The following is a 72089-nucleotide window of genomic DNA, read 5'->3' as shown; positions in this document are numbered from 1 at the left end:
TACGAGCTAGTCTACATTCAGCCCTTGGAATTTCATAATGACTCTCAGACCTCCTTCGCCCGCACGCGATAGCTCTACCAGGCGTGGCACTCTGGCAGAAAATAGTCTATTTTCAATTTCTTTTTGAAAAAAAGGAAATCAATTTGCAAATTTCATATATGTAAGATGCGGCAGGTATTTCTTTCCTCGATCCACAGAGACAAAATGGAGGTGTGGCTGATCATCCTCTCGGACCAGCTACTGATAACGCTTGCATCCTCTGTATTACTGCGGCTGCTGGCAGCGCGGAGAGCGTTAAGACCTAGAACTTCATAAAGAAAAGAGTCCGAGTGTTGCCTAGTGATACGCTCATACGACACCCGCTTCTTCCCTTACCAAAGGAGAGGCAGTGCACAGAGATGGAAAGCTGCAAAGAAAATAAAAAAAGTTACCGTTAGCACAATATGTACTGTCGTAGTCCCCGACAATGGTGCAAAAAACATGTGCGTTGTGAATATGATGGAATAGTGGTGTATATTGCGATGGTGATGTATACGTTGTGCATGTAAGTTTTCCTAGCAAAATCCAAGTATAAATCCTACTAGGTTGCCTGGTAAGCCCAGGGTCGAATACAAGGACTATGGAGACAGTGTGTGACGGTGATTTCAGATTTCTTTGCGGTGACAAATAAAATAATGAGTTAGTTGGTATGTTTGTTTAAGGTATAGATTCTATGTGGCGGTATTGAGAAAGAGTTAATAACAACAAAAGTTATAATGAGTATGTGGGGGAACGGGTTGAGAAGGGATTTAGCCAACACTTCCTAAGATTGCGTTCATGTTATGCGATCATGCTACACACATACAACAACAAATCATCTCTCAATGCAAATGCTACAGCTTCTACTTTCAGGATGCATGCGATGTATGTGATGATGTCTATAGGACTTACGTCTAAGCCTCTATTCTTGTCTATACGATGATGAATGACACACACATACACAAGGCGACCACATACTACCATAACCTATTTCTAGGGTGCATGTGATGCATGTTAGCAAACAGAACTTATCTCTAAGTTTCTATCTCTTGCTTATGTGGTTCTAATATAACTTTCTCAAGCCTAGATTCTAACCTAGCTCTCTCAGGCCTAGGTTCTTTCTTTAGACTCTCTCTCGAACAGCTCTAAAGAGGTGATGGACGCATACATAAGACAAGATGATCGCATACAATGAAGATCTTAGGTCATGATAGCTAAGTGCTTCTCAACCCATTCAGAAGTTTAGTTACTCATGTGTAATGTAAAGAGAGTGAGCAGATGTAGAGATGCAGTTTCCATTTTATAAATGAAATCAGAATACAGAACGACAATGGGAAGTAAGGATAGGGAGCCTGGTGGTAATGTCTTGCTTCCCAAGGCTTTTACACTTCGTTTTTCTCTACTCTGTCTAAAAGAATAATCTTGCTTTTGCAAGAGTCGACCTTCTCTTCGTTCTCAACGCTTCCCGAAACTCTCTCGAGATGACCAGGATCGATCCTCCGACGTCTTCTCTCTTCACTTGCCTTCGCCTTCTAAGTGTAAGAAAACTATGAACGACGGCTAAATATCTTCTGTATGGTGAACTCTCTATATGGCTGAGCTTCTTTTCCGATGGTGGCCTTCGGTATTTATAGAGATCAAGGTGAAGAAGCTTTTCTCTCAAATGATGGCACTGATGGGATGTCAATAAATCTCTATCTAATGCAGAGATTAATTGACACCGAAAAGTTGAGTGTACTTGCTACAGTGTGTCATTAATGGCTTGTCAACTAAATTCAGATTCCCATCGTGATTTATAAAGCTTTCACCTCGATGCATCATCTCTATATAGCCACCTTCTTGAGCAGATCTTCGCGAACGCATACGATCGCATAGCCTTGCGATCGCAATCTTTTAATGCGCTTGGACGCTGAATTCCTTAGATCGAAATTCTGCCTTCCACCAATGCATTTTCCTGCACAAAATACGTAAATTAGCTGCTTTAATGCGATGGACACATGCAATCGCAATGTTCTATACTTAATGCTTTTGGACACGATTTTACATATTTTTACCGTCGCAATCCTACATTGTTTTATATCTTTGCGTTGTAATAATGTGCATTTCTGCCCATTATCAAATACTTTAAGAGGGAACCATGTTTAAAAATATATACTGCAGTCTATACTGTATACCCTCAAAATGATTGAGGTAACTGTACATAACTTATCATTGAACGAACCATGTCTAATAGGGTTCTATTTCTCCTTTCTGCTACTCCATTTTGTTGTTGTGTACCAGGTGCAATAAGTTGGAAAATTATTCCATGTTCTATCAAATAGTTTTAGGATTATAAATCCATATACTCACCACCTAAATCTGATCGAAGCGTTTTAATCTTTTTACCTAATAAGTTCTCAACATCTGCCTTGTACTCTTTGAGCTTTTCAAGAGTTCAGACTTATGATGCATCAGGTAAACATAGCCATATCTTGAATAGTCATCAATAAAACTGATGAAATACTCATATCCTCCTCGAGCTTTAACATTCGTCAAACCATAAAGATTTGAATGTACAAGCTCTAAAGTTCTTTAGCTCTAAGACCTTTTCCTCGAAAAGATATTTTAGTCATTTTTCCTTCATGACATGATTGACATGGAGGTAAAGAATTGTCTTAAAACTAATTTAAGGTTCCTTTTTTACTAATCTCTCAATCCTATTGAGATTTATATGTCCAAGTCTTAAGTGCCAAAGATAGGCTTTAGGAAAAATCTTTCGTTTCTTATTTTAAGTTTTAACTGTTTTAAACATCTCTATATTTAAAATAGCTTTTTCCTTATTTGGTTTTAACACATATAAGTTATTTTCAAGTTTAGCAGAACATAATTGAAAACCTCTTGAACTAATGAACACTTCATTTATTGGGATTGGTGTCCTAATTCTCTCAGAGTCTCATAGTTTGTAAATTGTACACATTGTTATGAATAAAATAAGAGTTATTTTATTTGACATTTACTCATATCCAATAAACAAAACTCCATGGTTATTGTATGTAAACTTAAGCATGTATATGAGATATACAAATGGACCATGCCTTCAGTGATAACCTAAAAAGGTCTGTAGTATAAGGATTAAGGAGGGATACCTGATCCTGGTGACACTATGGATACGATCCGGTTTGTAGAGGTTTACAAGTATTGTGAACTACTACAGATGGTAGATCCTGACCATTCATGTGGAGACATGTGAGCGGGGGTGTCCTAAACAAAGAGTTTGTATAAGACCGGACCACGAGATGATTCGTCCCTTTATATAATGTCGTTGATACTTGAGACTTATATCTCACCTAAACGACCATAGGTGACATGACCTCAATCCTAAGTGTTTTGGGAACTCCTGCCTTTGAGGGTTGTCTTTTGATTAGTATGGGTGAGAATGGCCAGATTGTCAACTCAACATGCCTACCTTTTTGGGGATTTGTCTAATTTGGGAGTTGGGAATTCAGTTACACAAGTTGGAATTCACTCCTTCCTCGAAGTAGGGGTAAGTAGATAGATTACTTCTTTAAGGGCTGATTTCGGGTCTTGAATATAGTGGTCACAGCTTCTCTTTGGAAGAGAGGATTCAGTCATAGTAGAACTATGACATATGTTCATTAGAGGGATCAGTGGTACTTAAGAAGCTAGATGTAACTACAAGGGCATAATGGTTATTGGCCCAGCTGTACTTACGAGCGATCTGTGAAGGGTTATCACACTGTTGATTAGTTGATATGGACACAAAATATATCTGTAGTAAGGAGTGTACAACTTTCGGTCTTTAGTGGAGTGCCTGACATTTAACGGATGTTGAATCCCGTGACCAAAGAGTTTAGTCAGTTATTCACGTACCGTTGGAGTTTCAAGCTACAGGTCCATAAGGTCCCCTTGGTAGCTCAATAGATTCAAGGTGAGAATCATTTCTTGCTGTTGATTTGAAATGTTCAAATTGACAAGAGGAAATTCGATTATATATGATATGATCGGTATGATGTATGAGGTACATCAAGTGGAGGATTAATGTAAATGAAATTTACATTAAGTACCATGAAATAGAAAAAGAATTATGGTTTATATGTTTCATGAGGATGAAATATTAAAACTATAGGTTATAAATATAATATGGTAAGTTGGTTATCATATTTATTTATAATAATATTAATTATTGGATAATTATATCTTTTTCTCTAATAACCAATTGAGTGAGATGTTATTGGTGGTTTCATGTTAACCGTGAGATAAAAGGAAAAATATTTTCCTAATTTTAGTGAGATTTGAGATTTGCAAGAGTTGTTATTCTTGAAAAAACTCACGGATTGCTGTCAAGTGAATTGGATTCACTAAACGATAGCTGAAGAGAGACTAAATGATTGTGGAGTGACACTACACGATAGTTTAGTCATTTGGTCGCCTTCAAAACGATCGTGATGTGTTTACTATACGATAGCTTGCCTTCTTCTAAATGATTGGGCATTCATTTACACAATAGACTCTTGTCATCTCCCATTTACTCAATCGTTTACGAGATTGATATTCCTTCGGTCTCTTCCTCTAACTAAGTCCACACACAGCCCACAGTTCTGGATTCTCACACCGAGAATACCAAGGTAGCCATTGTGGTGGTGTGTTACTCAACTCAACTGAGGTGGTTTTTGGAGGTCATTCGTTGGGTTCATGATCTTGGAGATTGTTGAGTTCGAGCGTTCGCATGTTGTCATCTTGGAGACTGAACGAGCGTTCGTGATCGAAGGAGTTTGAAGATGAGTCTTTAAAGGCATGTTTAATATTTTCCTTGATTATCTAGTAAAGCATGTTGTAATTTCGTATTATGTATGACCTGTAAGTTTTTGTTTCTTGGCTGTAATTGTGTATGTTCAATATCGAATAAAATTTGGAACGATCATTCCGCTGCTCATAGAAATCCTCATATCATATTTCCTTCATCATTTATATAAAAAGTCTTTGTATATATGTTCTAATAAATAGGAGATAGAGATTAAGGTCCTTTTCATATCAGGTACATAGTATACATTTTCTAACAAAATGTATCCCCAAAAAATAACTTGAGAACTCCCACTACTCGAGCCGAAATGATTTCACCTGTTCTCACCTTTAAAGTCATCTTGTTCTCTGTGAGCTGCCTCTAGGAACTAGTTTCCTGAATAAAACTGCAAATATGATTAGCAATACCTAAATTCAGTATCTAGGTTAAATGAGAACTTTCTACTAAACATGTTTCAATTACCAGTAAATCAAATTTACCTTGGTTTGCCTTTTAAGCCTTCTTTTCTGCAAGATATTGAGGGCAATTTGATTTCCAATGTCCATCCTTATTGCAATGGAAACACTTTCCTTTAGCAACCTTCGTTTTGCTCTTTTTAGCAAGAGCTTTTTTCTCTCATTTTCCCTTTTTCTTCATTTAGATACTCTTATCATTTGAAATACCAGGCTTTTTTCCAGATGGTTTTGTACCAGATGTTCCCTTTTGAAATTTCTGTTAGGTAAGAACATTTGTTTCCCTTTCTTGATTTTTATTTTTCATAAATGATTGGTAATTCTGGAGTTCATTTAAAAGAGGAGTTAAGTTATAATCAATTTTATTCATCACAGCGTTTGTGCAAAAAGTTAGGAAGCTCTTCGAAAGAGATTCCATGATCATACTGTTTGAAAACAAAAACATGCAGCGAAAGAAAACAATATCTTTAAGCATTCTAATTCCTTAATTTTGATATCAAATAAGTATGTTCACAGAGAATTAAGAAGAGGGTTTCATACTAACATTTGAAGAACCTCTTGAATCTTGATCTTCAGCTCCAATCTCCTTTTTTTTTTTTTTTTGTTGTGAACCACCACAAGGTCTTCCCTACTATTCTATTGGAACCTTAGATTGAATTGTGGGACTCAAAACAAGTTTAAATTAGGGAAAAATGGAGAGGTCACTAATTTACCAAGGTTGAAGACCTTTTTCAACCTCAAGAATTTCTCAGCAAATTCAATCAATTTGCATAGGAGTCTTTTAGCTGAAACTTATGTGATATATCCTGGAATCGAATGCAATCTAATTGCATCAAATTTTGCCAGCTTTAACTCCAATTTTTTGGTAGTAAGAAGTGAATGATAGAAAGTGGAAAAATGTCACTTTTGGTGGGTTTTTCCATTTTCCAATTTTTCATTCTTCTATTAATTTGGAATCCATTTTCAAAATCAAATGTTATTTTCAGTTTTTTAATTTCATAATTAAAACTGAAAATTTTATTAATTTTACAAAAATTAATTCAAAATTAATTTTTCTAATAAAATTAATAATTAATAATTAATTAAATAATTTAATTAATTTAAATTAATTTAATATCAAATATTAAATTAATTAATCACCAATTCCATTACTAAAAATCTCTATTCATGAAATTAATATTTAAATCATATTTAAATATTAATCGATTCTCCAATTCTGTTTAATTCCAAAATAACTATATCACATATAATTACTAATTCTCTTAATTCAAATTTGAACGTTTCAAATCAACTTATCACGTTATTCTAAGGCAAATCAGTTTGTGAGCTAGTAGAGGGACCTAATGGACGTATAGATCATGGGCTCCAATGACCCGAGATTAATTGTATAAACTCTTTATACCAAATTAATCCCCATTCGTTAATTACTAGGTCACTCCACTAAAGCCCAGAGTTGCATTCCCCTCATTGTAGATATATTATGTCAACTCGATATAACCATGATTAGTAAGTTAACCCTTCACAGGTTGTTCGTAATAATGGTTGGGTAAAAAGGTTATTTTACCCCTGAGATTACCTCTTGTTCCTTAAGTCCCACTAATCCTCTAATAAACAATTGGTTTATGATTCGATCATCAAAATGCGTCCCACTCGGGCCAATGAAAGGGTGGGGCCCTTTGTTCAAGACTTGGAGTCAGCACTTAAGGGAACAACCTCTCTACTATCCTTGAAAGCGGGTAAGAGTGAATTTCATCTTGCACCCTATGTCCCCAACTGTCTACCCGGTCTTACCCCTGAAATGGGATGCTTATTGAGCTCACATTGTTGACCAAACCCTCACCTATGCAAATCTAAGGATAATCCTGAATAAACAGGAGTTCATAGTTAGTTCAGGATTAAGGTCAAGTTACCTAGGTCATCGTTTTGTAATATTCAGTCTTAAACAATGAACAATGTGATAAATTAAGAGTGACTTATTTCTTGGTCCGATCTTATGCAAACTCATTGCACATGACGCTCTCACTCCTCATGTCACTACACGAACGAATCAGGATCACTTCGTTTGTAGCACTTTGCAACTCCTTGTAATAACTACATAGTGGGCTGCATACGATAGTGTTACTAGAATAAGCCACCCAACCTTATTCGTATACTATAGATCATTTTTACTACTTACTCGAACTTGATCCACTCTTATGTCTCTACATAAAGTTCAAGTACTTATGTAATAGTCATGGATCTTTTAGTTTATTGGGTTTATTTCTCAAACAAAGTAAGCAATTCATATATTCGTTAACAACTTTATCAATTTACAGAATGAGTTTATTGTTTACAACCTACGAGTTTTAAGGACATAAAACCCAACACATACTAACTTGACTCTTCTCATCTATGACAATGTCATTCGCTTCCGTGACATTGAAGTGGACTATCATGTCCAGGACGTGTCCCTAATAGAGGTCATTTTCTTTATGCGAGAATTGTAAATGTACTTAATAGCATTGTATCGAACGAATGAGGACGGTTGTCCAACCATCCCCTGTAACGACAACATGATCTCCCTAGCAGTTACCATGTTTCATGCTTTCTGGTAAGCACATCAGATATGCTTGCTAAAATGTAGGCTCGAGCCTTCTCATTAGCCCTGGCCCATCTGTCATAGGCATCTCGAACACTTTGGTTTGCATTTGAACAGGGAAGAGGAGGGCATTCCTCCGTTAAAATGAATCTCAGATCATCTGCAACTAGTATTGTATTCATGTTTGATTTCCAATACGAGTAACCCTCACCATTGAATTTATTGGAAGCTAATAGTTGGATAATCGAGTTCGATATGCTGAAACATAAACAAATTCAATCAAAAAGTTGCATCTAAATCCAAATTCATTTTAGCCAAAGTAATAATGTGCTCATATTTAATTATTTATTTGCAATGATACTTTAGTGAGTTAGAATATATGCTGCCGAGGGGTAGTCAAATACTCCTTCACTGAAGCAAGACATTCTTGACTAAATACTAACTCCAGAATAACTCTTCATTCTATTAGTTATTTAGTTACTATTTTCGATAAAAAAAAATTTACTAACACTTAGTAATTCTTATAAGTGTGACCCTCCATTTTCAATTTTCACATAACGGTATCAACAAGCCCCCGAAGTGGAAGACAATTTTGAAGACGAAACTAAGGAAACCTTATTCATTTTTTAAGATTGAGTTGTTCTTAATCTTATGTTACAACCCTCCGAGGGATAGTTGTAGAAAACAACTAGCTAATGTCATCTAAAAAACGATAGTAGGCACAACATAAGAATCTCACGGTTTAAACTAATGGAAGAGAACGTAGGATATGCTGACATATTTCTTGCATCCACTTACTATGAACTACTTCACGTATTCACCTTGTTATTGACCCATGCAAACACTTTCCGGATGGAGTACTCCCAATAAAACCGACACGAAGTCGAGCATGGATCTCACGGTGTGAACTTAAGAGCTAAAAATAATATATAATATATATTATTAATCTTCCACTGAAGTTTTCTAATTGTTTGGTTATATTCTTTTACTTAGGTATATTTCGGGAAAAAAAAATCCTAAGTCTAGGTGGTTTATCCAAGTATAATGATTATATTTGGATTTTAACTTATGATGTCTAAGTGATAAAACAATTTTATTACCTCACACCGTTCACGCATGCTTATAAAATCGGGTTAAGAACACTCAATAATTCGGCTATAATCCCCAGGTAGTAGGTGTTCCATAAACCGTCAACTTAAGTACCTCCAGCCTTAGACAGAATTATAGTCTGATTTGAGTTTGGAAACAAAGTTTCACAACATAACGACCTATTTTAACTATTTAAAACAAATTGTTATTTGTGATGGAACACGAGAAATACGCAGTGAAATAAGGATCTAATTACACTCTAATTGTTTTTAATTAAAAGGAAATTAGCATGCAAAAAGAAGGAAAAACAGTAAATTAATTTGGATAGGATACAACCATTGTAGCTCCCGAAAAACGCTTTTCCTTGCCAAATCTCGACCCGAACTCTTCCGAACCACCACTAGAGCTGATATACTATCCTTGGACTCAGAATGGGTTGTGGGACCCGAGGGATGAAGAACCCGAGAGAGAGAAAGAGATGGAATTAGAAGATAGATTTTGGGTTGGGTTTGGGTTTTTATTTTTCAGCCCAATTTTGAAAACTATTTTGGAAAAAGTGGCAAAAGTTTTTAATCCAAATTGAAAAGCCCATATTTATAGAAAAAGGCCACGCAATTGCATGAACAAATTCATAAAAACCCAACACCTAGAATCCACTATCTAAGTGGGTTTAATGTCTCCACTATAAGCCAACACCTAGCCCATTTATCTTGTTAGTGGAATTATCCAACAAAAATTTGGATTTTCCCACTAACTTTAGTCAAAGGGCAAAATAGTCATTTGTCAAAGTCAAACTTTGACCAAAAAGTCAATATTTTGAATTTTTTATGATTTTTTCCATGTTAACTAATTTTGACCTCCCGAGCATGAATCTGCATTCATTTTCTCGAATTCAAATCACATTTGAATATAAGGTCGGTCAAAGTTTGACTTTTAAAAGTCAAAAGTCAACTCTTTGACTTTTTACATCTTTGACCATTTCCATTATTTTGAGCTTCCGAATATGAACGTATTCATATTCTTGATATTTAAATTATATTTAAATATTAAAGCTGTATCTCTAAACTGAAAAATCGATCATTATATCACATATACTTGTCGGTTTCTCTCTCTTTCACCTAATTCGAACAATTCGAATTATTCTATCATACTGTTCTAAGTTTATTCCATATGAGCTAGTAAGGGAACCTAATGGACCTATTAGATCATGGGATCCAACGATCTGAGATTAGCTGGCTAAACTCTTTAGATGGAGCTAATCAACATTCGTTAACTCACGGGTCATTCCACTATAATCCCGTAGTTGCATTTCTCACTATAGATATATTTATTTCCATATGATATAACCATGATCAGTAAGTTAATCTTCACAAGTGTTCGTAATCTCGGCTGGGTCATAAAAATCGTTTTACCCGAGACTACATCTTATTCCTTAAGTTCCACTGATTCTCTAATGAATAATTGGTTTAAGGTCCAACCTATAAACCGAACCCTCTTGGGCCAATGAGAGGGTGGGGCCCTTGTTCAAGACCTGGATTCAGTATCTAAAGGGAACAACCTATCTACTATCCCTATAACGAGTAGGAGTGAATTCTGTCTTGCATCCTATGTTCCCAGCTATCCACCTGATCTTACCCCCTGAAATGGGAGGCTTATTGGGCTAGCGATAATGAGCTACCCTCACCTATGCAGATTTAAGGATAATTCCAAGTGAACAGAAGTTCATAGTTAGCTCAGGAACGCCGTTTTATGTATAAAACTGACTATTTCGTTAATTGATGACCTAGGTAATTATTTCATAGTTCAGTCTTATGTAAATTCTAGACATGCTATAACATATTATAACATACTTTCAATACATGAAACATGCTTGTGGTGGTTTATAAAACTATAGACATGCTATAACATACATCAAGCATTCCACATTTTAATATAACAATTATATTAAATACATGAAACCCTCAATCATGCATACTATATATTATAACATACTTTCAATACATGAAACATGCTTCTTATAGTGGGATTTTAAATCTATATGGCATACTTTATACACATACAGGATTTAATTTAATTAAACATGCATTCATAATGCATTAATAATTAAATACACATTGAAATAGACTGGTTTTGACATCCCAAGCAAGCAAACAAGCTAATTATCATATTAAAAAATTGAAAACCAGCTTCTAAAAACCTCTAGACCACTCGAATCGACCCGAACTACCTGAATCTGACCTCAAGGGCTTTAAAATGGGCTGAATTGATCCAAACCATGTTGAATCGGACCTTCAAGACCTGCGGTTCAATTGAACCGCTGGACGTTTGGCGCGTTCGCTAACTGCGCTAGGATGAACTGCATCATAACGCTTCATCCCAGCGTTGCAATGTCACGACATATCATCTTCCTTTTTGGGCTGGCTGAAGAACATCGTTGCAACGTTGTGAGGGTAGTGTTACAACATTGTCTGACAGAAGCTTCAATTTTGAAATTCTGCAGTTGAGCATGCTTTGGATTTTCTTTAACTACTACCTAATTGCAACTCTATTGACTCTAATAAATTTACAGACTCTTAATCATACACTAAGAACCATAAACAAAGAGACAATTACAATAGTTACTTGTAAACTGAACAAAAATTTTGATGCCAAAGCCATAATTTATCCATTTCAGCAACCATTTCATCCAACTCATGAAAAACACCCACCATACTAAAATTAACGTAAATTGAGTGCTTAAAACATGCTCTCATACCAATTGATGGAGTTGATATTCAACATATGGAAGCAATTAAGGATCTAAACACTCTAACTACATCAATTTTAGAGGAAAAACATGCATGTTCAAGGAGAAAATAGAAATAGGGTTTCTAGTATACAACCTTTCTATATTCCTCCAAAGTGTATCCTGAAGGAACCTCTGTGAAGGGGATCGCAGCGAAAGCGGATCATCCCAATTCCCTATCATTTTTTTAACAAAATTTTATAGTACATGCATTTAAAAAAAATAAATCATATAGCATGCCCAAAAAAATTTTAAACCAAAAAGATTTAGGAAAACTTACCCTTGAAGACATTTTTCGATCGAATCCCTCGAACACTACCATGAAGGAGTCCTCAGTATTCTCTGGTGAGATTTTAGGAGGCGTGGGCTCTAGAGTGTTTTGAGATTGAGGGGGAAGGAAGAATTTTTTAGAGAAAAACCTTGGGAAGCCCAAAAAAAAAAAATTTACAGAGAGCAACCTTCTTAAAAAAAATTTACAGAGAGCAACCTTCTTCTCTGTTATTTTTTCTTTCTTTCTTTCTTTTGCATGTTTTTGAAGGAGAGACCTCCACCACTTCTTATGTGAGTGGTGGAGAGAAAAAGAATGGGAGGAAGTTGTAACTCCCTCCCCTTAATTACTTTAAAATTAAATAATTAAAAATATTTAATAATAAAATAATTAATAAATAATTTTAATTCACAACTAAAATTATAACAAATATATATAATAACCAATTTATTATATATTATACAATCATATGTTATATCATATATAATATATAACATATAGTTTAAAATTGTATCATATACAATACATAACCTATAGTTTCTTTTCCTTCTCTTATGGTATTTAATATAAATCATATTTACATTAAATTTTAATTATATGCATCTAATTCATATAATTAACATTTGAATCATATTCAAACATTTAGTTCCTCTCAAATTCTTTATATTATAATGTATCAAATATGTTACAGTAATTATATCATATATAATTACATAAACTTAATTATATCATATATAATTAATTCTCTCAATTAATTTGAACAATGCAAATTAATCAAAAGCTTGATTCTCATAAAATCCGATAAGCTACCGAGGGGACCTCATGGACCTATAGCTTGAAGCTCCAATGGTTCGTGAATAATTAATTAAACTCTTAAATTAAATTATTCACCATCCGTTAACTGCCGGGCACTCCACTAAAGACTGACAGCTGCGCTCTTTGCACTACAGATATATTTTCGTGTCCATTGGATGTAACCAATCCATAGTACGACGACCCTTCACAAATGGCTGGTAAGTACAGCTTGGCCAAATTACCGTTTTTCCGCTGTAGTTATATCTAACTCCTTAATTATCGATAATTCCTCTAATAAACAATAAATAATAGTCCTATTATGACTAAACCCTCTCAAGCCAGGAGAGAGTGTGGCGCCACAATGTTTAATCTCTAGAATCAGCCCTTAAGGGAGCAATTTATCTACTTTCTCCAACATTGGACAAAGAATGAATTCCGTCTTGTGTTGTTGTATTCCCAGCTCCCCAATCAGACGAACCCCCAAAATGTTAGGCATGTTGAGTCAGGGATTTGGACACTTTCATCCATACAAATCAAAGTATCGCCCTCCATAGGCAAGAGTTCACAACTCACTTAGGATTTAGGTCGTGTTACTATGGTCATCGGATGAAATAGAAGTCTCTATTAAGAACGGTGTTATATAATGAGACTACTGATTTCGTGGTCTAGTCTTATACAAACTTATTTGTATAGAATATTCCCGCTCACATGTTTCCACATGAATGATTAGGATCATATCATATGTAGCACTTTACAACAATTGTAACATCTACGAAGTGGGCCATACTCGTAGTATCACCAAGATAAGGTATCTAGCCTTATTCATCTACTACAGACCATTTTGGTTATCACTTAAAACATGATCCATCCATATGTCTCTACATACATGTTTAAGTTATGAGATAACTATGGAACCTAGTTTATTGGTTTGTGATTAATGCAACAAAAAAAAGTAATAAAATATCATATATTTTATTAAATAAACAATGAGTTTGTACACAACATTTACAAACTATAGGACGCTACGAGATTTAGAGCATCAAGCCCAACAATCTCGTACTTGACCTTAAGCTATTGGGGGTGTACAATATAGTCAAAATACAAAGTACACAAATAGTAAAGTAGGGCATAAACATGCGCCCAGTACAAAATCTCCACTTGTTCTAGTCTAAATGTGTCCTGTCTCATAGACCCATACTCCATAGGTGACCCTCAAACACCTTAGTCATGAGAGCCTTCTTAATAGAATCAGCAACATTGTGCTTCGAAACTATTTGCGTGACGATATCGTCTCCCCGATGCACAATCTCTCGGATGAGATGATACTTCCACTCTTTATGCTTCCTGTGCTTGTGACTTCTAGGCTCTCGGGAATTAGCCACAACATCACTATTATCACAATAAAATGTGATGGGCTTCGACATGTCTGGAATGACTTTCAGATCAGTCAAGAACTTCCTGAGCCATACCGTTTTCTTAGCAGTTTCAAAAGTCGCTACATACTCAGCCTCCATGGTGGAGTCAGCAATGCACTCTTGCTTGGTGCTTCTCTAGACTACGGCTCATCTGTTAAGAGTGAACACTGATCCTCATGTGTATTTCCTAGAATCCTTATCGATCTTAAAATTAGAGTCTATGTATTCTGTAAGGATCAAATCTTTTTAACCATACACGAGCATGTAGTCCCTCGTTCTCCATAGATACTTGAGGATGTTCTTAATGGCGGTCCAGTGATCTAATCCTAGATTAGATTGATATCTACTAACTATCCCCACTGCATAGTAGATGTCAGGTCTAGTACATAACATTGCATACATCAGACTGCCAACAGCCGATGCATAGGGGATCCATCTCATTTCCTCAACCTCTTGAGGTGTCTTAGGACATTGTTCCTTAGACAATGTAACTCCGTGCCTGAAAGGCAATAAGCCCCTCTTGGAGTTCTGTATCAAATATTTGACAAGCATCTTGCCAATATAGGACGCTTGAGACAGAACTAACATTTTTTTTTCGATCCTTAAGGATCTGAATACCTAGAATAAACTAAGCCTCTCCCAAATATTTAATTTGAAATTGGGTTGCTAGCCAGTTCTTAACGTCAGCCAATAAACTTACACCATTCCCAATGAGTAGGATATCATCTACATATAATACTAGAAAAACTACCGAACTGTTGATGATTTTCTTATAAACACAAGGCTCATTAATGTTTTGATCAAAGCCATAAGATTTTATCACTGTATCAAACCTTATATTCCAAGATCGAGATGCGTGTTTCAGTCCATAAATGGACCAATTAAGCTTGCAAACCTTTTGCTCTTGACCTTGGATTATGAATCCCTCGAGCTGTACCATATAAATGTCTCCTCAAGATTGCCATTCAGAAAGGCAACCTTGATGTCTGTTTGTCAAATCTCATAGTCATAATATAAGGCAATGGACAAGAGTATCCAGATAGATTTGAGCATAGGAACAAGTGAGAAAGTCTCCACATAGTCGACTCTCTCAACCTGGGTATAACCCTTTGCCACTATTCTAGCCTTTGAAGGTTTGTACCTTCCCTTCAACACCCCATTTCCTCTTGTAGATCTATTTACAACCTATAGGTTTAACCCCATCAGGTTGATCTATAAGATCCCATGCTAAATTGAAGTACTAGAGTCCATTTCGAGATCCATCGCTTTGATCCAATCATCTCTGTCAACATCCTCCATTTCCTTCTTGTAAGATAATGGATCATCTTCACCACCAGCTACCATAGCCAGGATTTCTATTAAATCCATATAGTAAACATGAGGTTTTGCAACCCTCCCATTACGTCGAGGTTTCCTCAACACTTGAGGTGGCTTTGACCTATTAAATGATCCTACTTCAACAACTCTTGTCGAGGTAATGGGTTCTTCAACAACTCTTATTGAAGATTTAGTAGTTTCTTGGAAAATTTCATTCAACATGATTTTGCTACATGGCTTGTGTTCCCTTATGTGGTTTCCTTCCAAAAAAGTAGTGTTTGTGGATACAAACACCTTGTTCTCTTTTGGATCAAAGAAAAGAATGCTGGGTTTTATGTCTTAAAACTCGTGGTGTGTAAACATTAGAACTTATTCTAAGAATTCAATAAAGTTGTTGTTGAATATATTGTTTTTTTAGAAATCCAATAAACCTAAGTCCCTTGACTATTATATGAGTACTTGAGCTTTATGTGGAGACATACAAGTGGATCAAGTTCGAGTAAATAGTCAAAATGATCTATAGTATATGAATAAGGTTGGGTACCATATTCTGGTAACACTATTAGATGCGGCCTACTCTGTAGTTGTTACAAAGTGTTGTAAAGTGCTACATACGAAGTGATCCTAATTCATGCATGTTGAGACATGAGAAGTGGAGGTGTCCTGTGCAAATGAGTTTTGTGCAAGATCGGACCAAGAAACATGTCACTACTTTATAACGCTATTTACTGTTTAAGATTGACAATTTCAAAGCGATGACCTAGGTAACTTAACCTTAATCCTGAGCTAACTATGAACTTCTGTTTGTTCGGGATTATCCTTTGATCTGCAAATGGTGAGAGTAGACCAATTGCCTCTGCTCAATAAGCTTACCATTTTGGGGATAAGACCGGATGAATAGATGGGAACATAGAGTGCAAGAGGGAATTCACTTCTAACCGATTAGGGTTAGTAGAGAGGTTGTTCCCTTTAAGTGTTGATTCTGGGTCTTGAAGAAGAGGCCTCACTCTCTCATTGGCCTGAGAGGGATTTGATTTGTTGATTGGATCACAAATCAATTGTTCATTAGGGGGTCGGTGGAACTTAAGGAATAAGAGGTAATTTCGAGGGTAAAACAGAGATTCGACCTAGCCATTATTACGAACAACCTATGAAGGGTTAACTTACTAATCATGGTTATATCGAGTGGATATAATATATCTACAGTGAGGGGAGTTCAGCTATGGGCTTTAGTGGAATCACCCATTAGTTAACGAATGAGGGTTAGATTGGTATAATGAGTTTAGCCGATTAATCTCGGATCGTTAGAGCCCATGATCTGTAGGTCCGCGAAGTCCCTCTACTAGCTTGGGTACGCTTTAAGGTAACTTGAGAAATTAATTTGAAACGTTCAAATTAAACGAAACAAGAGAATAAATATTTAAATGTGATTTAAATATATAAAGATGATTATTGTGCAAAAATTAATTTAATATTTAATAATAAATTAATTATTTTAATTAATTTAAGAAAATCAAATTTTAAATTAAAATGATTTAAAAGTATTTTTTTATTTTAAAAAGAAAAACGGAAAAATCGTTTTGCATGGCACAAAGTGGAAAAAAGTTTTTTCCATTATCACCATCTTTATGCTCACACACAAATCATGATCTTCTCTACCTTGATTCTCCAAGCATGAGCTGCAAGCCATGCATTCCATCTCTTTGCATGTTCATCTTAATATACAAAGAAGATTGGAGTTGTTGGAGAAGATGATGGATACAGAATTTTGAGAGAAAAATCGTGGTGAAGAAGAAGTTATCTTCTTCAACTTGTTGCTGTGAGCGTCCCTTGTTTCTCCACATCTACAAGCCGTTCTTGAGTCCCACAACTCCGCCTAAAGTTCTAAGAGCATAGTAGGGAAGGCTTTGAGGTGATTCATGTTGATATTAAGTGAAGACAGCAGCTGAACAATGATTTTCTTGAAGAGTTCTTCAAAGGCATGTTCTCAAAACCCATTTTTATGATCAACATGCTTTAGTTTTTGCCAAAATTAGTGAATTAGAATGCTTATGGATCCTTGATACTTTCGTTGCATGTTGTTTAACTCTAACAAAGAACACTTCTCGTTCCTTTAGAGTAGCCTACAAATAGGCATAATCTTGAACGTGGTTTCAATTTCATAGGATTAGTCTCAAGCACGTGTGCTGGGCAACCCCAGATTCTAAAATGATGTAAACTAACTTTACGACCATTCCATAATTCCAATAGTGTTCTAGCAACACTCTTGAATGGAACGCAGTTTAGGATATACATTGCAGTCTCTACTGCATAAACCCAAAACAGGTCAGGTAAGGAAGCGTAATTCATCATAGACCAATCCATGTCCAACAAGGTTCGATTTCTCCTTTCTGATACACCATTCAACAGAGGTGTAGCAAGTGCTGAGAGTTGGGATACTATTCCATATTCTATCAAATAATTCTGGAAAGATAGATCCATAAACTCTCCACCTTGATCAGATCAAAACGTTTTAATCGTTTTGTTTCATGCATTTTCTACTTCATCCTTGAATTCTTTGAACTTTCCAAAAGATTCAGACTTATGTGGCATTAAGTAAACGTACCCATATTTGGAATAATCATCAGTAAAAATGATGAAATATTCATACCCTCCTCTAGCCTTGACACTCATCGAACCACAAAGGTCTGAATGTACGATCTCGAGAGGTTCTTTGGCCCTATGACCTTTTCTAGTTAAAGGTCTTTTTGTCATTTTGCCTTCAAGGCATGACTCATATACTAGCAAAGAATTTTCTTCTAACTCACTAAGAAATCCGTTCTTTACTAACCTTTCAATCCTATTGAGATTTACGTGACCTGATCTTAGGTGTCAAAGTTGGGCATTTTCTTTTGGAGAACTCTTAAGTCTTTTATTTTGAGTTACTGCAGTCTTAAACATTTTATGTTATGGATGACCCTAGTAGCTATCGGTATTAGCACATAAAAGGTCATTTTCCAGTTTTGAAGAATAAATATTAACGCCATTTTTGGAAATAAGCACTTTATTAACAAAAAAGTTAATTACATAAGATTTTTCTATCAAACACTTTACAGAAATAAGGTTAATTTTCAGATTAGGAACCACATAAACATTATCGAATACAAGAAATTTATTCTGTAAAGTCAACCGAATTCCTCCCACTGCCACAATTGAGACGACGTGTCCAGTTCCACCCCGCATCGTCATCTCACCAACTTCTAGTTTCCATCAGGAACTAATTCCCTGAAATGAAGAACAAACGTGGTTAGTGACCCCAGAGTCAATAATTCAAGCAGAATCATCATTCTCCACTAAGCATGTTTCAAGAACAAGTAAATCACATTATCTCGTTTTGGCCTTCTTCTTTTCTGCCAAGTATTTGGGGCAGTTTCTTTTCTAATGACCATCCTGGTTGCAATGGAAACAAATTCCATTTGCAACCTTGGGTGGCCTTCTACCTCCTTGTGCAGCAACTGGAGGGTTAACTTTCTCCTTCCCACCTCTATTCTTCTTCCACTTTTTGGTGCCAGAGGAAGAAGGTACAAACTTAGTTCCAAAGGTTGAACCTTTGTGGAACTTCTTAAAAGATGAAGCAACATTTGCCTCACCTATCTTGTCCTTATTTTTATGTAAGGACTGAAAAGTCTACAACTCGTTGAGTAGAGTGGTCAGGTTGTAGTCAATCTTGTTCATAATAGCATTACTACGAAAATGGAGGAAAATTTTAGGTAAAGATTCCAATATGAAGCTAACCTGACTGGCTTCATCGATGGTAGACCCGTTCATCTCCGCCACGTTGAAGTGGACCATCATGTTGAGAACATGTTCTTGAATAAATGTCCCTTCTTACATACAAACAGTGAAGATTTCTTTAAGAGCATCGTGCCTAAGTTGCACGGACGGCTATCCAAACATTCCCCTCAGGGACTCCATGATCTCACGGACTATAAGCATGGGCGCATGCTTCTTGGCCAGGACTTTGATAAGACTAGCCAAGATATACGTCGAGCCTTTTCGTTCACCCTTGTCCAGCGCTCATGTGCCTCTTGAATATTTCGAGGAGCATTTTGAGCAGGAATGGGACGACAATCCTCCATTAGTACAAAACGGATATCATTGATTATTAAAATTTTGTTGATCATGGTTTTCCAAGTAGCATAATTTTCGCCAGTTAACTTATCAGCGGCGAACAAGTTTAAAGTAGTGGTAGCCATTATATATATTGCTAAAATTGACAAACTATTTTCAAATTAGTTTATTTTGCATTAATCATTTAAACAACCAATCGATTTTAGCAAAATTCTAATGTACCCTAAGTGACATTGAATTTTGCAATGATGTTTCAGTGAGGCAGGAGAAAAGTCACCGTAGGGTGATCAAGTATCCTTTCACTAAAATGAAATATTCTCAACCAATAGACATAACAACTTATTGTCATTGTCACTATTAGTCACCTTTGTTCAATCAAGAATACGCTAAACTAGCTTAATGATTCTTATAAGTGTAGCCCCCCATTTTAGGTCCTAAAGTTCCACCCCAATGAGCCAACCGTAGGGAAAACTCAATTGGGACATGAAACTAAAGCAACCCTATCCATTTTTGGAGGTTGAATAAAACGTTATACAAAACTACCATCATTTAAGGCGACACCCACGATGCCACAAAGTGATGCATGAAACTTTAGTTCGACCTAATGAGAGAGATCGAGGAATGTGCTGTCACACGTCCCGCTCCAAGTTACTATAAATACTCTCTCTATTCACATTGATATTGACCTACTCAAATGCCACCCGTAGGGGGATACCTATGGTGCCTCGAGGCCGAGTGTAGATCTCACGATGTGAATTTTCAGGGGGAAATATGTAGAGGAAAACTGAAGTATCATATACCCAATTTTCCTCTCACTGAGTGCTTTACCTAGGGTTAATTAACTTAAGAAAAACCCGGCTAATGATTTTAACTAAGTGAAATTTTAATTTGCTCAAAAACAACAATTGTCTTGGAAGATTAAATAATTTTGATTGAAGTATTCTTAAACTCTTTAATAAACTTTAATCAAACTTGCGTGCATGTATCAAATCTATCTAATTCACCTTTATAGGTAGATTCCCAAGTAGGTATGCGATGTTTCCGTCATCTTAAATACCCTAGCCTAAACAGAAACTAAAGGAACTCTTATCAAAGAGTACCTCTGAGCGGAAGCAAGATCGTTCCAAACTCATTGTGATAAAATTGGCATATTCACAATCAAACAGACTAGTTATGCATTTAACAATAAATTATGACATGCCTTGAACTTTAAATAACAAAGAGAACAAGATACATACCAGTTGAAGAACCCTTCTTCGTCTCAAAACTCGTTCTCGTCAAACAGACTGCACCTCTCGCTCTCGCTGAGATCATCCACACTATCGTCCACCAAATCACGACGTCGTCTACCCTCGAACAAACTCCTCACAAACACGGCATCAGGAAAGACACCACTACTCGGAACCCTCGGTATTCTCGGAGTGAGAATCCAAGAGGTGTGAGCTCTGTTGGATTTGGTAGAGGGAAGAAGGAAGAGATAATCGTTTACCACGACCAACAAGTGGGAGAAATCAGGTGTCTATCGTATAAACGATGGTTGATTATTTAGGTAAAGATAGACGACCGTGTAGTAAAAGAGGCGAGATCGTATAGACGATCGTTTAGTAAATGCTCAGTCGCGCGATCGCGTAGAAAAAAAAAACTAGACAATCGTTTAGTAAAACGTACGCGTGTACACGATCGTTTAGAAACTTTGAGCTGTCGTATATGCTCTCGGTTTGTTATGCGATAGGCAGTATACACAACATGGTGAGTGAATGTCTGATTCGTTGCAAAATGAAAACCATTTTCATTTTATCCTTCAGTTACGAAAACTGAATGCAACCTCCCACCAACTCATTCAGTTACGGAGAAAAAACTGGCACAATTATCCCATAATTGTTAAAATAAATAATAAATATAATCATATTATATTCATTAACCTATGGTTTAATATCACATCAAATGCAACATATGAACCATAGTCTTTTATCCTCCACTAGATATAAATCATATTTATATCTATTTCCTCCAATTAATGTATCTTATATCATGTCAACTATATCATATATAATTGACTCGTTTAATTATATCATATATAATCAAACTCCTTCCTATCAATTTACACTCTTCTCACCATAGATATATTTCTGTGTCCTTCGGATATAACCAATCAACAGTATGATAACCCTTCACAGATGCTCATAAGTACAGTTGGACCAATTTACCGTTTTGTCCCTATAGTTACATCTAACTTCTTAAGTACCACTGTTCCCTCTAATGAATAATACAACATAGTCCTACTACGTGTGAACAGCTCTCGGGCCATGAGAATGTATGTGGCACCACATCGTTCAAGTCCCGGAATTAACCCTTAAGGGAGCAATCTATCTACTTACCCTTGCTTCGGGGAAGGAGTGAATTCCATCTTGTGAAATTGAGTTTCCAGCTCCCAAATCAAACGAATCCCCAAAGTGGTAGGTTTGAATCGGCGATCTAGCCACTTGTACTCATGCAAATCAATGGACTTCCCTCAAAGACAAGAGTTCCCAACTCACTCACGATTGAGGTCATGTTACCTATGGTTATCCTAGTGAAGCGAAGTCTCTGTCATGAACGGTGTTATATAACGAGACTATAACACTTCGTGGTCCGGTCTTATACAAACTTCTTTGTATAGAACGCCCCCGCTTACATGTCTCCATATGAATGATCAAGATCAGATCATCAATAGTAGGTCACAACCCTTGTAACTATTCTACAAAGCGGGTCACATCCGTAACGTTACCAGGATAAGGTATCCCTACTATATCCATATACTACAAACCATTTTGGTTATCACTTAAGACATGATCCACCTATATGTCTCCACATACATGCTTAAGTTACAATGACAACCAGGTATCTTAGTTTATTAGTTTGTGGTAAAGCAAATAAAACATCTAATGTTCCATAGACAAAAATGAAGAAAAATATCATATATTATTACATCACAAGCGTTTGTTCAAAACTGTGTTTACAAACTACAGTACCCGACGAGAGTTTAGGGCATCATCCCCAACAGAACCCGCATTAGACAAAAGGTCCCTTATACATATATTTGCTACATATTGAATCTTTTATTAAGAAATCAACTTATTCCTATTAAATCGATTAAAATACTAAACAAAGATTTCTAATCTCATTAGAAATGTGATCTTAGGTCTATCTCAATCATATTTTAAAACATTTTTAAAAATGATTATAACCTAAGGTTTGTATGCAACTCTTTATTATTACTTTTAATTCTAATTTCATTTAATTATAACAATTATAAATAAATGAAACAATTAAAAATCATTCATTGCATGCTTGACATATATTAGTTAATCATAACAATTATAAATTAACCTAAGGTAATGTCACTTCATGCAATCTCAATTTCATTACTAATATGATGCATGTATATGTTATTAATGCATGCATTTATATAATATAACAATTATACTATATGATGCATGAGCATGCTATATAATTTAAATCATGCATATTTTAATATTATAACCCTTATAATATAGAATGATGCATGATGATAAATGCATAACCTATGATGGGATTTTTAAATCTATATGACATACAATATGACATATATTGAAATAAGACATACATCACATATATATTTAAAAACTAAAGATTGATGGATCGATATGACACTAAAAAAAAAAATAAAAAGGCTAACTATTACATTAATATAAGCCATCCGGTTTGATATAAGTGAACCGGCCTTGAACCACTCGAACCAAGCCATGAACCGGTCCAACCGCCAACCAAACCACCCTCGAATCGCTCCAACCGGACGAACCACGAGCCAAAATGAGAATTTTTTCTGCATTGCAACATCGAGACGTTGTGCCTAACGTCATGTACGGAGACATTTCTTCGTTCACTACTCGGAGTGTCGTGACGCTAGGGCACAACATCGCGACTCTGCAATGCAGTCTGCTACTGCACAACATCAACCTCCTTTGATCCGACGTCCAAATCTAGCCCCGAAATGCCAGAAAACCTCTGGGAACATCACGAACAACTCGATATACAAAGATAAAAACTTAATAGCAATTACTTGCCCCAAAAACATTGACCCTTACAACCAAATTATAAAGAAAACAATGCTGTAAATCTATGCCCTATCCCGAAAGCATCCATCAATCAAACCACATTCAACAATAGTCATTCATCACATGAATTTAAACAAAATGCAGCAAATCAAAAAACACCTACCATCATTGTAAAATTAATTAAAAAAATGGGAATTTGGGATCAAGCCAAGGCGCTGATACCAATTGAAAGAACCATTGTGAAGGGGACTACAATGGAAGCGGATCATCCCAATTCCTAATATTTTTTTAAAAACAATTTTACAGCACATGCATTTTAAAAAAATAAATCATACAACATGCCCAAAAAAAATTTCAAACCAAAAAAGTTTAGGAAGACTTACCCTTGAAGACGTTCTTCAAGCGAATCCCTCGAACACTACCATGAAGTAGTCCTTAGTATTCTATGGTGAGAATGTATGAGGTGTGGGCTCAAGAGTGTTTTAGGATTGAGGGAGAAGGAAGAATATTTTAGAGAAAAACCTCGGGAAGCAAAAAAAAAAAAAAAAAAAAAAAATCCTTATAACAGAGAACAACCTTCTTGATCTATCGTTTTTTTTTTCTTTTGCAATGTTCAGAAGAGAGGGGAGACCTCCACCACTTCTACGTGAGTGGGATAGAGGAAAAAGATGGGAGGGAGTTTAAAATTAAATTAATTTAAAAAAATAATAATAAAGTAATTTAATAAAATAATTTTAATTCACAATTTAAAAATCTATAACAAATATATATTATAACAATTTATTATATATTTATGCATCATATGTTATATCATATATAACATCATAACATATGTAGTTTAAAATTGTTTATCATATACTATATATAGGCCTATAGTTTCTTTTTCTCTCTCTTATTGTAGTTTAATATAACATCATATTTACATTAAATTTAATTATCATGAATCTAATCATATAATTAACATTTGGAATCATATTCAAACATTTAAATTCTTCTCATAAATTCTTTATATTATAATGTATCAAATACATTATAGTAATTATATCATATATAATTACATAAACTTAATTATATCATATATAATTGATTCCCTCACTTAATTTGAACAATTCAAATTAATCCAAAACTTGATTCTCATAAAATCCGATGATCTACCGAGAGGACCTCATGAACCTGTAGCTTGAAGTTCCAACGATACGTGAATAATTAATTAAACTATTTAATTAAATTATTCACCATTTGTTAACTGTCGGACACTCCACTAAAAACCGACAATTGTACTTTTCACATTACAGATATATTTATGTGTCCATTGGATATAACCAATCCACAATACGACGATCCTTCACAAATGGCTCGTAAGTATAGCTAGGCCAAATTACAGTTTTGTACCTGTAGTTACATCTAACTTCTTATGTATCACTGATTCCTCTAATGAACAATAAATCATAGTCTCACTATGACTTGAATGAACTATTTTCACAGAGAACCTTTGAGTGGAAGTGGATCGTCCAAATCATTTCGATTGAATGCATTCATTTACAGTAAAACAGAATAGATTATGCATAAAAAAAAAAACTAAATCACAGCACGCTTTTGAATAAATAAACAAGAGTTTAGAGATTATACCTTTGAAGAACTTTTCTTCAAGTAAATCCCTCAAACTAACTCATTCATGCATGCATCGAACAAGTCATAAACACTCCAAATGAACAACAGCAAACAACAATGCAAACTCATACCAAAAAATGGGACACTGCCACTTAGTGACCTTGGTATTCTCGGTGTGAGAATCCAAGAGTGTGGGCTCTGGCTATTTTGGTTAAAGGGTGTTTCAGAGTTGGAGGAGGAAGACGATCGAGGAAGGTAAAGCTATCGCATAGCAAAATCTCTCAATCGTTTACACGATGAGGCTATCGTATAGTCTCTCTAGGTTGTTGTGTAGAATCTCTCAAATCATGTAACTTAACCTTCGATTATGGAAAAAATAAAATCATATTTTATTATCTCAAATTGCCACAAAAACTGATTAACTTCCCACTAAAGGTGGTTAGAGAGAAAAATTGTTTAATGATCAAATAATTAATAAATTATAAATAAATATGATAACCAACTCATCATATCATACTTATAACTTATAGTTTTAATATTGTATCATATACAATATATAAACCATAGTTCTTTTTCTCTATTTTATGACATTTAATATAAATCATATTTATCTTAAATTTAACAATTATAAATCTTATTCATAGAAAATATATTTGAATCATATTCAAATATTTATTCCTCTAAACTATAATGTATCATATACATTATATCAATTATATCACATATAATTGAATTAATTTAATTATATCATATATAATTAAATTTTCTCCTATTAATTTGAACATTTCAAATTAACCTAAAAACTGATTCTCAACTAAATTCATTGAGCTACCAAGGGGACCTTGTGGACCTATAGCTTGAAGTTCCAACAGTACATGAATAACTGATTAAACTCTTTAATCACATTATCCACCATCCATTAACTATCGGGCACTCTACTAAAGATCGACATCTACACTCTTCGTACTACAGATATATTTATGTGTCCATTGGATATAACTAATCAAAAGTACGATGACCCTTCACAAATCGATCATAATACAGTTGGGCCAAATTACCGTTTTTCCCCTGTAGTTACATCTAACTCCTTAAGTACCATTGATCCCTCTAATGAACAATATATCATAGTCCCACTATGACTTACCCTTATTTCAGGGAAGGAGCGAATTTTATCTTGTGGAGCTGAGTTCCCAGTTCCCTAATCAGACGAACCCCAAAATGGTAGGCTTGTTGAGTCGACGATCTGGCCACTCTCATCTATACAAATCGAAGGACCGCCATCATAGGCAGGAGTTCACAACTCACTCAGGATTAAGGTCATATTACCTATGGTCATCCTAGTAAAACAAAAGTCTCAATTATGAACGGCGTTATATAACGAGACTAAACATTTCATGGTCTGGTCTTATACAAACTCCTTTGTATAGAATATCCCCGCTTGCATGTTTAATACATGAATGATCAGGATCAGATCATTTTTAGCACTTTACAACATTTGTAACACCTACAAAAACGGCCATACTCATAGTGTCACCAAGATAAGATACCCAACCTTATTCATATACTACAGACCATTTAGGTTATCAATTAAACATGATCTACTTGTATGTCTCCATTTAAATTAAGAGTAATTGTTTTAAATGATAAAAGTGCTAAACATATTTTCAAGTATAGCAAAATATCACTGTCTATCCATGATAGACCGCGATATACATGTATCACAGACGCTGATATATGTCTATTGCGGCCTCACTGATAGATAGTGATATTTTGCTATATTTATAAATAAGAACTAGCTACAAATCTAGTTGGGATAAGAATTTTTTTTACAATAGGATCTATAACTGACATAAATTATATTAAATTGTAACTCATCAAAATGAGAGGAATTACATTTACCTATTAGAATTGTTTTTTTTCTTTAAAAAAAGACATATTTAATTGAGGGAAAAAATCAAATATATGGTGAAATAAAATGTGTGTGGGGCCAGTTGAACTGGAAAATCTGATTCATGTCAATAGGGAGAAAGAGGTCTTATTTCCAATTGAAAAAGTGAGAAAATAAAAAGTAAAAAACCTTGATTAGTTAGGATTTAAAAATAGAAGGATTAAATCATTATTAACTAAACTTTAGAGACTAAATTATTATTTCAATAAAATTTAGTGACTAAAAATATTTTTAATCAAGAATATAAAATGGAACCAACAAAATATTATTAAATGAAAAGAACGTATTAATAAATATATAAGAATATTCTAAGAATATAATTTTTTCTTAAACTATAACAAACAGATATTAAGAACATATCCTGACACAATATAAAACTTCATTTCTAAATATGTGCTCACAAATGAATTTTAATCATCCAAAATTTTGGAGCATAATCCATACAAGGTGAGGCAAATTTTTGTGCATAGGATCAGTTATGTAATATTTGTCAAAACTTTTATCTCCTAAGTCGTATATATCTAAATCCTAAGGTCCATTTCAAAAAGGATGAGAAGGCTGTGAAAACAATCAGTAAAATATATACGAATTGATAAGCATTTAGGAAAATCCTTAGTTGAAACACAAATGGACTGACAGCCACCAATAAATATAGCATCGCCATTATCTAAGCTCTTCACTTTTACATCTCTTTACATGCCATCTTCACATACATGTGTAACTTTGTAAACTTTAAACTTGGTATTCTTTAATTTTGCCTTTCAAAGTAGATATGAGCCTCTTAACCAACCAAACCTCTCTTTTCAAAGACTTTGCAATATAGGATGTACCTACGTCAAAAGTTTCTGTCGCGTTAACTAATTTCAAAGAAATAGAAATAGATGAACTTTCATTGTCATCGGACAATAGTATGGCCAAACTTAATCATTAACTCTCGTAAAACGTACAATTCATAAAATGAATTATAGATAGCTACGACATGTAATCTTTTGGATACAGGGATGGATCCTTGGTTAGTATAGTTTAATTATGCAGGCTGGGTAATAATCAACTAATTATATATAACAATCGGAGGTAGACAAATCACACACCCAGAAAAAGGGTTGAATAGAGTAACCTCAAGTGTCTCTTCCAGCATTATCGACCAACCGAAAGAAGAATCGTAACACTTTTTGTTAAAGGAAAATTTGAAGTTAAGATTACAAATTTCATTGTTAGTGGGATTGTAAAGACAGTATTGTTTCTCACTACCTTCTTTTGAGGGAACATTGAGCCTGTGAAATTGAGACTAGTAAAAATCCATGGTTAATTCTGGTAAATAAATAAAACCAGATAAATTTCTTTTATTGACTTATTTCTAATTTGGGTCATATATGTATGTTGTTCCCTTATAATTATTTTTGCAGGTTTTCAAAATTGTTTTTAACTATAATTAAGATGCCATCATATTCCTAATTTGAATAATTAATTCTTGAAAATCAAATATATTTAAGACATTGAGCCCACTTATTCCTTAATTCTTTTTAAGAAAAAACAACTATACATATATCAACTATATATTATTCAAAGAAATTAAAAAGAAAAAAAATATAATATGTAACTTGAGCGGTGGGAATGGCCGATGAGGATGGATAGAGTCTTCCTGTATCGTGTTCAATTTAGTGAATTGAATTGTGATTAGTGATTGTGTTCTTGTTTGTGAGGTTTTTTACATTTAAAAATCCAATCACAATTAGGAATATATTTCGTATTTAGATTAGGAAATTTCTTATTTGAAATTATTTTAAATATGAAAATTAATATATCATAATCAAATTCATAGTAATGATAACGATTTAGAAAATAAATTCCAAAATTATCTATATCTATCATATCTCTAATTTGCGTTAAATAATTAAATAAAATAATGGCATAGATGACATTTAACCTTCTCCATGACAAGTTATTATGGCAGCTATTTCCCTCTTTCATTGTGCTTTTAATGGCATTGCTACTTTTCATTATTATAGGTTTGAAGGTACAACCTAATTAAAATAGTAAAAAAGATTATGAATATATAGTCATTCAATAAAATCAGTTAATATAATATTTAGGACAAATGGAAAAAAAGGTAAAGTAAAGTAATTGTAATTGTACCACATTAAACTTTCATTTTAAAAATTGAGCTCCCGAACTTAAATAAGTGATAAAATTAGAACTTGAAACTCACGTAATTATACAAATTGTAATCATGATATTTTTTTTCTATTTATTAAGAAATATAAAGTAGTACTGGAAATGTTTTCCAAGTTTAATTTCTAAAAATTAAGGCTTTTTTTTTAGTAAAAATTTCGTTTTTTTATTTAAGGTTCTGTTTAGTAATCATTTCTTAGAATGATTTGCATTATGTTACTTCAATCGTTGAAGTCTTAGTCAAATTCCAATACACAAAAACAAGTTTTTAAAAGCTAATTTTCAAATTTTAAAAATCTAGCTTTATTTTTTTAAATAAATTGGTAAGAAAAATGCAACAAAGGAAGAAAATTAGAGGTGGAAGTAGTGGAAGTAGTGTCTATGTTGGCATTATAATGTGATTCACATTGTTTTATTTAACCTTACTCACTAGTTTCTTTATAGAGTTGGCTCTTATCTGGCCTTTTCTATGGGCGCTTTTTGTATTATTGCTCTCATATATAAAGAGCTCGGGATCTAGGGTTTCAGAATAACTTGTATTTCGATCTTCTTCTTCCTCATTTGCGACTGCTATAAAATCTTTCGATCTCTTATTCGAAAAGTGGATGTAGACCTCGATCGAACCACTATAATCGTCGGCGTTTTCTTCTTTTTCTCACTATCTTTGTATTTTTGTTAATTTTTGCATATTTGGTTTTCTATTTTACATATTTATTTACTGATTTGTTTTAACAGTCTATAGGCTTAATTTTCAAAAACAAAAAATAAAAAATGAAATGGTTACCAAAGGGACCTAAATTATAATTAAACAGACATAAATTAAATAAGAGGCATTTTTTTTAATATATTTTAAAATATTTATACTTTATAACAAAAAATTTGGAATACAAAGCACTTTTGAAACTTTTTGTTAAAGTATAAATATTTTTGAAAATTTTCTATTCATAAGAATTTCCTAAGAGCATAATTTTAATTATTTAGAATTATACTGAATAAATAAAAGGAAATAGTTAAAAGAAACGGCCTAGTTAAAATAGTGAAAAGGATTATGAATATACAGTCATTCAATGATGGAAAGCAACAGAAAATGGAAAGAAAACCCACAAAAATTCAAAAAAAGGAGGAGGTAGTTAGGACCCACGAATGTCTCTCTCTCTCTTCAATATGCTAACAAACTATTTGGCCAATTTTTCATACCGCAGATCTCGCAGTGTCGGAATACAGAGTCATTGGTCATTGAGGTTGCCAACAACATAACCCAAAAATGGCTTTGATTTCTTATGGGTTCAAGCAATCTTCCCTTTTCTTTTTTCAGCTCACAGATAATGCAGCAAACCCTTTGAGCTGTTGTTGGATGTAGGGGTCCCATTCCCCTTCTCCTTTGTTGAGCCCATTCCCTGATAGGGGTTTGATCACCCTTTACATCGTTTCTCTGATCGATGCTGTCGGATTTGGTGGTTCATGGGTTGCATTAGCTCCAAGAACGTAGATAAATCGGCAGCATCACCCATTTATAAACATCATCGAACAAAACCCACATCCACTACATCCGCCACCGTTGTCGCCACCGCAGAGAATAGTTCTACTGTGACCATAGACACTTCGGTAGCGACGCTCGATCATGAGAAGAAAGGGGAGGATAAATCAGAGGATCGGAGTCGAGATATTAAAAAATCGAAAAAAGGGAGTTCTCAAGGAGGGAAGGGTTCTTTCAAATTAGGGTTTTCTCAACGATACATTCAAGCTGAGCAGGTTGCTGTTGGCTGGCCTTCTTGGCTCAGTAGTGCGGCCGGTGAGGCCGTTCATGGATGGGTGCCTCTTCGTGCTGATTCCTTTGAGAAGTTGGAGAAGATTGGACAAGGTACATACAGCAGTGTGTTTCGTGCTCGAGAAGTTGAGACAGGAAGGATGGTTGCATTGAAGAAGGTTCGTTTCGACAATTTTCAACCGGAGAGCATTAGGTTTATGGCAAGGGAAATCATGATTTTGCGTAGGCTTGACCACCCAAACATCATGCAATTAGAAGGCATAATTACTTCCAAAATGTCTAGCAGCATTTACCTTGTATTTGAATACATGGAACATGATCTTGCAGGGTTAGTGTCTAGTCCTGATGTCAAGTTCAGTGAGGCACAGGTTAAGTGTTATATGAGACAGCTTCTATCTGCAATTGAACATTGCCACCTTCGGGGTATAATGCATAGAGACATTAAAGCATCTAATATTTTGGTAAACAATGAAGGAATTCTAAAGTTAGCAGATTTCGGATTAGCAAATGTCATAAACTCAAGAAACAAGCAAGTGCTAACAAGTCGAGTGGTGACATTATGGTATCGCCCACCTGAGCTACTGATGGGTTCAACAGATTACGGATTAACAGTGGACCTCTGGAGCATAGGATGTGTATTTGCAGAACTGCATCTGGGAAAACCCTTTCTTAAAGGAAGAACCGAGGTTGAACAATTGCATAAGATATTCAAACTTTGCGGCTCTCCATCTGAAGAGTTCTGGAAAAAAACAAAGCTTCCTCATGCAGCTATGTTCAGACCCCAACATGCATATGAAAGTTCTCTACATGAAAAGTGCAAAGAATTTGCACCCTCCGCAGTTAGCTTATTAGAAATTTTTCTTTCCATTGAACCTTACAAGCGTGGGACTGCCTCATCTGCTCTCATGTCTGAGTATTTCAAGATGAAGCCATATGCTTGTGATCCATCTATCTTACCCAAATATCCACCAAACAAAGAAATGGATGCCAAAAATCGTGAAGATGCACGAAGAAAGAGGGCAAATGCAAGAGCAAAAGAGACAGGGGCAACACAAAGGCCTAGAAGAGTCCAAAGAAATTTTCAAGAATTCAATAGCCATAAAGTGCCAATCAAAGAGAAAGCAGAAGAAAACATTCAACCTTCTCGGCGGAATGGCAGCAATGTTGCGAATCTTCTTGACGGGACATCAGAGGCTTCCCAGGCCGCAACTGCACCAAATCAAAGAGGAGATAGTGCATTCACAGCCCCAATACCAGTCTCAGCATCTAGTGGCTTTGCTTGGGTAAAGAAACGTAAAGAGGAAGCTACATCTACAATATCAGATGGTCTTAAGAGCCAAATAAGTGCTCTGGATCCATCTTTTGCAAATTACACCTTCAAATTAACAAAAAAACAGAATGGACACACAAACATTCCAGTCAGTTCAGGTGCGCAAGACTATGAAATTCGAAAGCAACAAAGAAGAAAACATGATTTTCCCGAGTTTTTTGATGCATCCGAAGCATACCCATTCTTGGATATGTCCAATGAACTATATCCAAAACTGCCATCCAACGCTACAACCAATCTCGACAACAATGATACAGAATCACACATTGAATTCTCAGATCCTCTGTTAACACAACCCCATAGAATAGATGAACTCCTGCAAAAAGATGAAATTCACATTCGACGAGTGGCTCGAAAATCCAGATTCGAAAGAGATAAATGATTCGTTCATTATCCGATGCAATAGTCAGATGATAGACGTACATATAAAACCATACTTAGCAGTGGCAATTCCGAGACCTGCATCCACAGTGGAGCTCAGATTGGCAATTGCAACCCGACAACAAAAACAAGCTAAAAGAAGCATAAAAAGAATAAGCTTCTACAAATATACATACATTTATTTGAGATATTCAGAAAAGTTGAATGAAAAATACCGTCGGATGCAATTGATCAATTTTTTGAAACGTGATCATTTAAAAAAATATATAGAGCCATTCAATGAAATCATTTAATAAAAATATTTATGAAAAATTGCAAAAACTACACGTAAAGTATATGATGCAAATAATTGTAATTGTACCACATTAAATTTTCATATTTAAAAATTGAGCTCTCAAACTTAACTAAGTGATTAAATAGGACCTCAAACTTACATAATTATATAAATTGTAATTATGATTTTTTTTCTTTTAATAAGAAATATAAACTAATACTATTTTCTAGGCTTATATAACACTACAAGAATTCTAGGCTTTTATATCAGTTTAAAACCGACATTAAATGGCTTTAATGTTGGTTGACAACCGACATTAAAGATAGTGTTATAAAAGTCTTTAATGTCGATTTTAAACCAACATTGTACACCCTCTTCAATGTCGGTTTAAAACTGACATTAAAGACAACTAACATTAAAGACCTTTTATAATACTATCTTTAATATCGGTTGACAACCGACATTAAAGCCCTTTAATGTCGGTTTTAAACTGACATTGAAGCCCAAAATCCATGTCCGTCTTTTCAATTATTATCCTTTTTTTTAAATTTTGTTGTTGAATCCATTTTTAATGTCGGTCAAAAAGTTAAAAACGACATTATAATAATTTATCCACAAACAAGAATTGTTTTTATATATTAAGATCTCAATAAACACAAAAATTTAAATCTAAGCCTTGCTCACAAAGTACAAATAATAGTTAGCTTCCAAAGAGTAACAAAATTTATACTTACAAAGCAGTAGTTGGCTGCTTACATATCAAAAATTTTCCAAAATAAAATCTTAATTGCTTTTATATATACAACTTAACTTTCAACAAATACAAAAAATTAACTAAAGATTGAGAGAGTTGGTTGTCTACTTTAGAGTGTCATTACTATCTCAAAATATCTGCAAAGAAGACATGTTTGTTTAAGTATATAAAATCAAGAATAATTTAAAAATAAATGAATCATACTAAAAGAAATTACATGAACTATGGAAACAATATTTATACAAACTTACCAAAAGGAATGAATGCAAAATTTGCTATTCTTTTCTCTATTCTATGGATGAATTTATTATGCCCTCTATCTAGAACCTCCCTGTACCCGTGCGAGCGATGTCATAGGAAAGTATATAAACAAACAAATATAAGTTGCGTTAATATAAGCAATTTATATATAATGAAAGAAATGAACGACTCAACCCTTAAACAACTACCACAGTTGCACAATAGTCATTGTAATGATCCCAAATTTCAATGCTAAACTAAGGAACATTACCATATTTTAACCTACAACTAACTTTATAACTCGTATGTTTTAGAAAAATTTTGGCAACATGACAACACTACCACAACAATACAAATTTTTTTTTATTTTAACACCTATTCAAAGAAATGCACTTCCAACAATATTCAAACAACAATTTTCTCTCAACAGAACAAACAACATAAACAACAATGATTTACAAAAACTCACATCTGATTACTCACTTGAATTCAAATCTCAAAAGTTGTCACATAGGTATTCGATCTTATACCTCCAAATTCAAAAACAGCTTTGACATTCTAAACAAAAATTATAGTTCAATACTGTTGAGGCATGTGATGATGACTTTTTGGCCTTCCTTATTAAGAAAGGAATAAAAGAGAGGTATTAAAGTCTTTCAAACCCCATGTTTAATGTAATGAAAGTTTAGGGTACCTGAGAATATGTTACTATGTTTGATCCCATGTCATCCGCTAAATGAGCTCCATTGTCCCAAAGATCTAAGGAAAATCAAACTATCTCAATACCCTATTCCAAAAAGAAAGATGAATGCCGATGGTAATCAATCTTTGACATGAACGATGCTATCAAGGGTCAATCTTTGATATGAAGGTAGTTAATCCTCGATTATCCAAACAAGATTGCAATGACGAATTTGATTCAAATTTATGAAGAAATACAATAAATGGTTAAACAAGAGATAACAAAAGATTCGACAATGATAATGAAGAATTAACCTAACCCACAATGCATGAATAACCCATCAACTATCATAGTGCAACCAGATTCATTGAGACGAATAATGCATAAATATAAACTATCAAAGGATGCCTAAGAAGTTCTACTACCATAAACTACTCAATGGAAGTCATAAGCAACTAAGCTATGACTACCATAACTGCAAGCATAGCATTCCAACACTGAATCTAATCCAAAGTTTTAGAAAAAATAGACTTTTAAGATAAGCATCATATAAATATTACCTTGTACTTGTTATTAATGTTCTTATGAAGTTCTTTTTGTGTTGGGTGTACCTTCTCCATTTGTTAACCTTCTTAAAACATGTCCAATGTAATCTTCGTATCTTCCTTCCCAATCTCCAAGAATCAAAATTTAGCCTTACACGTCAAACTTACAAAATGAAAAACTTCACTCAAAATCATTTCATTATTCCTTAAATGAGTTAACTCAAAAATTCTAATTCAACTAGTTTCCAACAGAACCTTACTCGGAAATAGTTTAGTACATTTAGTCTTTGCATTCACAAGCAACATCATCAGTGGTTGTCTCATAATTAATTTACTCTGAAATAGTTTAGTACATTTAGTCTTTGCATTGATTGATTTTACCCTAAGAACATGGTGTATTGAAATCCAAAATAACAAAATTTTTCCCAATGAGAAATTGAAACTGAAATTTAACACAATTTAAAAATAATGCTACACCACCAGTCTCATTGAAAAACGAATGCACAACCTTACAAATACAACAATGTAGCTAAACCCTTTGAGAAAATAACATATTTTAGAGTTTAAGAAGGAAGCCTAACAATCAACAAAACTTCTTTTAAAATGTCGCATTGTATAACCCTTACTCTAGAACATCTCTTGAATTTAAAATTAAAATAACAACAATAAAAAGAAACAAGAACAGGGTACATCCATGAATTACTTTTTACCTATTTAAGTGGATTATTATCCAGCTTCAAACATATGAGATTTGGTAGCTACTTGAGAATTGAATCTGATCATCTTTCCTGCAGGTGTTTGTTTTCCTATTGGACAACAACAACAGATAATACAATGTGCTTACTATATTGATTCTGCAATGACATAGTATGAACTAGAAAATGATCGAGAATTACAACTGATAAACTTCAAACACAAGAGCTGTAAATGGTAAATTCTACTTAAGGGATGGTAGAAACTAATCTCTGGAATTTTAATTTGCTATAAACGGTAATAGTGCTCAAGCAACCCATAGATAATACAATGTGCTTACAATATTTAATTTGCTATAACCTTAAGTTATTATTATTAAAATTAAGAAAGCATAGAAAACAAATTTTTTTTTTAAATAATGTTTTTTAATAAATAATGACAAAAATAGGGTTGGAGGAAAATAATTTCTAAGAATAGGTGTTTTGGGAAAGTATTGACAAAATTAGGGTAGTGGAATCGTGTACCGAGTACACGATTTCCATGTGACATACTCGTGTACCTGGTACACGAGTACCATTTAATCTAGTCAGCTGACCACGTCGGCTGACTAGTTGACCGTTCAAGCGAACTCGTGTACCCGATACACGATTTGCTTATAATTTTTTTTTCTTTTTTTTTTAAAGTTTGTTGACTATTGTTTTTTTAATTGTTAAACTTAATTATTAAACTTAATTCCTTCATTATTAAACTTAATTATATATTTAATCTACAATGAAAACATCTTGTACATATTAAAAAAAATACCATGATATTCAAGAATATTTAGAATTAGTTCTTTAATTTACGATTTGAAAATGATACAGGATTTAAAAATGACCTCCCTTGTCCCTTACTCTTCATGGGGGTTATCTTCGTGTCCCTCTAAATTAGGTTCACCCCGTTGTCGCTGTAGTCTACGACGAATACGTCTTTAATCGGTGTCAGTAACATTGAGTTGTCTTGTTTGTTGAATAATACCTTTTACGTTGACCAATGTTTGCTGACACATTGAACCCAATTCTGGTAAGTTGTTCTATACTAAATATTGTTGAACATCATCGATAAAATTATTCTGTACAATAAAAAAAAATATTAGACAAAATTTATATCATACATATGAAAAATGTTTGATTTTAAATCTCTTACCATGTAGTAATAGTAAGCGCCGTCAAGTGAGATAAATCGCCACGTGATCGAATTGTACTAGGGAAAGTAGTCGTCTGATACAGCTAGCCCATTTGTTAATTCTCCCTATGCACAATGATCATGTCGTCCATGCCAGTAGGATAAATATTTCGCATGGATTTGACGCCAATCTTGGTCGTGTTTACCTCTTAAATCAATTTGGTGTAGTGCTAGGAGTATATAGGACAATGAAGGTATCGTTTATCGCAGACCGAACTGTCTCAGTACACGATCTAGGTGATGGCACTCTACTATATGGAAGCATATAAGAGGGCTAACAATCAACCAGATGTCTTCACCATCACGACAATAATCAGGTAAGGATGACCAAATCTGTGTGTATCGCATCCAAATAACCTGACAAAAAATAATAAGTACACATATAAAATGTTTTAAATATTCATTTATATACATATTTACTACCTAATTGTGCATCAGCATGTCGAATGTTTTTATGTACACGAGCAACATATTTGCTGACTGTTCAGAGACAACTAATACATCACTCCATCTAAAATTATAAAAAATACAATTAATTTATATTCTTACATAAAATGATAACGAAATAAATATATAAATAAAATAATACCTAGCACTAAGTGGACGATGATTTGAGGCTTGTAGTTGGACTTGTGGTGCTATAATTGGAAATCGATCATAAGCCCATACTTGTAATAATATCAGTGGCCCCGTTATTTCCAATGCTTGTGCATTGGAAGCCCGACAAAGTTCATTGTACAACCATGCAAGACATGTACCACCCCACGAGTACGTACCAGCGTACTCGAAATCAAACAATAATAGGAGGAACATGAGATGCACCAGAGTATTTGACTTGTCAGCAAATAAAAATCCTCCAATAATCTGCAGGATGTATGCTCGTGCATACCTATGTATGCTGATGTCATCGGCATCGGGAGATAATTTTGGAAACTAGGATGCCAACGAAGGGATACTAAATCTTGATCCCTTCAGATCTTCTGGTAGAACGCTTAAGAGCTCTTCACAAACGTTCTTCCAATCATACTGTAATGAACCTGTCAATGGTTGTTCGTCCACTCGTAACCCAAATTGTATGGCAACATCCTGCAGTGTAATCGTACATTCCCCATAAGGCAGTTGAAATGTGTGGGCTCTGGTCTCCAGCACTTAACTAGAGCAATAATAAGGTGCCATTCAAGTTGGACGAAACTAATTTGTGCAACCCCAAGAAAACCTTCCTCTTAAACATATGGAATAATGCGGTGATCAAATGGGATAGTATGTTGTGCAGTCGCCTCCCTTCTCCGAAAACTCAACACTATAGTGGAAGAACTATCTCATACTGTTTGTGAACGATGCGTGTTTTATTGGTACAATTGTACAGGATTAGAAGAACCAGGCTCCATTACCTAAAAAGTTCAAATTATATTACATAATAAAATCCATGACATAAAAGATACATAAAAAGTACATAAAATAAATAATATTACATAAAATAAATTTATTACATAAATTCATTATAAATACATAAAGAATACAAATACATGAAATATACAATTACATGAAAAATATAAATATATAAAGAATACAAATACATAAAATATACAATTACATGAAAAATATAAATACATAAAGAATACAAATACATAAAATATACAATTACATGAAAAATATAAATACATAAAGAATACAAATACATAAAATATACAATTACATGAAAAATATAAATACATAAAGAATACAAATACATGAAATATACAAGTAAAAAAAAATACACCTAATGACCCGAAGACGACGAAGCACCCAGTGTACGGTGTGGACATGTGCGTCTGTTATGTCCTTCTCTTTTACAAATTGTACATAGCACTTTTTTGCTTGCTTCTCTCCAATCCATTTTATTATGAATGTGCATACTTTTTGGTCGACCTTGTTCTCTTAGTAAATCCGCATTTGGACGAACTTCTGTAAATGATAATTCTGGCCAATAATTTGGGTGTTGAATCGGATGGAAGCGATCTTCACAACAACGCTTGAAATTGGACAATTTGTAGCATTCATCAATAAGTGGTAGGTATGTCATATGCATGTAATTACAAACTGCAATTACATGAGAGCATGGAATCTTGAATGATTGCCACTTATTGCAAGAACATGTCCCTTCTTTCAAGCTTAAAACTTGGATGTGTTGTCCTTTGTAGGAAGAAATCATACTTATGTCAGTTTGTACTTCGAAAGTTTGACTTTCCCTGTCAATGGATGTCACCGTATGTGCCGATGCTCGTTTTTCCCACCTCTTCAGTTTCTTTAGGGCATATTCTGTATATATGTCCCCACGATCGAGTGCTTCACTGATTTCTTGTCTTCGACGTTCAAAATACAATATTGTGCGATAGAACGTTAGACTAACCAAAGAAGTAATTGGTAACATTCTAGCACCTTTGAAAATACCGTTTATGCATTCAGCTGCATTGCTGGTCATCCACCCATAGCGGTACCCACTATCATGTGATTGTGTCCATTTTTCCAAGCCAATGTCTGAAAAGAATTGAAGACATTTAGAGTGCAATTGTTTCGATTCTTTCATGCACCGAAAGAACTTATGCCTTTGGTGTTGATTTCCGGTTTTAAACACCAAATTTTTTAGTTGCTTCGATTTGTATTTTATATTGAAATTACTGGCAACATGGCGAAGACAATATTGGTGGTACGCTATGGGTTCACTCCAACCAATTTCTTCATTATTAATTGCAGCAAGAATGCCCTTATGTCTGTCAGAAATCAAGCAAATACCCTCTTGTTGGGTAACATATTCACACAATGCCCACAAAAACTATGACTAACTTGATGAATTCTCACCTTCTACGATAGCAAAAGCAAGGGGAAATATATGTCTGTTTGCATCAATAAATAAGACTGTCAATAATTTCCCCTTATACTTTCCGTAGAGATGAGTTCCATCAATCTAGATTAGTGGCCTACAATGGTTGAACCCTTCTCTTGCAGGACCAAAAGACCAAAAAACTCGTCAAAAAATAGTCGTACCTGGCACATCAGAGGGAAGGAAAAACCAATCTGTTCGTATTCCTAGATTGTAATGAACAACAACACTCAGCCAATACGAAAGCTCCGAATATGATTTCTCCCAATCTCCAAACACAGCAATTGACGATTTTCTCTTGGCTTGCCACACCCATCTATAATTGACATTATAGCCATATTGTTTTTTAATGGCTTCTTGGAGTAGGGCCACAGGTGCTCCAAGATTAGCTCTAACCAAATTTTGAATTTTGATACTCATGAAATTTGAATCCAGTTGTGATGATCCTGTAATTTTGAAAACAAACATGAGTTTTCTCCTTAAAGTTTTGTGATTTCGAACATCCCATGAGTTTTGCGCCAACATGCCCGTAGCCTCCAAGCACAATTGTCACTCTATGATTTACATTTAACGTACCAAAGATCCTGATTTGATTCCACTACGACAATTTCGTAGTGTTTTGTCACACAATAATTTTTTACAGCAAACTGTAAATCTTCTTTGGTATTAAATAACATTCATTTTTATATTAAACTACAGTTTTCTACTCCTACATTCCTTTCTTCCAAAGTAGACCCTAGTTCACATGTTGAATTTTTCATTTCCCAATCTATTTGGGTGAACATTTCTGATGGTACCAACTTAAGATCATGTTCACCGCTACTATCGTTTCCAAATAATTCATCAACTTCAACATCAATGTCACTATCTCCATCATTTCCAGGTTCAAGAATTACTAAATTTTCAGGACGCATCGACATATTTATTATGTTTTTTTTTTTTTAACTGTTATAGTTGACAAAAAAATATGTTAATATGTCAACCCAACAAACTCCAATTTCTAAATTTAACATATAAGATCTAAATATTATACATTTAAATCAGACCAAATCTAAGATTTATATATTATATATTTAAATCAGTCCAAACAAATAAAAAAAATATAAGATCTAAGATTTAAGATCTACAAACATATACATATAAGATCAGCCCAACAAATACATACATATATTTCTAAGTTTAACATACATATATTTCTAAGTTTAAATCAACCCAAACAAATAAAAAAAAATATAAGATCAGCCTAAAAACTTACATAAAACTAGATCAACCCAAAAACATACATATACAATTAATAAAAATAATAGTAGAAAAAGGGAAATACACAAGACTAATTTACGTGGAAAACCCTAAGCCAGGGAGAAAAAACCACGATCAAAACTTATTATTAAGTTACACCGAAATACAGAAAGACTACTCAAATAAATGGACAGATAGGAAGCACTAGGCCCATAAGTAAATTACAAATAAACCCCTAGGGCAAACCAACCCTTTTTCGACACTCCCCTTTCAAGTTGGGGCGTAAATATCGATCAGACCCAACTTGATGACACAACAATCAAAACTCTATCTTAACAACCCCTTTGTAAGGACATCTGCAATCTGCTAATTTGAAGGGATGTAGGGAATACATATGCTCCCATTGTCCAGTCTTTCTTTAATAAAATGTCTGTCAATCTCGACGTGTTTGGTTCTATCATGTTGGATCGAATTGTTGGCAATACTTATTCCTGGCTTATTGTCGCAAAACAATTTCATTGGAAGTTCACTGTCTTGTCGAAGATCTGTAAATACTTTCTTCAACCAGATCTCTTCACACATCCCCAAACACATGGCCCTATACTCGGCTTCCGCACTACTCCTGGCAACCACTCCCTGTTTCTTACTTCTCCAAGTGACCAGATTGCCCCAGACAAACGTGCAATATCCAGACATAGACTTTCTATCAACAGCGGATCCAGTCCAGTCCGAATCTGTATATGCTTCTATACCACATTTACTAGACTTTCTGGATAGAAGACCTTTACCAGGAGTGCCCTTTAAATACCGTAAGATGCGTTAAACGGCCGTCATATGTTCCTCATAGGGAGCTTGCATGAACTAACTAATAACACTAATGGCATATGATATATCAGGTCTTGTGTGAGATAAATATATCAACTTCCCAACTAATCGTTGATATCTTTCTTTGCTAACAGGGGCTCCATTATTAATATTACTCAGTTTGGCATTATACTCTGTAAGGGTGTCTACAGGTTTACACCCAGTCATTCCTGTTTCTTTGAGGAGACTAAAGTATACTTTCGTTGTGAGACAGATATGCCCTCTTTCGATCGAGCCACCTCCATCCCAAGAAAGTATCGCAATTTTCCCAGATCTTTAATTTCAAATTCTTCAGCCATCTTTGTTTTAAGTCTCATAATTTCATCAGTATCATCACAGTTAGAACAATGTCATCTACATACACAATAAGTACTGAGGTCTTTCCTGAACTTGACCTTTTTGTGAACAATGTGTGGTCTGAGTGCCCCTGATCATACCTCTGAGCTTTAACAAACGTGGTGAATCTGTCAAACCAGGCTCTTGGCGACTATTTCAACCCATACAGTGACTTCTTCAATCTACAAACCCGATGGTTAAACTGGTGTTCGAAGCCGGGTGGAGGGCTCATATAGACTTCGAGTTCTCCATTAAAAAACGCATTCTTCACATCCAACTGGTGCAAAGGCCAATCTTTATTAACAGCAACAGATAACAGTACCCGGATCATATTGAGTTTGGCCATAGGAGAGAATGTCTCAGAGTAATCAATATCAAAGGTCTGGTTAAAGCCTTTGGCTACTAGTCTTGCCTTATATCTATCAATCGAACCATCGGATTTGTACTTGACAGTAAACACCCATTTACATCCAACCATCTTGTGCCCCTCAGGAAGAGCAACTTGTTCCCATGTTTCATTTTTCTCTAGAGCTCTCATTTCGTCCATAACTGTAGCCCTCCACTCGGGAGTTTCCATGGAAACTTGTATATTACTTGGAACCATTACCATATCTAGACTGGTAGTAAGAGCCTTGAACTCAGGAGATAGGTTACTATATGTCATGTAACTATGCATAGGAAACTTTGTACATGACCTAGTCCCTTTTTCTCAAGGCAATTGGAAGATCAAGAGACGCATCACGGTTTTCCTGTTCTCCACATTCCTTACTGCAGCTAGCCGTCTGATCTATGGATCTTTTGTTAGAAGGACATCCCACACAGTCACCTTCCCTTCCACTATTCTCGTTTGCTAGAGTTATTTCTTCAGTGTTGTCTTTTCCATCAGTTTCTCCATCCTCTTCGATTCCCTCTATTTTCTCATCATCTGCATCAGTCTCAATCTTTGTATCTTTTGTTAGAAGATCAAGAGACGCATCACGGTTTTCCTCTTTTCGTTTGCTACAATTATCAATCTCAACACAATCATCAGTATCACAAACAGGGATATTCATACCTGGAATTGAGACCAAGTCAGACTCATGAATTGGAGCCGGAGAATCGACAGACGACACTGTTTCCTTCCTGAGATTCTTCCTATAGTAACTTATCCAAGGGACTTGATTAGTGGGAAAATAGGACTAGGAAGAATAGGGCTAGGATGATCAAGTTCAGTCGACATCTTTAGGGGAATGGAGTATGTGGACCAGTTAGCCTCTTCACTAGGACGCTCCCCCTAAAGAGGACTAACGGGGAAAAACAGTTGATCCTCGAGAAAGGTGATGTCCATAGACACAAAGTACTTCCGAGACGAGGGATGATAACACTTCTACCCACGTTGATCGAGAGGGTACCCAACAAAGACACATTTCTAGGCACAAAGAGTGAATTTCGTACGATCGGGACCATGGATATGGACAAAGACAACACATCCAAACACTCGCAGAGGTCCGTCAAGAATTAACCGGGTGTTGGGATACAATTCTTTGAAATAGTCAAGAGGAGTATGGAAGGACAAGACACGAGAAGGCATGCGGTTGATAAGGTGGGCTGCAGTGAGGATAGCATCGCCCCACAAATAGGAAGGAATAGAGGTAGATATCATAAGGGAACAAGCGACCTCTACTTGATGCCTATTTTTCCTCTTGGCAACTTCGTTTTGCTGGGGAGTATAGGCACACGAGATTTGATGGATAATTCCTTTAGATACCAGGAAGTCTCGGAATGAGTTATTAATGAATTCACGCCCGTTGTCACTCCGTAAAATGGCAATTTTTGTGTTGAACTGGGTTTCTATGGTCACATAAATTGTTGTAAAACAGAGGACACCTCAAACTTATCGGTCAAAAGGAAGACCCAGGTCAATCTGGTGTGATCGTCAATAAAGGTGATGAACCACCATTTGCCTGTAGAGGTAGTGGTAGGTGAGGGACCCCAGACATCAGTATGGATAAGACTGAATGGTTTGGACAGCTTGTAAGGTTGAGAGTGAAACGAAACACGACTTTGTTTAGCCCGGATACACACATCGCACTTTAAAGATGATATATTAATATTATGAAATAAATGCAGAAAAAGGTACTTCATATATTGAAAATTGGGATGTCTCAGACGGTAATGCCATAACATAAAATCAGTCTCAACAGTAGAGAAATTTAAAGAAATAAAACTAGTCCTATAACCATCCTTAAAGGAAGTTTCATCAGTTAGGAAATAGAGCCCCCTATCGTGCCGGGCAGTGCCAATCGTCGTCCCCGAGCTCAGATCCTGAAACAAATAATGTCTGGTGAGAAAACAGTCTAACAATTCAAGTCCCTTGTAATTTTACAAACAGATAAGTGGAGGTTTCTTATCACTGACCAGAGCACATCCAGAACCATGGTTTTTTGTAATGCTCACAAATAAGTGGAGGTTTCTTATCACTATCTGATCCAGATCACTTGGTGGCAAAAGCAGCAACCTCAGTAGACATAATGACTGAAATATTCATGGCCCTAGACCTATCTTCTTTGAGGCGTATTTCAAAGCACACCTCCCTCAGTGACGGTGTAGGACGGTTGCCCAAAATTCTGCTGCAAACACCGTTAAATTTTGGTTTTAACCCCGCCAGAAAATTATACACCCGATCAGCTTCCTCAAGTTTGGAATACTGCATCCCATCATGTATACATCTCCAGACAATCTCATGGCATAAGTCCATTTCTTGCCACAACAGGGATAATTTGTTGAAGTATGACATGACGTCTATAGCTCCTTGCTTACATTCATGGACTTGTTTGCGTAAGGTATAAAGGCGGGATGCATTCTGCTTCTACGAATACAACTGTTGTACTGCATCCCAGATCTCTTTGGCAGTCGCCGCATAAAGTAATGGTCTGTCCATTTGAGGTTCCATGCTACTCACTAGAACTGATCATAGCAATGAATCTTCTGCTCTTCAGATATGTTCGTGGGGACTACCGGGTTCAGGTTTGGCTATCTCCCCAATTAGATAGCCAAATTTCTATCTTCCTTCTAGAGCCATTCGAATGGATTGAGACCAGGAGAAATAATTTTCGCCATTTAACTTTTCTCCAATAATAATCCCTGTAGAGTGTCCTATTGATCCAGATAATAAATTCATAGCAGGTAAAGAATGGAAAGAGTTTACCGGGTTCTCGGAGCCTAGTTGTAAATTGGATGATTCTGGTTGAACAATTTTTGAGTTTGTACCAAGAACCGACCAAAATCTACGAGCTCTTGCTGAAGGAAAAGAAATTTTCTTTTAATCTCATCAGAACACGCCCCGGTCAGACCTGTCGGAGAGTTCGGCAGAAAAGCGACCGGACCGGCGTCACTGCAGTCAGAGAGGACCGGCTGACCTACCACCGGAGGTTGCTGGTCAGAAAACCCACTGACGAGGCTGCGGCTAGTCGATCCAGAAAATTCGCTGTGGCTTTAAACCCTAGGGCTATCGATCGATCGGGTGAGCTCTCGTTTGGGTTGCGCGAAGCCTGCTAGAAGATCGACCATCCTGTTGTACGCGAAGGCTGCTAGAAGATCGACAGATCTGGTCGCCATCAACTGTTCAGAACTCGAAGAAGGTTCACCGAACACCATCTGGGTTTCGATCGGATCTGTTCGTCGAACACCATCTGTACTTGAGAGATCGACGGGTCCGCGATTGAAGGGTAGCTAGGTATCACTCATATCTGGACCCTGATTCTCTTTGGTTGGGCACGATCCGATCTATCCATCGATGGATTGGGTTGTCGTTCCGGCGGCACTCATTTGTTGAAGAAGGCGAGGTAAGGTGGTCTCTAGGTATTGTTGGACAGCTTCCTTAATCGTGTCAGCTATCTCAAAATTGGTCGTCGAAGGAGACTCATCAATGGTGGCTAGGGTTTCGTCCTCTTACTCTGATACCATGATAAAAATAAAAGTAGAAGAAGGGAAAAACACAAGACTAATTTATGTGCAAAACCCTAGGCCAGGGAGAAAAAACCACGATCAAAACTTATTATTAAGTTACACCGAAATACAGAAAGACTGCTCAAATAAATAGACAGACAGGAAGCTTTAGGCCCATAAGTAAATTACAAATAAACCCCTAGGGCAAACCAACCCTTTTTCGACAACAATAAAAAACATACATAAACTAGATCAGCCCAAAAAACATACATAACTAGATCAGCCCAAATACATACAAAAAAAATATAAGAATTTTATTGATCAACCCAAAAATACACATATACATATAGATAAAAAACATACACATACTCAGCCCAAAAACATAAAAAAAACATATATATAAATACAGATCAGCCCAAAACCATACATAAACTAGAGAAAGAATTCCAAAAACATACATATATTTCTAAGTTTAAAATATATTGAAAAACAACTAGAGAAAGAAATATACCACAGAAACGAGCAAAAATCGGCCGTCAAAGAGGTATGAAAATCGAACAACACGACCGCTACAATGGGGGATTCGGTGAGGATCAAATGGAGGCCTCAGTGAGGAAAATCAACAAGATTTTGGAAAGTAGAAAGCAAAATAGAAGAAGAAATCGAAAGCAAAAATCGGTGAGAGGAAGAAATCAATGAGAGCAAAAACGATCCAAACGGTTTCGATGAGGAAGAAGTAGGGGCGGGCGGACATTTTTATGTGAGGAAGTCGTATACTTAGGGTAATCGTGTACCAAGTACACGATTTTCTCAGTCAAACCTGCATGACTATCACGCCAAACTGGATATGCCATGTGGCTAGGTACTCGTATACCTAGTACACGATTTAGGGCTTATCGTGTACCCGATACACGATTAAGGTGTTATCATGTACCCGGTACATGATTTAAACACCTATTTTTGGGAATACTTTCCCTTCAACCCCTGTTTTTGTCATTATTTATTAAAAAATATTATTTAAAAAAATTCTAGAAAACAAGAATAATAAACAAATAAAATTGTCACATCATACTTTTTCTTTTGCATGAAAAACACAAGTAAACAAATATATCTTCACCCACCTTTGATATACTAGTACGTGAATCTCTAGCATTGGCAACATAGAGATGATTGCTAACTAGCAAAGCTGTTGAAGAACAGCCTCATCCCTTAAAGTATCCTTTTCTGAATTTAAAAAATCAACATTTGTTTGTTGATACGTTTCCCTTGGGAATTGATAAAAGGGACTTTTGTGTGAGTACAAAATTATTATGACCACGTCAAATTTCTTTCAAATAGAAAATAGTAACGTGAACAGAGAAAGTGAAACTTAAAGATCTTGTACTATTAAACTTGTGGAAAGCTAAAATACAATCATCATATAAACCTAATGATTTTATCTTCATAAATAAATGAAAAAGGCATAAGGAAAATGAAACACTGATAGCTAATTTGGTATTGATCAAGAATCTTGGGTGCTTCATCAGATTCTCAAAGAGATGGTCCTTCAAAAAACTCTGCAGCTCAGGATCCGCCATGACCTGCAACCACATGTCAAGAGGTAAGTATTTCTGCTATTTGTAATATCGGTAAGATATCCATGGTGGCTTCTATATTTTGAAAAATTAGCAATTAGCATCAACTATGGATTAAAAAATATTAATCTCTAATGATGATTGAATGCAAGTGTCAAAATTAAGTAAAATGAATGGCATGGGTAAATAAAGTTGAAACCTAGAATCGTTTGGCAAAGTGAGGAATCTCAAAGTTTTTTATCTTCAACCTGGGCCGTTTAATAACTAGTTCATACATTTTGCAAGTTTTGCTACTTACTTTTTAAAAACATTTTCTTAAACCAGACCAAAACTTGAAAATTAAAAAATGTACTTCCCAAAATCTTGATTTTGTCTTTAAGATTTGGCTAAGAATTCAAATGTTTTTAAAGGAGGTTGAAAAGTACACCAAAAATTGGTGGGGAAACAAGCATAATTTTCAAAAATGGAAAGAAAAAGAAAAATAGTTATCAAATGGGACCTAAGTGAAACTTGACACCTAAATTTAATTCGTAACATATCACCTATAAATTGGATAGATTAAAATTTACTAATAACAGTGTTACATCATGCCACTACAAGAATGGTGGGAGAATATAACCATTAAAGATGCCAAAAAGGTAGACGATTTGACCATCGACCTTCAACATTTTCATATCAAAGAAATCTTCCATGGTTGCCCCCTTTCCTCTGAAACTCGAATACCTCTAACTAAGTTTCCCATCTTCACTACATATCAAACCAAAGATAATAAGTTTACTGCAGATCTCATTAGAATCCAAAGTTTAATAGACTAGGTGCAATAACAAGATCACAGCATTGAGTTCTTGTCATCTTCATAAAAATAGAATAACAATTCAGCAACATAACTTCAAATAAATAAAAGCATGCTTTATTTAGACGAATCCATTATGACCTTTTCCATCCTCCGCTGGTATTGCCACCATCTTCATCTTTCTCTGGATGCTTATCAACTGCCGGTCCACGATTTTCTAATGCATTCGTATCTACCATCATCATGAGACTTGTTCTACATTCTCGCTTCCAGGTGTGAACAAATCCAAGATTGGAAGGCAAACTCCTCAAGATATTGATGATTTGGTCCCTTCTACTGATTATTCCTATATGTCCAGCCTGAGCAATCACATTCCTTATATTATAGTTGCATACCATCTAAGCCAACAGCTGCACAATCACATCATTACAGTAATCAAAAGATGCAAACCTCATGAAAGATTCAAAAGCAGTAACAAAGAACAAATGCAGCAAAAATAAATCATCACATCATAAACAATTCAACATTCAAAACTTCGATTTCTCTTACAGTCTCTTGATATCAAAATGATACCAAGATGTAAAGAGAAGGGCAAAACCCCCCCAAAAAAAAACAAATAAACAAATAAACAAAATATAACAAAAAGCCAAAACAAGACTTTCACTCTGATGATCTCTAATCAAACGCTAAGGTAAATCTTTCAACCCGATTGATCGACCGAAGTAAGACCTCCCCAAAACTAAGTCTAAGCTCAATATTAATGAAATGGGTTGATCAAAGTGGTGTCTGGTTCTAGAGGAAGTGGAGCAACATTTTCACAAGAAAATCTTGACTGGTAATTTCTTATGCGAGAAATTGAGAAAAAGAAGTTTAATATGAATCTGATAAACCACGCAAAATTTCCATCATCAAAGTGAAAGAACAGTTGAAGACCTCAGAGTCTAAGCAGATGACTAATATGAGCAATACAAAGCTATAATATCATCGTTCAGTAACTTTTAATTTTTCAAATAAGTTTCAATACTTCCATATACTAACATTCACTAGACCTCTACATTTCTTAATTTTGTTTGCCGTGCTACCAAACCACCTAGAACTGATTCATACTAATTATATCAGAACGTTTTTGTTCCTGTATGAATTGAAGGGTCTTATCTTAAATCCTTGAATTATTAATGTTAGTTATGTAATTGATTCTCAACTAATTTTCCTGATCGAAAATTCATGGAAGGAGGAAAAATTTTTGTTTTGTAATTTATGTCTTTTGTTTATTCATTGTTATGTCCAAGCTAAGAATTGAAATATTGAGTACCAAAAGACTTCTTTGATCATGTTGAGGGAATCAAAGAAGCTATTTTATTTTTAGTTCTTTTGCTTTTCAAGGCAAGCTTATTTCTTAAGAGTCTAGTTATAACTACTATTTTTATTTTTAGTAGGATGTTAAGAACTAGAAATCGAAGCGTGATTCCTTTTTGTTGAAATGTGGTTTTAGACAGTAGAACACAAAGCATTATGTATCCATAAACAGCCTTATTAGAACAAAATTATTATCAAACTTGAGATTTTAGGATTATCTGCAAATGTTAAAGTTCTATACAAATAAGAACCAACTAATATGGATTTCAGGTTGAAAAGATAAAAAAATTCAAACAAATCAACTTACATTCCATCGTCGAACTCCTCAATAATAATTTTCTTGATACTCTCACCAAAATGCATAACTGCTCCATTCAAATCACCACTCAAAAGCTTAATAATTGAAGGAAAATTGGATAATATATCAATACTCTAACAGATTATGTAAGATGAAAGTAAGAAAACAAAATCAGATCATCAAACGAGTTCCAAGTTTAAGGTCAAATTTCACAGACAGAAATTCCAATCCCATACTAAAAAATGGATAACGAATGAGCCAATCAATCGAAGAAAACAAAAGAGCAGGGGAGTGAACAATCTATGAAGCCAGTAAAATACTCAAATCGTAGTGGGTTTTGAGAATCTCAAAACGAATCAAACCAGAACACCTTTTCAAAAGTTGGGGGAAATAAATGTAAAATATTAAGCGTGGAAAAGGGTTTTAAGAATCTCAAACCAGATGGATGAATGTTGCTGGTTCGCAAGTTGTCGAACTTGACAAATCAGTGGTGGCTTGAAAGAGAAGACCTGGGGATAGAAGCTCGTTGGAGATAGAGAGTCGACAACATGGAGATAGAGAGGATGACAGAGATAGAGAGGACGAGAGGACACCAGAGATAGAGAGTTGACAATGAAGACCTGGTGGTTTCGCATTTGAAGGAGTCGACGACGAAGGATTGACCTGGACAAATTGATTTTGAGAGTTACGCTGGAAGGATTTGATGAAGAAGATAGAGAGGATGAGAGGACGTCGGAGATAGAGAGTCGACGATGAAGATCTTGGAGGTTTCACGTGGGTTGTGGGTGATAATGAAAGGAAAAAGAAAATAGGAGGGAGAGTGAGGAGGGAAATGAAAAAAAAAAATTGGGGGGGGGGGGGGGGGAGGAATCGGTTTCGTTTTTTTAAAAAGTGGATCTTTAATGTATACCGAGACTAAAGGTATACCTACAGTGTCGTTTAAAACCAACATTAAAGAATCGCTTTAAAATTATAAAAATAAAAAAAAACAAAACCGACATTATATATTCGATTTCACTTTTTTCAACCGACATTAAAGCTCAAAATTCTTGTCATGTTAATTTCTAAAAGGAAAATTATAATTAAACGGAGCTTATTTAATTATTTGAAATTATACTAAATAAATAAACAGAAATATTTAAAAGAAAGAAAGAAAGAATTGGAATATACTAAATAATTACAAATTAATTTGTCTGAGACCAACGTGTGTGGTAACTCCAATAAAATGAATCAAAGAAAGCAAGTTTTAAACTTGTTCTCAAATAATAGTAATTCTAAACCTTCAAGATTCTCAATAGCAGAGACAATGGAGAAAAAGATGAAAGAATTAAGAGAATGTGCACTTGAAAAAGGAAAATCTTGAAGAAGAATTTGACAACTTCAAACAAACCCTCTACATGTATACGACTTGAGTGATCAAGATCATGTGGAAATTAGTATAATGTAAGAAACAACTTTCTCATGAAATTCGAAGAATATAATGTAAGAAATCAACGTCCTCCAATAATAATGAATATAATGTAGACTACTTCTAAATTAAACCACATTTTTGTTCTTGATTTGAAATTAGAAAAAGATATATTCAACACTATAGAATCTGCATCTATTAGGGAAGGAGCTCGGATTCTTAAGCTCATTTTTTTCAATCCATAGGATATACCAATCACCTCTCTTTTCTTGGAAGAATCTGTTTGTTTTTAGAACTTTTAGTAAAGTGGTAAAGGAGGCTCTAACCCAGTCGACAGAATCTGGATATAAGGTCATCGAGATGGATTTGTGTGATCGAATTTCAGAAAGACGTACATATGTGTTGAAACGTGTAAATTTGATGTTGGGTTAGAAGTAATCGGGTCTAGCTAAAACAAAAGCCTGAATTCTAGAAATACATTAGAATATTCGAGAGAAATTACATTTAGGAAATATTTAGAGCATTTTGTAGGATTCTCTAGAAAATATGAGAAAATTGAGTAATTGTAGAGAAGTTTAGATACATTTGTAACCATTAGATGATAAATGTGTTGGTAAAATCCTAACAGTAGATTTGGTATGAGAGCAAGGTGTCTATGGATATACACCCATCCATGCTACTCATCCACAGATAGTATGCTTAACAGGTACTGGGCGAGATTCTACACAGCCTTTCAAATTGGTGATCACACTGCGCTTTAAATGTATGTCATACCCAAGTAAAAAATTTATGGCTTCACCTTGCCGATAAGAAAAAGGGACGCCCATATCTTCTGAGTAAGCTTTCCCAGTGATACCCTTCATAGCGCTGATCTGGTTTGTCAGGAATCTTGTGAAGCTAACGTCTGACACATTTTTGAATAACAGCAACAGTGCGCAACCTACAATGATCTGAATAGACGGCCAATCCAAAGTATCTTCAACTGCCAGAAACTCTTCGTTGTTTGATATGTCTTGAGTGACGACTTCCACTCCAATAATAGCCAACGCCCTATCTAGTGCATCTGAGAGTGATGAACAAACAAGTCCAATCAACTTTGCTACATGTGCGCAGACTATTTTTGTGTCACTGGTCGCAGTGGCCCTCATATGAACAAACTTGAATAGTCTTCTGTTGTCTCCATCTTCAGCGACTGTGAATTTCACACAGACCAAAACAACCCCAATGCTTTGAAAAACTGTTCGCATCCTCCTTCGAATGACAACGAGTCCATCCGCAAGTGGAGTTGGCATCCTCTCATTATCATAGATGTCTTCTTTCCTGCCTGCATTATTCCCCTTGACCGGTGCCATGGAGCCCGGGAAACGAGAAAGGAGACACTAGACCGGGGTAATAAACGATAAAGGCTAAAAGTTACAAGACACAACTGAATCTAGAATCTTGAGGCTCCTTGCTCAACCTCCATTGATTTCTTTCTCAACTTTATCTTGGCAAAGATTACAATAACACTATATATATAGTCTGACAAAGTGTCTCTCTAAATTCCTTCGATAAATTACTAATGAAAACAAATGAAAATATTATAATAATTAAGACAGAATTTCAAAATTGCAGTGATTTTTGACCCTTTGTTACTCAAACTGCCATAACTTTTCATAGAAAATACCAAACGACTTGAAACTTGAACCATCAGAAAGTACACATCCGGAGAATCAAAATTCATAGGCTACACATTTAATTTGGACCTCGTTTGACCTTCCAAATGCCTGCTAAATACCGCTCAAAAATCTGACAGTTTGAGTTTAATGCTTAACATGTAAGTCTTTCTGAAATTGGATCACACAAATCCTTCTGGATGACCTTATATCCAGATTCTCTCGATTGACTTAGAGCCTCCTTTACCAGTATACTAAAAATTCCAAGAACAAACAGATTCTGTCCTCAGACTGCTTTGGATCATGCCCTCAGACTGCTTCTGATTGGCGCTACTTCGTGGAGCATCTGGTTGAAGCGCAATCATAGATCGTTTCATATTGGTGGCAAGACAGGTAGGCACCTTTGGGAGGACATCATAAATCTATCTTCACTTTGGTGTTCCAAATAGATCACTTGCATCACCCTTAATTGGATGACTTTTCTTTACTTTTTTCTCTCTAGCTCGCTTTGATTAATGACATCTCTTTTGGTTTTGAGATATGATACGGGTTCTAGTTAGATGTTTTGGTGGATGTCTTGATGTCCCTTTTGATTCTTTTTGTCTTGTGAATATTTTGAAAGAAAAAACATAGGATTTAATTAATATATCTATTTTTCTTTTATTTTTTTGAAAACATTGAGTAGGAGGATTGAAGTTTATGTCTCAAGATTGATGGTACAAAATTATGTTAGTTGACTTACATTAGTAATAAATATTAGACAAAACTGAGTAATATTGAATAATACATTTGTGTCAAAGTAAAATCCTAAATGAAAATTATTTTAAATGATAAAATTGCTAAAAATGTTTACACTAGTAATAAATATTAGCAAAACTGAGTAATATTCAATACCATGTTTTGACGGAACAACGAGCATGAGAAGTTGAAAAACTTTGGAGATAATTATGGGTTGTTGGCGTCTACCGTAATACAATAAAGTACCAAGACTTACATATTAGGTTGAATTGGAGATAATCGTAAAGAGACAATATTTTATTGAAAATAACATCTAGAACATCGTATTCAAGTGTTGTCCAACCGTGAGACTCAGAACAATAATCCATGGTTAATTCTGTCACAAATGGTAAGTAAATTAAATCAAATAAAGTTTTATTATTGACTTATTTCTAATTTGGATCATATGTTGTGCCGTTAAAATTATTTTAGCATGTTTCCAAAATCGTTTTAAACCATACATAAGGTGCCATTATAGTCCTAATTTGAATATTTTTATTTTTGAAAGGCCTAATTTGAGTAATTAATTAACTGAAAATCAAAATATATATATTTAAGCCATTTATTCTCTATGATTTGTCAATATTTACTTATGGACAATACTATGATCGATATGTTTTCTATTGAATATTTCATTTGAAAATATTATTTAAAACAATCAAATGTAAATGAAAAATAAAGGAAAAAACTCAAATTAACTTTACTTTGTTTTTGTCTCCTTTGAGCACACGTTTTTTCTTCTAGAAAACAAATTCTGTAAATCAAATGACAAAATATGTTCATGTTATGATAAAATTGGAAAACAAAATTGTATTGGGCCTCTTTGCAATTTTCAAAAAATTATATATTTTGGTGGCAAGTGGATATTTAATTGAAAAAAAAAAAAACCGTTTCCGAAAAGTTATAAAGAAAGAGATTCATGAAAATCTTCAACAAATAATGCAACAACATTTAGATTATTCATAGAGTTGTTTTTAAATATAGAAAAATAAACTAAAATATTTATAAAATATAATAAAATTTTAAAATTATCAACGATAAACGTTGATAGATACCGATAGACTTCTATCTGTGTCTATCAATGATATTGATAGATGTCTATCCATGTCTATCATTGATGATTCTAAAATTTTGTTATATCTTATAAATATCTTCAACAGTTTTACCATTTGAAATAATTTCTCTTATTTTTATAGATATTTTATATTTTAGTTGATATGCATAATTTCATTAAAAAAAACAGTAAAAAAAGAAAAAGAATTTGTTAAACACACGTTAGTAATATTTTACAAATAATTTATCAAGGAAAAATTTTCAAAAAGCAATGTTTTCAAGTAATATATATTAAGCACTCAATCTCTTTGGTATTAATTAGGATTAAAAAAGACGGATTGAATTAGACCAGAAGTACTCAAAATTTTTAAAACTAACAACAAAAAAATTAAATAGTTATGAAATTGAGTGGTAGTTTTCAAATTTTTTCATGAATTTTGAAAACACACAAAAAAATTAAAAAAAGTAGTATTTATAAATTTAATTTTAAAAAAAAACTAAATAATTATTAGACATGGTTTAAATTTAATTATTTGATTTTTAGTAACATATTTTCATGATACTCTTAAACTAAAAACAATTATTTTATTTTGGATACGTATTCTCTTAATTTTTTTCATTTTTTTTCCACCATTGTCTCTGCCATTTAGAATCTTGAAGGTTTAGAATTACTACTCTTTGAGAATAAGTTCAAAACTTGCTTTCTTTGATTCACTTTATTGGAGTTGCCACGCACGTTAGTATATTATTTGTAATTTGTAATTATTTAGTATATTCCAATTCTTTCTTTATTTCTTTCTTTATTTCTTTTAATTATTACTTTATATTTATTTAGTTTTCCAAATAATTAAATTAGCTCCGTTTAATTCACTTTTGAAATTAAGCTTGGAAAACTACTTTATATTACTTATGGAAAGAAAAAAGATATCATTATTCCACTTTATACAATTACCGAAGTTTGGAGGGTTCTATTCAATCATTTAGTTAAGTTTGAGAACTCAATTTTTAAAATTGAAAGTTTAATGTGGTACAATTACAATTACTTCTATCATTATTTTACGGGCTATATCTGCAATTTGCCCTAAATATTTGGATTAAATGATTTCATCGAATGACTATTTTTTTAAAAAAAAATGATCACGTTTTCAAAAATTGAACAATTGCATCCAATGGTATTTTTCATCAACTTGTCTAGATATCTCAAATAAATACATGTATTTTTGTAGAAGCTTCTTCTTTTTCGGCTTCCTTTCACTTGTTTTTTGTTGTCGGATTGCAATTGTCAATTTGAGCTCCATTGTGGACGCAGGTCTTGGAACTGCTGCGGCTAAGTATTGTTTTATATGTACGTCTATCATCTGACTATTGCATCAGATAATGAACGAATCATTTATCTCTTTCAAATCTGGACTTTTGAGCTACTCGTTGGATGTGACTTTCATTGTTTTGCAGGAGTTCATCTATTCTATGGGATTGTGTTAACAGAGGACCTGAGAATTCAATGTGTGATTCTATATCATCGTTGTCGAGATTGGTTGTGGCATTGGATGGTGGTCTTGGATATAGTTCATTAGACATATCTAAAAATGGGTATGCTTCGGACGCATTAAAAGACTCGGGGAAATCGTGTTTTCTTCTTTGCTGCTTTTGAATTTCATAGTCCTGCACGCCTGAACTGACGGGAATGCTTGTGTATCCATTCTGTTTTTTTGTTAATTCAAAGGTATAATTTGCAAAAGATGGATCCAGAGCACTTATTTGGCTCTTAAGACCATCTGATATTGTAGATGTAGCTTCCTCTTTTTGCTTCTTTACCCAATCAAAGCCACTAGACGCTGAGACTGGTATTGGGGCTGTGAATGCGCTATCTCCTCTTTGATTTGGTGCAGTTGCGCCCTGCGAAGCTTCTGATGTTGTATCATATAGTTGCTTCTGAGGCTCCCTCTGGAAAACATCACCTTGTTCTTTGGAAAGATTGGCAGTATTGTTGTCATTCCGTCGAAAAGGTTGAATGTTTTCTTCTGCTTCCTCTTTGATTGGCACTTTATGGCTATTGAATTCTTGGAAATTTCTTCTGACTCTTCTAGGCCTTTGTGTTGCCCCTGTCTCTTTTGCTCTTGCATTCACCTTCTTCCTTCGTGCATCTTCACGATTTTTGGCATCCATTTCTTTGTTTGGTGGATACTTGGGTAAGGTAGATGGATCACAAGCATATGGCTTCGTCTTGAAATACTCAGACATGAGAGCAGACGAGGCAGTCCCGCGCTTGTAAGGTTCAATAGCAAGAAAAATTTCTAATAGGCTCACTGCGGAGGGTGAAAATTCTTTGCACTTTTCATGTAGAGAACTTTCATATGCATGTTGGGGTTTGAACATAGCTGCATGAGGAAGCTTTGTTTTTTTCCAAAACTCTTCAGGTGGAGAGCCGCAAAGTTTAAATATCTTGTGCAACTGTTCAACCTCGGTTCTTCCTTTAAGAAATGGTTTTCCCAGGTGCAATTCTGCAAATACACATCCTATGCTCCAGAGGTCCACAGTTAATCCGTAATCTGTTGAACCCATCAGTAGCTCAGGAGGGCGATACCATAATGTCACCACTCGACTTGTTAGCGCTTGCTTGTTTCTTGAGTTTATGACATTTGCTAATCCAAAATCTGCTAACTTCAGAATTCCGTCATTGTTTACCAAAATATTGGATGCTTTAATGTCTCTATGCATTATTCCCCGAAGGTGGCAATGCTCAATTGCAGATAGAAGTTGTCTCATATAACACTTAACTTGTGCCTCACTGAACTTGACATCAGGAATAGACACTAGCCCTGCAAGATCATGTTCCATGTATTCAAATACAAGGTAAATACTGCTAGACATTTTGGAAGTAATTATGCCTTCTAATTGCATGATGTTTGGGTGGTCAAGCCTACGCAATATCATGATTTCCCTTGCCATAAACCTAATGCTCTCCGGTTGAAAATTGTCGAAACGAACCTTCTTCAACGCAACCGTCCTTCCTGTCTCAACTTCTCGAGCACGAAATACACTGCTGTATGTACCTTGTCCAATCTTCTCCAACTTCTCAAAGGAATCAGCACGGAGAGGCACCCATCCATGAACAGCCTCACCGGCCACACTACTAAGCCAAGAAGGCCAGCCGGCGGCAACCTGCTCAGCTTCAACGTATCGTTGAGAAAATCCTAATTTGAAAGAACCCTTGCCTCCTTGGGAACTCCCTTTTTTCGATTTTTTAATATCTCGTCTTCGATCCTCTGATTTATCCTCCCCTTTCTTCTCATGATCGTGCGTCACTATCGAAGTGTCCAGGGTCTCAACAGAATCATTCTCAGCAGCAGCGGTGATGGTGGCAGATGTAGTGGTGGTGGATTTTGTTCGATGATGTTTATGAGCGGGTGATGCTACCGATTTAGCTACTTGCTTGGAGGTAATGCAACCCATGAACCACCAAATCCCGACAGCATCGATCAGAGAAACGATGCAAAGGGGATCAAACCCCCTATCGGGAAATGGGCAAAGGAGAAGGGGAATCGAACCTCTACATCCCACAGCTCAAAAGGGTTTTCTGAATTATCTATGAGCTGAAAAAAAGAAGGGGAAAATTGCTTGAATCCATAAGAAATCAAGGCCATTTTTGGGTTATGTTGTTGGCAACCTCTAATGACCAATGACTCTCTTCCTCCTCTGACATTGCGAGATCTGCGCTATGAAAAATTGGCCAAATAGTTTGTGTTGTTTCTGTAAAAAAACTGTCCGAAAAAGCAGATTGAAGAGAAAGAAACATTCGTGGGTCCTAACTGCCTCCTCCTCCTTTTGAATTTTTGTGGCTTTTTTTCTATTATCTGTTGTTTTCCACCATTAAATGATTCTATATATATTCATAATCCTTTTCACTATTTTAATTAGGCCATATCTTTTAATTATTTCTTTTTATTTATTCAGTATAACTCCACAAAGTTCAAATCTGTATTCTATACAATAATCCAACAAAGAAAATATGTGGGTTTTTTTTAAAAAAAATATTTTATTTAATTATTTAACGTAAATCAGAGGTATAATAGATATAGATAATTTTGGAATTTACTTTCTAAATCGTTATCATTGATATGAATTTGATTATGATATATTAGTTTTCATATTTAAAATAATTTAAAATAAGAAATTTCGTAATCTAAATATGAAATATATTCTTAATTGTGATTGGTTTTTTAAATATAAAAACCTCACAACAAGAACACAATCACTACTCACAATTCAATTTAGTATATTGAACACTACGGAAGACTCTCTCCATCCTCATAGGCTATTCATATTATATTTTTTTTTCTTTTTGATTTCTTTAAATAATATATAGTTGATATATAGTTGTTTTTTCTTAAAAAGAATTAAGGAATAAGTGGGCTCAATCTCTTAAATATATTTTGATTTTCAAGGAATTCATTATTCAAATTAGAAATATAATGGCATCTTAATTATAGTTAAAAACAATTTTGAAAGCATGCAAAAATAATTATAACGGTACAACATATATATGAGCCAAATTAGAAATAAGACAATAAATGAAATTTATCTGATTTAATTTATTTACCATTTGTGACAGAATTAATCATGGATTTTTACTAGTCTCAATTTTTCATGCTCATTGTTCCCTCTAATGAGAAACAAAACTGTCTTTACACCGCCAACCATGAAATTTGTAAGGTTGACTTCAAATTTTCCTTTAACAAAAAGTGTTGTGATTCATCTTTCGGTTGATTGATAATGTTCGAAGAGATACATGAGGTTACTCTATTCAACTCTTTTTCTGTGAGTGTGATTTGTATATCTCCGATTGTTATAGATAATTAGCTTGATTATTATCCAGCCTGCATAATTAAGCTATACTAACCAAGGATCCATCCCTATATCTTGATTACATGATCGTAACTATCTATAGTTCATTTTATGAATTGTGTGTTTTACGAAAGCTAACGATTAATGTTAATGTTTGTAATGATACTTAATATGCTTTGGCACACAATTTTGACGAGTTTACTACAGCAAATATTACTTTCTATTGCATTTTTTTAAAACGGCTATGAAAAAGTAAGGGAAAAAGGGGAAAGTAAAAAGCGGAAGAAAAACTTTAAATTTTACTCGCTAAAATTTTATAAATAAGGATAAGTGTAATTAGCACTTATAACTCTGGCTCCTCATCCCTTCCACAACTTTCCTCTCCTTTCTCTCCATTTTGGATGCTACAGAACTCTACACAAGATGACCAATCATTCTCCAAATTTCTTACGAGGTGAATCTTCTATCGGATGCACATGATACTCCGAGAGGATTCCTAGTGACTAGTGGCAACTTGACGAACCCTGTGAAGACGAAAAGAAGTCCCAAAATCTTTAGTAGACCAGAAGAACATCACACACTCAATAGCGTTCATTTCTTCTCTCTATTCTTCTTCTCTCCTTGCCCTATCTCTTTGACTCTCACATGGAATCTTCATCGTGTTCTTTCTCTAGCGAAATAGTCAAGAAGGTGGTGATCTACATTTCTCTCTCTCGCACTCAAAATTTTGCCATTTCCTTATTTGAACTTCTCTTTTGTTCTTCCAATTCCCAATCTCTCGTCTTTTTTTTCTTGCTTACGAGGTAATTTTCTTCAACTTTATAATGGTTCCTCAAGTTTATGTGTGGTTTGAGCATAATTTTGAAATGGGGTTTTCTTCTTTTGAGTATTTTGAATTAAATTGTTTTGTTAGTAAGCATTTAGACTTATGAGTATTTTTGTATTAGGATAATCTTTCAAAATTATTCATTTTTGTTCTTTCTTTTTTCTTTTGTTGTTTTACCGATAACCAAATAGAGGTTGTTTTTATTATGTCCTTTTACTTGTAGGGTGTTGTATTTTTTTGTTCTCTTTCCATTTGATCTACTTGACTTTTGTTTGCTCTTCTAGTTTGAGTATGGTTTGATGGCTAAAGATTTGGATAATTTTTTCACCGATCTAAACTAATATGCCTTCTTTTGGGTTTTAGATTTTTTTGGTTTCTTTCTTATCCCGGTTTTCCCCCTTCTGCAACCCCTTGAAATTTCCTTTTATTGATTGCAACTTCTGATTGTGTTATTGAACATCTTTTTGCAAATTATTATTTATGTAGGAAATTTGGAGGTCTTAAGACATGTTAGATTATGATGTGCAATAATGGTTGCCATATGGAATTTGCAAGTCCTAACTTCGTGATGGACACAGAGGATTTATCTGAATTTTAATATTTTGTCTTGCTATTTTGAAGTTATATGTCGTTACATACCTAGATTTCTCTTGATGCCAATATTCGTCCACATTTAAGTTACGTTTTGTTAAAAAACGAGAGAGTGGAGTTTGAAGAACAATCCCCACACAGATATAGCTTAAAACATGAAGCTACAAACAAGTTGGTACTTCTGCTTTTTGTGTCATATTTGCAACAACTATGTGGAGGCAGTTCTTAATTATTTGGGTGCTTCAAATAATATGACCTTCCCAAATCTGTATGATTTTTTTTTCTCATTAGGCCTGCAGGTAGAGGAAACCTCCACCCAAAGGAGCTAAGTTTAGGGGTTGTCCCATTGTTTAATGATTTTAGGTTTCTTTTAGAAATGATGTGACACCGGAGTTAGGATTGGTACATGATTGAACGGAGATCACATTTGAATAAGAGGGATTTATTAGGAGTGTTGTTAAGGAAGATGGACATAATAATGAGACGAGCCTGTGGGATAGGAAAATTTTTGGTTAAAAAAGATGGAGTATGAAGAAAGGTCTCTTGTTATGGTATTTGGAGGAGACATCCGATTTGTGGTGTCTACAAGAAACCCTATTTTTATCTCCACAGCAAATCGAGAAAATCAAAACAGAGCAAGTTAGTTGTTTGTTTCCTCTCCTTTTCTCTTTATCTATTCCCTCACTTTGTACATTTCTCAAGAAGCTTTTTGATGACACATTTTAAAGCATTAATGTCAGTTAATTATCTAGCCCTTCTTTTATATTTATATTCGTTTTTTTCTTGGTTCACTAGTGGATGGAAGCAGAAGGAAAAATAGAAGGAAAAGTTACAAAAGAAGCGTTGTGTAATGATCAACACCACAACAAATATAAGTTTCATTGCATTCAGGAATCAATTCAAAGCCATTACTCTGATATATTTTCTCTCGATTGAAACCACGGGTTCATTTATGTACGTTTTCTGCTCTGTTTGATTTTTGAAAGAAGTTTGGAAAAGATTTTCCGTCGAAATCTCAACTCTTTTGTGCTTCTGGTTCAAATCAGTTCATCCCCATCTTTGAATAGTTTTCTAAATTTTTCCTCTCTGTATTATTTCTTTGTTTTTTTTTTTTTTTTTTTTTTTTTTTTTTATCACAAACCCTTTATGCTATGAAGCACATATACTTCTAATCGTGTAGAGAGTCGGTAGTAGATACGGATACAATATAGATACGTCCAAATACGTGGTAGATACGTGATTTGATGTATTTGATTATTTTTATTTTTATTTTTACTCCCAATACTACGTGGGTCCATTTTTTTAAAAAAAATTTAAGTCTAACCACTTAAAAAGCTCACCCATAACTCATTTTATTTTAGTGCATGTTTAGGAGTGATATTAAAATCATCAAAAATCACTTTTTTCATTTTTAAAATCACTCAAAAACACACTTTTAATTACTCATAATTAATTTAGTTTTCAATTTTACACTTTTAAATGCAATCTTCATATCATCAAATTTAGTTTCGAAAAATTAAACATGTTTCACGGTGATTTTGAAAATGATAAAAGGGATTTTAACCATTTTAAAATCACTTCCAAACATAAAAGTTCACTTAAATTGAGCAATTCAAAACAAAATAAATTAAAATGATAAAAACATAAAAAAAATTTAAAAAAACCCCGAAACGTAATTAAATCTTAATTCTTCCCTTCTTTCACTATTTAAATCATGATTCACACCTCTTTCATCCTCAACTTCATTCTTCAATCTTCATCTTCTACTTCTTCCTACCATTTATTCTAGTTGCTCAACAATCACTTGACATTACTAGATTTTTTTTTTAAGTTTTTACTCTCTTCTTAAATCTATTTTAATCTAACTTAAAATAAATATTATAGCAATTAATTAGACATTATTTATATATAATGTATCTGTATCTTAGTTTTTTAGAAATTAATATATCGTCGTATCATATCATATCCATATCAAATTCGAGAAGTTATCTTTTTTTTTTATTTTACCCCAGCTCCAAATTTAAAATTTTGTAGTCGTGATTCAAGAAAGTCTTCAAAAACTGTTACTTTTAAAATTATAACGCAATTCACTTTCGTTTCTGTGTTTTTATTTTTGTTGCTCTTCGAGGACTTGAAGTGGCCATGGATTAGGAGATTGATTCAACTTGGAAAACAATCCTCAATCCGCAAATTTCCCTTGATATTCTAGTTGGAATTTGGCAATTAATATTATTCTTTGTTGAGCATTAAATTCAAATGGTCAGATTTTTGGATAGTATTTAGCAGACATTTGGAAGGTCAAACCATATACAAATTAAATGTTTGACCTATGGACTTTAATGCCCAGATGTGTACTTTCTGATAGTTTAAGTATCAATTCGTTTGGTATTTTCTACGAAAAGTAATGGCAATTTGAGTAACGAAGGGTCAAGAATTATTGCAACTTTTGAAATTTTGTCTTAATTATTGTTATCTCTTTCATTTGCTTTTATTAGTGATTTATTGAAGAAATTTAGGAAGAAACTTTGTGAGACTATATATAGTGGTATTGTAATCTTTACCAAGACAAGGTTGAGAAAGAAATCAATAGAAGATTGAGTATTAGTGTTCATACTTTATTCTTTCTCACTTCAATAAAAAGCCCACCACTCAAATAATTTTATTTTTTTTCAATTTGGTATCATAGCAATCTCAAACCATGGAAGCACAGTTTTAGGACAGATGTAGTTACCACGACTTACCAAGATAAACTATGACAACTGGAGTATTCAAATGTGTGTCTTGCTCGATGCTCAAGACACATGGGAAGTAGTTGAAGAAGGTCTTGAAGAGGAGGTTCCAATTGCAAATCCGATAGCAAACCAATTGAGGGCAATAAAAGAAATGCGCATGAAAGACAAAATCGCTCTCTATCTCATGTTCCAAGTTGTGGATGAGTCAGGTTTCGAGAAAATTGCAGGTGAAAAGACATCGAAAGAAGCGTGGGATACACTGTAGAAGGTTTTCAAGGATGTTGATCAAGTCAAACAACTGCGGCTCCAAACCCTTCAAGGCGAATTGGAAACCATGAAAATGGAGTCAGAAGGTGTATCTGACTACATCACCCGAGTTCAAACGGTGGTGAACCAACTTAAACACAATGGAGAAACTCTTGAGGATGCAAGGTTCCCTTGAGGAAACTAGAAAGTTGAGGTTGTATTGTTTTTTTTCTTTATCTTTATGTAAATTTTACAACATGTCGACCCCACAAAAAATATGGTTATTTTTATGAAATGTTATATTGATTGAAGCATCCCATTATGAGCGATATTTATACTACTGAAAATTTATATTGACGTAAATGTGTACTTGCATACAATATTAAAGATTTATATGATTTTAGTTGATTTTATAATTTCATTTGTAATAATTTGTTACTGGTAGAAATTGCTATGTAAACTATATACAATTTGATCAAAATCGACTATCAAGGTGAGATTCAAAATGTAATATGGTTTTTTGACAATTCTTTTACAATGGTAAAAACTGCAATCAAAAGTCAATTATAGCATTTTTTTAATGCTATGGAAACTTTCCAGAACATTAATATTATGTAAAAGAAAAATGAATATTTTATAGCCTATGCTATGCAAAGTCAGAAACTTTCAATAACAGTGGCTACAACAACATTCCTAAAACACTATAGAAAGTCTTAAGCGTTTTTTTTTTTTTTTTTTTTTTTTTTTATTAATTTTTTGCTATAAAAAACGCTATAATAGACCTTCTATAGTTTTTTTACCAATGCATATGCTATCAAAAGTTGATTTTTTATAGCGTTAAAGAAACGCTATAGAAAGTCGGAGACTTTCAATAACACGGACTACAACAATATTATATAAGCCTTCCAATTAAAAGCAACGGATGAAATATCATAATTGAGGTTTCAATTTTTATTACAACTATAATTGCAACTATTACCGTAGTTGAGGAACGATTACAATTTGCCGAACCAAATTATAAAGAGATAAAAGAGAGTATTTTGTTTTAAACTCTCAATCTCGTTATGTCCACTTCACAAGAGTTACTGTCTTTCGTTAATTCACTTTCTTTTTTGTTGATGTGTTTCCTCCTTCTCACTCCATGCATGTCAGGTTGAAGACGATGAACAAAACAATAACAAAGCAATTTTGATGACCTCACAGGCGACTGGAATAGCCTTTCTCAGTTGTAAATTTTGGGGAATAATAAAGACCATTTATGGTCCCACATCTACCTGCAGTAGCCGGTCACCATCTTCCCCACCCATTTTCAAAGTTCATAATCTTTGAGACAATTAGCAGCCAACGAGGGAGTTATTGGAACTAAATTGTTATTTTCATTAATTAATGACAAAAGTATCTGAGTATTTCTCTAGATGATTTATTTTGAGGTTTTATATCCAAAATAGCGAGAAAGGTTTTTTTTTTTTAGTAACCATAAATAAGGTGTCATTATATTCCTAATTTGAATATATAATTTTTTTTTTTTTTGAAAGGCCTAATTCGAATAATTAATTCCTTGAAAATCAAAATATATATTTAAGAGATTGGGCCATTTATGCCCTATGATTTTTCCATATTTACTTGGGGACAATGTTATAATTAACATATATNTATATATATATATTTTTTTTTTACTGAATAATTCATTGGAAAATATTAATTTAAAACAATCAAATGGAAATGGAAAAATAAAGAAAAAACTCAAATTAACTTTAGTTTATTTTTCTCTCATTGAGCACACAGGTTTTTCTTCAAGAAAACAAATTTTATAAAACAAATTACAAAATGTATTCATGTTATGATAAAATTTGAAAACGAAATTGTATTAGACCTCTTTGCAATTTTCAAAAGAATATTATTTTGGTAGCAAGTGGATATTAATTGGAAAAAAAAAATCTGTTTCACACAAATTATAAATAAAGAGATTCAAAATCTTCAACAAACAAATACATTTAGAAAAATGATTTTTTAAAGGATAAAGCTAGAGAATATATATAATAAATATTTCAAAAACATTTAGATTATTCATAAATATTTTAGTTGATATGCATAATTTCATCCAAAAAAACGTAGTAAAAAAAAAAAAGAAGAAAAGAAAAGAAACATAACACCACTCTTTAACAATATTTCTCACACACTGATGTTTTGTTCTTTTCAATTATTGAGTTTCGACAATATGATTTACAAAAATGGGAATCTATTTACATAATATTAAATACAAACATAGTTTTCAAAATTCTAAAAAAAAAAAAGAAAAAAGAAAAAAGAAGAAGTGGGTAATGGTATGAGACGATGAGATGAATATTACAATGGAGGATGGAGTTAGGGTTTGGATTTAATAATTATGTCTCTCGTTTTTTTGTTTATATATTGCGAACTTTTATTTATTTAGAAATGTTTTTAAATATGAAAAAGATAATATCATAATCAATTCAAGAAACTAATTCCAAATATATTTTCAAAATTTCCAAACAACTCTCTAATTAGGTTTTCATTAGGGATTTTTCTATTTGTAACCATTTTCATTTTTATTATTCTATATATGTATACTAAGGTTTCTTCTATAATTGAGATTTGAATTTTATTTCAATTTTTTACTTTATAATGGTATTTTGGAATGATAATGAATTTGATAATAAAATATGGAATTTGAGTTTTATTTCAATTTGATTCTTGTGTTAATAGTTTTTCCTTCATGCATACATATATAAAAATTGTTTTCAAATATAGGAAAATACAAATAATAACAAAAATATCACAGTTCATCCGTGATAGACTGCGATAGACAGCGATAGACCACTATCTATGTCTATCATAACACATATAGACACATATCGTAGTCTATCTTTGACTATCATAATCTATCACAGATAGACTGTGATATTTTGCTATTATTTGTAAATAATTTTAGCAATTTTTTTATTTAAGATATATATATTATACTTTTTTTTATTATAGTTGATATTAGTTATTCAAATTATACTATTTTTGTTTTCTTACATGTATACAGATATAAATATGTAATTTTTTTACTCTTTAAAATATTATTTAGGAAAATCCATTTTATACTAATATTTAGTTTTATTTTAAAAATCTTTGATAACTTTTTTAAATAAATATTTCAATATATCGATCCAAGAATTCTCCTTCTACTAATTTTCTACCAAAAAACTTGACAGGATCAATATAGATTGAAACTAATTCTCCTCATACTGGCAGTATATATTCACAAATTTAAGAAAAAATAAATATAAATGATCGAAAACATTAACCTACAAGATTATAAAGTTGTGGTCTCATATTAAAACCATTCATATTCTAGTAACATTATACATAAGCACAAACTTAATATAAAAATTATATTCCAATAGAAATTCCTTTTCAAAATATGTGGCCGCGGATCCTCAAAATCTTTGTCACATATTGTTGGGATGATCAACATTAGTGGAGGCAAATTTCTATGTGTACGATCTATTATATAGTGTTTATCAAAGCTCTTGTCTTCTAGATGGTATATTTCTGCATCTTGATGTCCATATAAAAAAGGAAAATCAAACGAGTGACAATTATCTATGTAGTATATGCGATTGGGTAAACATTTAGGAAAATCTTTAGTTGACACACTAATGGATTGGTTGTCACCGATAAACATAGTATCACAATCTAAATTCTCCACCTCTACAACTCTCGTCATTCCATCTTCACATTCTTGAGTAACTTTGTAGACTACAAATTTGAAAGTACTTGTAAACTTTAGAATCTCAGTTTGAGATTGTCCTTCCCACTCAAGTAAGATGAACCTACTAATTAATAAAAGCTCACGTTTTGAGAACACAACAAGACGCGCCATATCAACTTGATCACCATCATTTATATTTAAACTAAATATGACCTTCTTTAAACAAATTGAACTATCCTCAACTTCCACAATCCAAAGTTTCATCCACTAGTCCAAAACATATAAAATGTCGTTGAGAACATTAACATCCTCAAAACCATTTGTTATGCTTAAGTTGTGATAGATCCACCTTTTATCCTTTGCTTTCATGAGACACAATCTACAAAATGAACTATAGATGGCAACAATAGTGAAGTCGTGTGGATATAACGATGGATCTTTGGTTAATATGGCTTTATATATGGAACAAGAAAAATAATCACGTTCATCATCAATAGTAATGGGAGGAAGATGAATCACACTCCCATTAAAAGGATTGAACAAAGTATATCAGATATCTCTTCAAGCATGATCAACCAACCAAAAGATGAACCACAAGACCTTTTGTTGAAGGAGAATATGAAGTCTACAGGGCGAATTTCATTGTTTGTGACATCGTAAAGACAATATTGGTTCTCACTATCATATTTTGAGGGAACAATGAGCATGGGAAGTTGAGGAATGTGAGAAGTAATTAGGGATCATTGGTGCTTGTGGCGTAATGCAATAAAATTCCAAGATTTACATACCCTACTAAATTGAAGATAATCATAGAGAGACACCATCTTATTCAGAATCACACCAAGGATATCGTATTCAAGTGTTGATCAATCTCGAGACTCTGAACCATCTATATTGTCCTCTTATTGCGTCTTTTTTCTTTGTTGCATCTAATCACAAATGAGAGGAGATAACTTTTATAAACTACGCTTAATCATAATATATTTTTCAAGTATATTCATATTTTCTTTTAATATTATGTCACAAAACGTAAGTAAATTTGAAGCAAATAATAAAAAAAATAATTATTATTTCCGAATGTTTCCAAAATCGTTTTTGACCATAATTAAGATGTCATTAAATTTCTAATTTGAATAATGAATTCCTTAAAAAAAGAAAAAGAAGTATACATAAGAGAATAAACATTTTTTTAGCGGTTTCTTTCTATGATTTCTCAGTATTTATTTATGGACAATTAAATAAAGGAAAACAAAGCCTCAAACCAGTTATATTTTAGTTATCACACATATTTAAAAAAAAAAAATAATATTCACACTATTATATCTAAAATAGGATTTTGTTAGTTTCGTTTTCTTTTAGGAAATAAATTTAATAATATATAAAAAATATATATGTTCATAAATATGGAAACAAAGTCCTGATTCTAAATATGGAAAGAAGGAAAGAAATACCTTTAAATAACCTACGAAGGAAAAATTTAAATACATAATCATAAATATTTAGATTTTAAAATTAAATAGATATGAGAATAGTGGAAGGAAAACAATTGCAGTGATAAAATATTTGTTATTATATTTCATTCATTATTTAAGAGATTGAGCCCATTTTATTGAGTTCTGCCAACCATTAATATGGGCTTATAGACAATATTTAAAAAGAAAAATAAAAACTCTCAACTTATTATTATTTTAAAAAGAAAAAAAAGAATTATATATCAACTAAAATTGTGAAATTAAATTTAAAGAAATGTTTTGGATTGATTATGAAAATGACATTTAAAAATTACTTTCAAACATAGCCTTATTAATAAAAGGCATTTTGAAAAGAAAAAAAAAATCATTTTCTCAGTTTTTCTTTTCATTCCATTACCATTTCAATTTCTCTTTTCAATAAACGACCATTTGTTATATATGATGTCAAGCCTTCATCTTGAATTTTTGATAAATAGAAGTTAGAGTTGGAGACTTGAGGGACAAAGGTTGTGCTCTTGATGTTGATCTTGTCTCTTTAAATTTAGAATATTCTTTTTTTTAGAACTATTTTCGGTTAATCAAATATTAGACCGAAAAAATTTGATTTAAATAATGAAATAGGTTAAAGACTTGGGCTCAAATTAGCCCATAACTCAAATTTATTATATTTGTGTTCGTTTATATAATATCCTTAAACTTAAACTTGCATAAAAAGGTCACAAATACTTATGAGCAAGATCAAATATATAATCTGTATCAAAACTTTCATCTATTGAGTTGAATATTCCTATATTTTGAAGTCAATATCAAAAAAGAAATGGTCAATTGGAGATTATTATCTGTAATTTTTATGTATAGTTTGATAAACATCTAGCATACATTAAATGATAAACATTAGCATTCATTAAATGATTGAATATTCCTTCAGCAGCTATGTGGCCAAATTTATATTATTAATATAAATAGCAATATTTATATTATTTCAAAAGTAATGGAAGAAATCATTGATATAATTGTATATATTTTGTATGGTGATATATATGGCGATTTATAATTGTATCATTTGTATACAAATTGTAAACGGGCTCATTTGTCTAATTATACAATTGTATTGTCAAATATATATTCCAAATATTAGAGTTTTCGTGAAAAAATTAAATGGATGAATAAAACTAAAATCCAATTTCGGACTCCGACAACCATCTCTAATGGCAAACTCCATTGATCCAACTCTAACGACCAACTTTGATGACCAATTTTGGACTCTAGCAACCATCTCCGACAAACAAACTCCAATGACCAATTCCGAAAACCACCTTCAACTACCAACTCTAGTGAAAATTATCTTCGACAACCATCTTTAGGCAACTAACTTTTGGATCCGAAAATAAAGATTTTTTATCTGATGATCCTCCAAATTTGGAATAATTGAAAGTGAAACTATTGAATAAATATGGTGGCCTTCCATTGGCTATTAAGATGATGAGGAAGATTCAATTAAAAAAATCATGGCAATGTAAGAACAAAAAATTTAGATTTCTCTTTCGTTTTTCATTTTATTTAACTATATTCCTACAAGAATATAGTCGGTTAATTGTTATTCATTACAAAAAAAAAAAAGAAATAAAGCTTTAAAAATTAAAAGAACAAAAATTACCATCCATATTTTATTCAACACAAAGATAGGTAGAATTTTTTAATAAAAAGATTTTAAAAAATAGTTATCATAATAGTATATTATTTAGAGTTCAAATCTCAACTCAGCACCCCTTAGATTTCTCCTTTCTCGCCTGAAATTGTATATGAAAAAAAAATTTATAAGATAATATAAACTAAAAATCATGTATTGACTTTTTTGTATTACCTATAAAATTTCAGTTACATATTCAAAAACACTACATCCAACTATAACTTTTGTAACTTCAAAAACTATTGCACGTGTAGTCATTTGACCATAAAAAATTATAGATTTAACATATATTTTCTAATGAATTGAACAACATCATTGCAATTGGTACAATCAATGGTATTCTCATTTCCATTAGGGTGCAACGTTGATGATGAATTTTACATTTTTCAAACCATGGGTTGTCTTTGTTTAATTAACTCAATATTGATAACAAAACTATAGGTTATGAGAGAAATACAACTGTATATGATTCAAATGTGGACTAAATTAAATATTTGATA

General features: G+C 33.7%; 2 protein-coding genes, 1 long non-coding RNA gene and 1 pseudogene across 3 annotated transcripts; 2 read left to right on the top strand and 2 right to left on the bottom strand.

Moving 5' to 3' along the window:
* The first annotated feature begins 30777 nt into the window (after positions 1-30777).
* On the top strand, positions 30778-33181 carry LOC120091623 (protein IMPAIRED IN BABA-INDUCED STERILITY 1-like). The gene has a single exon (XM_039049722.1). The coding sequence runs from the start codon at positions 30897-30899 to the stop codon at positions 32913-32915; it is 2019 nt and encodes a 672-aa protein (XP_038905650.1). The 5' UTR covers positions 30778-30896; the 3' UTR covers positions 32916-33181.
* Positions 33182-47850: 14669 nt separating this feature from the next.
* LOC120089820 lies at positions 47851-51419 on the bottom strand (annotated as a pseudogene).
* Positions 51420-56739: 5320 nt separating this feature from the next.
* LOC120091590 (protein IMPAIRED IN BABA-INDUCED STERILITY 1-like) lies at positions 56740-59046 on the bottom strand. Its single transcript, XM_039049689.1, has one exon. The coding sequence runs from the start codon at positions 58917-58919 to the stop codon at positions 56853-56855; it is 2067 nt and encodes a 688-aa protein (XP_038905617.1). The 5' UTR covers positions 58920-59046; the 3' UTR covers positions 56740-56852.
* A 1625-nt stretch (positions 59047-60671) lies between these two features.
* LOC120089964 lies at positions 60672-65027 on the top strand. The gene is made up of 3 exons (XR_005485362.1): positions 60672-62367; positions 62524-62682; positions 64415-65027. It is a non-coding gene; the product is annotated as an uncharacterized LOC120089964 (long non-coding RNA).
* The last annotated feature ends 7062 nt before the right edge of the window (positions 65028-72089 follow it).

This window comes from Benincasa hispida, chromosome 11 (genome assembly GCF_009727055.1).
Source record: "Benincasa hispida cultivar B227 chromosome 11, ASM972705v1, whole genome shotgun sequence".
NCBI classification, from domain to species: Eukaryota; Viridiplantae; Streptophyta; class Magnoliopsida; order Cucurbitales; family Cucurbitaceae; genus Benincasa; species Benincasa hispida.
The sequence above is the reverse complement of the archived record's forward strand: the minus strand, read 5'-3'. Positions and strand labels throughout refer to the sequence as shown.

Excerpts from the sequence above, each read along its gene's own strand:
- LOC120091623 (XM_039049722.1), top strand. The coding sequence starts at position 30,897 with ATGGGTTGCATTAGCTCCAAGAACGTAGATAAATCGGCAGCATCACCC.
- LOC120091590 (XM_039049689.1), bottom strand. The coding sequence starts at position 58,919 with ATGGGTTGCATTACCTCCAAGCAAGTAGCTAAATCGGTAGCATCACCC.